This window comes from Eleginops maclovinus, chromosome 4, assembly GCF_036324505.1.
Source record: "Eleginops maclovinus isolate JMC-PN-2008 ecotype Puerto Natales chromosome 4, JC_Emac_rtc_rv5, whole genome shotgun sequence".
Lineage (NCBI taxonomy): Eukaryota > Metazoa > Chordata > Actinopteri > Perciformes > Eleginopidae > Eleginops > Eleginops maclovinus.
The window spans coordinates 19183664-19255752 of NC_086352.1; the positions used below are offsets into that span (position 1 = coordinate 19183664).

The 72089-nt window shown below is 39.3% G+C and overlaps 4 protein-coding genes across 6 annotated transcripts in view; 3 read left to right on the top strand and 1 right to left on the bottom strand.

Moving 5' to 3' along the window:
• Positions 1-470: 470 nt before the first annotated feature.
• Positions 471-22193, top strand: ano5b (anoctamin 5b). Of its 2 annotated transcripts, XM_063881225.1 has the most exons (21): positions 471-772; positions 6125-6169; positions 10435-10499; positions 11996-12103; positions 13544-13612; positions 13782-14066; positions 14226-14345; positions 14733-14848; positions 14958-15092; positions 15796-15901; positions 16116-16176; positions 16626-16777; positions 16858-16932; positions 17037-17262; positions 17371-17540; positions 17942-18039; positions 18576-18706; positions 18842-19047; positions 19237-19424; positions 19875-19980; positions 20074-22193. In XM_063881225.1, the coding sequence occupies exons 1-21, from the start codon at positions 694-696 to the stop codon at positions 20296-20298; spliced, it is 2766 nt and encodes a 921-aa protein (XP_063737295.1). In that variant the 5' UTR covers positions 471-693; the 3' UTR covers positions 20299-22193. The 2 variants fall into 2 exon arrangements, with proteins under 2 accessions (XP_063737295.1, XP_063737296.1); XM_063881226.1 differs by lacking the exon at positions 6125-6169.
• Positions 22194-27376: 5183 nt separating this feature from the next.
• slc17a6b (solute carrier family 17 member 6b) lies at positions 27377-41863 on the top strand. Its single transcript, XM_063881227.1, has 12 exons — positions 27377-27921; positions 29264-29519; positions 30405-30523; positions 33404-33518; positions 34767-34854; positions 34948-35034; positions 35435-35577; positions 35763-35912; positions 36620-36752; positions 37203-37313; positions 38427-38554; positions 39093-41863. The coding sequence occupies exons 1-12, from the start codon at positions 27848-27850 to the stop codon at positions 39432-39434; spliced, it is 1746 nt and encodes a 581-aa protein (XP_063737297.1). The 5' UTR covers positions 27377-27847; the 3' UTR covers positions 39435-41863.
• A 13196-nt stretch (positions 41864-55059) lies between these two features.
• Positions 55060-67093, top strand: gas2b (growth arrest-specific 2b). The gene is made up of 8 exons (XM_063882553.1): positions 55060-55207; positions 58594-58841; positions 59630-59739; positions 59929-60070; positions 61531-61594; positions 61855-62407; positions 62501-62608; positions 66692-67093. Exons 2-8 carry the CDS (start codon positions 58619-58621, stop codon positions 66893-66895), a joined length of 1404 nt encoding a protein of 467 aa, XP_063738623.1. The 5' UTR covers positions 55060-55207; positions 58594-58618; the 3' UTR covers positions 66896-67093.
• Positions 67094-67605: 512 nt separating this feature from the next.
• Positions 67606-72089, bottom strand: part of tmem276b (transmembrane protein 276b) — an 8820-nt gene continuing 4336 nt past the window's right edge. Inside the window, exons 3-4 of one of the 2 annotated variants that reach the window (XM_063882554.1) lie at positions 71872-72009; positions 67606-71628 (exon numbers count right to left, since the gene is read on the bottom strand). In XM_063882554.1, the coding sequence (XP_063738624.1) occupies positions 71381-71628; positions 71872-72009 (386 nt within the window). In that variant the 3' untranslated portion in view covers positions 67606-71380. The remainder of the gene's footprint in view (positions 71629-71871; positions 72010-72089) is intronic. The other variant, XM_063882556.1, reaches the window with a different exon arrangement.

Genomic DNA, 72089 nt, shown 5'->3' on the forward strand with positions numbered 1-72089 from the left:
GATTTCACACTGCCTGCAACCAAAACCTTGTTTTAGATTATGGCTTTTAACACATTTGTAAAATCCTTAGTTTCAATTTATTCGACAGTGTTAACAATGTCTCTCCACAAGTGATGAATTCACAAAAAAACTACTTTACTGTCACAAATAAAGATAATAAAGGCTATGCTAAATTCAGTTCATGCACTTTTGGAAATGGCCACAAGATGTCCTCATCCCATTGATGAGGGTAAATAACCAGCTCCTCGTGGTTATTTACCGTTTCATTTGAAAACATAACAAACAAGTTCCTCTCTGCTATTTTACCACACCAATATGACTCGTAAATATTAACCATGCTGAAATAAAATGACCCTCCTCTACTTTTTTTTCTCTCCTCCTCTCTCAGGTGCACTCGCACATAATTTGGCCGACGGAAAACCCCATGCCACTCCCCTTTATGTGAGCCTTTTCTTTTCGTGCAGCCAGGGAGCCCAGCAGGGTACAGTTTCAAAGAGAATCGGTCAAATATGTAAATATGACCCATTTTCCATTCATTAATTCGACTCTAAGTCATTGATTTCAGAGTGTGATCAGCTGATGCTTGCATGGTGGAGTCTTCATCATCGGGACTGGATCACACACACCCCCCTACCCCACCCCCCGCTGTCTCTCCTGAGAAGGTGAAGCCTTCCGAATAACAGCCCTACCGCTATGAGACGAATAACCGGGAAGGCGAAGGATGAAACTTTGATCGAGCTGCAGAACGCGACAGAATCACAGACAGGATCAGGTAATTGAACATATGCACTCATCAACCTTTAAATATGGGTCACGTGAGTCTTGTGCCAAATCTGTCAAAGAGGCTTTCTACTATTGTTTGTAGTAGCTGATCTGGCAAAGAACACAACAGTATGGTGTCGTTGACTACCCCATGTACGGCAGTATGCTTCGTTCTTGCTCCTGTCCCTAAGAACTGATAGTTAAATTCAAACAGACCTTTAATGAATGTATTCTTATGTAAAAATAAGCCCTCTAAAGCAAATTGTGTATCAAAATTAATTTGCATGTAGCAAAACATGTCAGTACAAAAATTCCAAGTGGTACCACATATAATGGCATGTTTTGCCTAATACAGCATAATAGCATAATACATCACAGCAAGTTAGCAGCAATCCCATGACAAGCCAGGAGGCAAATGGATCAAAACAGACATGCTGGGTATTTTGCTTTGGATCTCAGGAATGTTCCACAAAACTGTCTCGTCCTTCTGAAAGACAGATTTCAATATGATTTGTAGAATATGTTTTATTTAAAGACAATCTTTAACTTAACATTATAACTGAAACATGTAACAATTTGATTTCAAAGTGTGGCAGAATATCCCAGGTAAAATGTTCTCCCTTTCTGCTATCTGTCAAGCTTAGTAATGTGTATGTGTAATTAAATTGCCTTCTCTGACATAGTCATGCTTCATAGGAAACTACTTTCAGTCTGTGATTTCAAGCAGTGTGGTGCATCAGGCTGTTAAGAGACTGGGAAGTTTAGCCACTCGGTTTTGCTCTCATCAACTATGTTTCTGTTTGCAGTCATCTCAGTATACACCACATAAGTTAAGATGTATCGTTTCTTCTGCCATTGAGCTCCATATGTCAATGTAGTTGAGCTCTGTGGTCTTTTAAGTAATGCATGCTGCCTCCCATAGCTTAAGAACGTAACAGCTTGGGAGGACATTGCTGTGGTAGCGATAATATGCAGCAAATCTTTCAAACTGGAAAATGCACTTTGGTCTTACATCCCCCTGTGTGCCAAAAGACAATTTAATCTGTGTTAGTGTGATAGCAAGAACAGGGATACAAGTGGTCTTGCAGCCCTGCAAAACTTAAATTGGAAATATTTTGTTTAAGACCGAGAGATAAAATGACTTGTGATTTAGTAATTAAACTTAAACTTCTGATTTGGAGGAAGCTGATTAGCCTAATGTACAGTTATAAGGTAATGGCTTTGGGACAATGTGCTGATTCACTATTTAGATGTCCTGTATACCTGTTTACAAAATCCATGCCTGACTTATTTTGTAAACTAACATTTGTAGTTTGAGCCTGTTGTGTTCTCTCATTGACATTGTTTAACTCCATAATGATATGTAAAGTATCATATTTAAAACTACAGCTGGAGCTCTAATGTGTATAAGCCCAGTAATCGGAGACATTATCGTTTCCATCAGAAACTTGCAGATTGGGAATGTATATCATGAAGAGCAAAGCACAGATGGCAAATACTCTCAAGACACAGAAAGTTTATGAGATGTATTGACTGACCATATCTTTTGAACCCTGCTTGTTCCCGTACATTTGAGAAAGTCTGGTTCTCCTGTGATAAGAAAAGTTAGCCTCTGGGTTTTACCGAAGAGGCTAAGAGAATTATAGACTAATGTTTTCATTTAGTTCTGAAATGAAACTATTGCTGTAGAACCACTGGACCTAATGGATGATTAATTATGGACGAGTCCAGAAGCCCATTGTAAGCATCAATATGATAAGCTAACAATATGCGTCTAAGAACTCTAAAAGCAATCAATACATTAAGATGAGTTACAGCACTGTTATAATTGGGGTATAAAGATATTGATTCTATAACGTAGTACTGTCAACCTCATTTCAAGATTTTATAATCAGCTTTGAGAGGTAGGCATATGTTTAGGCCTACATAATTACTGCATAAAGTGTTATTAAGTAGAAATAGCATTGTTCACTGGAAGATGATGATGATTACATTTTGGAATGAGGTTTAGTAAATGAGATATTTTTACATTTTTTTATTTTAATTATTTCAATATTTTAACATAATAAAATGTATCAGCTTAACTGTAATAAAAATCTGTAACTACGTTATCTTATAAAAATAATCCACCTGAAGCCCACTACTATCATAGCCTTGCATATGTCTAGCTATCCGCAAGATCGTTAAAGGGAAAGAAAAATAAGTAAAGTAAATTATGCCAAAGTGTTCACTTTGAATCAAGGTGTGTTAAGTGAACTTAATGACATCCCAAACAGACGTTTTCCATTTGTGAATCCCACACTGTTTAAATGGTAATGATCATTGAGTTGTTCATTGAGACACGTGCCTGTTTATCATGGATGAGCTGAGGGTTAATAGACTGCTCTTGTTCTGCAGAGGCTTTGTTCTGGCTCTTATCAGGGCAGACCTTCAGCCACATGTGAAACAGAGAGAAAAGACAGGAAAGGATCTGTCCTCACCTCGATATATTCACTTTGTGTGCGTTTGGAGTGTATTACCTCCATCAACGCTGCCCAAACACAGATTTAGAGACAGCCATGATAACTGCAGGATGACCCCAGATGCACTGCTGCATGGAAAACTATTATACTGCAGGTGCTTTGCGTCATCCTCGTTAAGTTTATCTTTTTAATTTGATTAAAAGCTTATCTGTAGTGGGTTGCTATTTTTTTTGGCCTTTATCACGGACAGTATAGCGATAATCTTTATGATATGAGGATCATTACTCATATTTTCAGGGTTTTGCATCCATTAAAGGTGATCTGGCTCTGCTCTCTGGAGCCATGGCAGATAAATTCATCTTCCAGTCAGAGGTGAAATGGAGCCAAAGGGTTGCTAGGGAAACAGGCATTGTAATTGCATTATCCCCTTTGATCGAGGCATGATACTGAATAAGACAAGGGAACAACCAGGCTTTTCACTCTCAACAAGCCACAGGAAAACTAGGGTAGTACTAGGGTAGTTTTGTTTAGCCTTCTTTGGGGATCATAATAATGTTTTTCAAGCTTTATGTTTTTTTGTTAAATTAAAATGTAGCAGTCTAAGTGTATAACATGACTTCCATGTGTGTCCCCTCTGCCTTGGTCTGTTTGCCTGGCCTTCTGGTATAGACATTAAACATTTAAACAAGGGAAAACAAACGCTCTCGACACTCACCATGTTTCATGGGAGCTGTTTGTGGAACAGCTGTGCCACTGGGAACTATATTTGTCAGATAGTAATACTGTGTCTCTTAATAAAGCATTCCGTAATCTGGATATAAAACAACTGATATTACAGAATTTGGCATGCTTATTACACTGTTGCCAGCCTACACAAATCATCAACCAAACAACCAGGCCAGAGGCTGCATATCATGCAACCATTTACCAACTTTCTCTGTCCTAATCTGCAAATACTAGAACTCCATGTCAACTCGTATCCTCAAACATGCCCTTCTCAATAAACTTTCAAAGATATCAAACATGGTATGTTATTCTATGTTTTGTCTTATCAAGATATTACATTATCTCCTCTATCCTGCACACAATGTCGATTGTGTTTTTGAACTGTGCAAGCTTTCTGGGGATTGTCAGGAACCCCCCTCCGCCCTTTGGTCTACAACATCCTGACGATAAGAAATGAAAAACTGTGTATTTCACATTATGATATGAGCCTGATGGTGATGCAACACAAAAACCCATCTCACTCTTCAGACACATTACTTAGTAAAAATTAAATATGTTTCTTGATCAGTTGGTTTTCTCTCCCTACTAGTCAAGATTTGTACGTCCACATTATTACAGCGGAGTGTTTGTAAGTCTAATTTTCCCAAGATTCATTAAGTACTTGTTTTAGAGCTGTCAACATGGACCAAAATAAACTGGACTGATCATGTTATATGATTGAAAGCCCCTGAACAGCTTCTTCATAGACCTTGAGGTGAACATTTGTTGTATTCCCTTGTTCTAGGGCTCTTATAACAAAATGCGTAATTGGCGGGAGTAGTTTGTATATTTTCCTTTTTGCAACTAGTTAGCTGCCTTGACAGGAAATATGGGGAGAGAGATAGAGAGGATGTCTTCTCATAGCAGGCTTGGACCCGGTTTGAGCTCAGGATGTTGTGGTTTCACTGTAACATGGTACCCACCACGCCTGGTACATCAGTTCACTCACTTTGTGTTTTGTAAGGAAACGATATGTCAGATTATTGCTTTACCATTGCTATGTGAGTCCCTGCTATATTTGCCTAATCTCCCTCCCACAATCAATACAGGCACTCGCCTAGCTGAATGGGGAATGACTTTCCACCCATTTAATTTAGACCAGAGTACTAACCTGTATCACATCAATATTTTAGACGGACCAGGTCACAACCCACTCTGCACTAATACATCTCGTGCATAGAGGGAAGGTTTAGGGCAATATCTGACATGTTTGTATCTCTCCCCCTTTATGTTACTTAATGTTACAGATCTGTGGTTGGTAAGTCTTGGTTGGTTGCAAAGCAACTCAATGGTAAGAGTAAACAGGGCAGACTAGCTGAGTGCCAGCCTCGTGGGGGAGCTACACAAGAGCTGTTAATGCTGCTTTTTTCAGACAGTAGACACCTACACAGCTTGCTTGAGTCATAGTAAAACTATTTGCTTTGTTATTTAACCAGATTCACCCAGGGCATCATCACTGCTTGCTTACATGCTGAGCTACAGATGAAATCCCTGGTACGATCACCACGAGATAAAATGAATTGCTAAACTTTTATCAGAATCAGAATCACAATGCGTTTATTCGTCCCACAGAGGGGAAATGTGCATTTGCTACAGCAACAACAAAGCTAAAGACAGATAAAAAAAGCATGCATTAAAATATATATATATATATATAAAATAGAAAATTAAAAGTATAAAAAAAGAATTACACAATTCACAAAATACACAACCTGTAAGAGAAATAGCAGCAAGGTATATATAGCACAGTTATTAATGGCATATATGTGCATATAATTGGTATTGCACAACAACATAGTCTGTGTTGTTATATATGTGGGGGGGTCTACCAGGGACCATGATGGTTATATAGTCTTACTGCTGCAGGAAGGAAGGACCTGCGGTATCTCTCCGTGAGACACCGTGGGTGCAGCAGCCTGTCGCTGAAGGAGCTGCACAGTGCAGACAGGGTTCCTGGAGGGGTTGGGACACATTGACATTACGATGATTACTTTCTTGGAGTGCTCACAATAAGTAGGCCATGGGTATTGTTTTTTATTGTGAGACTATTTTATGGATAGCAGATTGTAAGCATGCTTATTCTCCTCTCCTGACCCACAGTTTAACACTAACCTTTGTCTGTCTGTCCTTTAAAGATGGTCCTGCAGTGTTGACCGCATTCAGGATAAACCTGCACTCAGGTACGGGCAGATCCGAGGCTTTATGTGACGCCTGTCTGTCCACCTGTCTGTTATTTTTCACTTCATCCTCTTGCTTTCTTATCATGCCAGACTCTCTTCAATAATGTACCAGGTTTCTGTTTCTGTTCTCTTATTTCTGCTTTCCAGTAAGTCTTTTAATCAGATCCAGATATGTGTGTGTCCGTCTGCTGTATTAGCTTCCATCTCAGCTTCTCATTGTATCTGCAGAGCCTTTCTACTGGTAGCTATGTGTGCTGTTTCCAGTGTTTATGGCCGGAGTGTCAGATCTGTACTGATGCATGTATTCATATATACTGTGTATAGAGGCATATGCCCACAGAATTCAGGTCAATTGATGCTTGCCAATTTGACACTGTATCCTGTGAGGGTATACATTTGTCAACCATCAAAAAATGTACTTGACTGTGTGAGCTTTTCTTTAATATCTCGGGTTGCATCATGCAAATGTGGGTAAGGTCGCACATCAATGAGCGTGACAGTTTTATGTCAATATTGGAAGTACTATGTTACATTTAAGGTTAACATAAGACAATATAAGGTTACACATATCATTATCCTATCTATATCTGATATCTTTTTAAAAATAAAATGCACTACCACACAAGAACATGTCTTGATTCTCCTTGGACTTCTCAGCTTGAATCCAACTTTATTTAAATGTCACCTACAGTATTGTGCAAAATCCACTTTTTCATGTCTTTTAAACATAAATATGTGTCCTCTCTGTGAAAGAGATTCGGAAAGTTTCAGGGAAAAAAGATTGTCTCTCTGTTTGTCCAGATCCACTTGTGTAAAACCTGTCTGAAAATGAGCTGATCAGATGTTGGCCACTTTGTGATGTCACAACAATTTTTGGGGTTGTGCATCCATTAGCCACTGACCATTGCAATCTCCATAGAGCACCATAGTGTTTTCTTTAACCAAACACTGCGCAGAGGGGTGTGGACAGCTGCAGCTCTCTTGCATTTAAAGCTACTGATACAGAATCAGCACTTTTGAAACAGGGCTGAAGCAGAGGGCTCAATGGCATGCTACAATGCATGATCTGTATGGTATTTCGAGCCAAACACTTCAGAGACATGTCTTGTATATGAGACCTATAATATAATGATAAAAATAGTATCATAGGGGACCTTTAAGTAAAAGTACAAAATTATTACTTGAATATGTTCTTAAATTATCCAATGTCCTAAAGGATATCTATATCACTGATGCCTTGAATGTAGTTTAATCCAAAACCGCCTGATATTTTTCAAGTGGGGCGTTTTTTTTATAGAAATACAATACTGACTTATTAAGTCAAAAATAACTATATATGTAATAAATAGTGTAAACTAGAAACAAACTCTTAAGTTAAGTACATAACCTTAATAGTTGTATGCAATTACATTATTTGAGTGAACGACTTAGTTACCTCCCACCACTGTTGTTGGTGTACATGTGTGTTTAGCCTTTAAAGTGTCATAACTAGATGGCAAGTTTATGAGAAGTCTTGATTTTGAGAAATATAAATGATGTATTGTTTTGTGTGTGTGTTGCTAAGTGGTTGTGTGGGTGGCTGAGGTATCACATCCTCTCCCCAGACAAATACTAGACCGTGGATGTTAGTTCAGATTGAGAGAAGCAGTTTCCCCTTCATAACATTTCTTTTGATGACTCACTGAAGGGACCGCTCTCCTGCCAGTTACACATGCTGCCTTGTAAAATAGAATGTGCACTTCTAAGAGGGCAATGCATCAAATAAGACAGCAGTCGGGAAACAGGCGGTCTGTTCAGAGGCCACCGTCAGGAATGGAAACGTAATCAGGCTGTAGTGGATTAGGTTGGGGCATTAGTCGGCTGGGAAATAGTGGATTTACTTCCGTGAAAAGCCCCTGCTGGTTTTTTTTCTCTGCATGATGAGCACATACCTTAAGGAATTGATATATTGGCACCAGTGACCTCCTTCTTTGATAGTGTAGGCGAGTGATTTCATCAAGGCCTGAGAGTGGAGCTTGACCTGTAGAAATCAGTGTATCTCTGCCTCTTCAACTTTGATCGTTCATTTCTAAACTTGTCTCTTGTGACTCACTTTTTTATAACAGAAGTGAAAATAATCCCTGTTAGTCAAATTCCCAAGAGCTTATAAAAAGATTCAATACATTTCTATATATATTAAAGTAAGCTAAGGGAAAGAGGTATACATTATGCCACTTATGCTGCTGATAGATTTGGCATTATTCTGCAGCCACTGACCATTTTGTGCACTTTAATTCCCTTTTGAGTGGTGGTTTAAAGTGCTTCTTTGATTGAGAGCCCATTAGAGGTTACTGGTAAACATTGTTCGGTATTTGTGCTGGTGTTCATGTGAACATGAACCACTGTACATATTCAGCAGCCGAAGGGTAATTGGGTTCCTTGGACGGAAAGTGTGGTTTGGGTGCACAAGCTTTACTTTTAGAGTTTGATTTAGTTAATGTGCATCTTTAACAGCCATTGTTTCTGTGGTAATTTTGCATGAATTAATAACTTTGATATGAATATACAGTAGTGTTTATTTTTTCCTTTGTTATGCTAGTCACTGTTTGCCATTGCTGCTCAATTCTACAAACGGCAGGCTGCTCTGTGAAGACCCCTCTCTCCATTTATTTGTCTCTCCGTGGAAGTAGATTATAACACACTGCTGGCCGTTTGGTTCAGTTTGCTCAAGCCAGGCTCTGACAACTGGCTGTGCACAGTTGGAGTGAGACCAAAGAACTGAGAAAAAACAGGAAAGGGGGGAAAAAAGTTAGATTAAAAAACAGATTCAGCTGCAAATGCAACAGCAGTTCCCACAAACTCACTGGAAAAAACAACTTGGGACTTTGACCTTTCTAAAGTCTAAATGCTGGCATATTTTCATTCCTTGAGTGAGTCTGCAGCCCTGTCATTGAGCTTCCACATGGAGAACCCACAGTGCCTCTATCATTGGGTCTCACTGCTGTCCGTCACATCAGAGTTGTCTGGGTTGCAGCTGAAAGAAGCTGGAGATCTTAGTCTCCGTGTTTCATTAGGGAGAGGAAAGACTTCTCGTAGGCAGCAGCTCTAAGCCGGGCCCCTCCCCCTCACTGTCGTATCATGCACGTTCCAGGCTCCCCCACAGGAAGTGCTGTGTTCCCAACATCCAGGAATAATAGCAGGCAGGGAGCAAAGCAATGCTACATGAGCACATTCCCTCTGCCAGAGAGGAGACAGAGAGTGGCACTGCAGGAATGCTGTGTGTTAGAGATTGAATCAGATATGTGGAAGTGTGTATGTCTGTGTGCGCTGCTGCCTTTGTGGCCGTCATCTCTCTCTCGGCTCCTATAAATGCTTACAAACATGACAAGAGTCTGCTGATTTCTATTGGCCGCTCTTAGACTGAGTAGTCTTAGATGCATGCGTGGCCATCACAATTACTGGCCGGCTCATTACTCTTAAAGGGATGGTTTGTTTTTGACTGAACCTTATTATTATCCTGTACACCACATATCCTGCATGGATTCAAACAGAGATTAACTTAGTTTAGCCAAATGTCTGCTATGTAGGTGGGAGAGAAGAAAAATACAGTTATGTATTCTTGGTAGGCTGCCGCAAACATTTATAAATATATATAATACGTAATATTCAAATTAGCCAACAATTACATTTCTAACATTATCTTTTGAGCTGTTTTTCTCTTTCCATGGGTGTCTTTCATGTAAACAGGAAAGTGAAATAGATGATTAAATACTGTTCTACTTGCATATTCTATACATCCTTAAATCTGCAACTTTTTGAATATTTATAAATTGATTGATGTATTTTGATTAAACCAGCAATATCTTACCTCTGTTTGAGTTTCGATGCTACTGATCACTCAGCCATCGACTGATTGTGCTCATATAATAACATTGATATAGAAATATATAGATTGATTATGCAGACAGACAATTTAACGTATTGAACACAAAACGTATGTCTTTATTTAGACCATTTTAAACTGAACTGTCCTATCTTAAAGAACAATCATGGTCTCATTAGAACACTTTGCTTTACAAACATTTCAGATAATGATTCACTCAAACATATAAACAATAATTATGCTAGTTGTTTGTTGACAGAAAGCACTATAAATGTGATGTGTATTATTTCTTCACTCCTATTATTAACTTTTTCCCTGTGCATAATGCATAAGGCATTGTTTGTGTTTTTATATAAAGTAAAAATATTAAAAATATAGCACAATTAATTTGTTTCTTTTGCAGATGAAAATGGTGGGAATAGTGTCAGTGCATTATCTGAAAGAGCGACGCTGCCTGGGCAGGCAGAGGTAAGTTCTTGTGTATTTGTTGGTGCGTCAATATGGATATTTTGGGAAACCCATTGCAATCATGTTAAATGTTGTTAGCTTGCTCAGCACAATGACTGATTATAAAAACGGTTTGTTTCTCAACCTGTTTACTTGTCTTTGTGCTGAAAATAACTTCTTACTTGTTGTAGCTTTATTTATTTAATGTATCGACTAAATAGCATTATACAACTCTCTACAAGAAAGGGAATGTATAATTCCCCAAATTGTTCCTTTTATTATTATATTCTTGAATTGTAATTGTTCTGCTAAAATGTCAGATAAACAGTCTGATATAAGATTACAGGCAGGCAGCAGTTGTAGAATTTGTGTTACCTTTTCAAAGCTTGTGTTACTTTCTTTGTAGCCATAATATTGTTTATCCCGGTGTTTATTTTTATGACTGACCCTTTGTTGACTCTCTGCTCTCATTGCTGAGTCACAAGACCTCACAAAAGCTGCTCTTTTGTCTCGAACAGTGGGACTGAAATAAACTTTCCCTGCTCAAACAGAACAGCAGCCTGTTGTCAGTCTTGTGGGCCCTCAGCGATACAGTCAACCCTGCATGCTTTACCCATCTTAATTCATAACACTGATTATATTGTGTTTCTGTGATGTATGAGACTAGGATTCACTGCATAATGTCTCAGTGATAATCAATCAAACCCTTATGTTTTAAATGTTCTCATTAGCTCAGAACATGATCGAATAAACCATCACTAGCAGCGTTCATGCCCTTACTACATGGTCAGTGTGCATGTGAGGGCCAGATAAACATTGGGTGGGGTTCAGAAAAAAACAGTTAAGCACACTGGGGACTCAAGCTGTGGTTAACCCTTTATAGTGTAGCTCTGTGGAGCCTGATCTACAGTACATCCCAATCTGAAGACTATTTTATCTCTCTTGTAATTTGCTCATTTCCAGGAAGAGTGCTATTTGTTAATGACCAGTAATGTTACTAGTTTCAATATTTCAATTCAGATTAATAAAAAGGGAACAGTTAGCATCAAAGTATTTGAAATGTGGGAGTTAAAACAATTAAAACAACAAGTAAAATACAATATTTGATTTGAACATTACCAGAACGCTTCTGCTCCTGAATAAACTATTTTGGTATAATGTCAGGCTTGGATTGTACCATGTCCAGAAATCCAGTGGTTTCTCTGCAGTCATCGTGGCCTCCCAACAAACTGTTAAAATACTTTTCAAAACCATCCCATGCACTGGAGTCAGTAGCCTACAGTCACTTAACTTACATTTTGATGTTACATACTTTTGGGACACAATACACCTTGACCTCTCCATACAATATTATAAATGGCTCAATGTTAAAGTCGGAGCCCTTCGTGTCTGTCTTCAAGATTACAACAGTTTCATTTCTTGCGTTGTCAGCACCTCAAGTATTGCATTACTATGATTGTCTGTTTGCTTTCGCCTCCCGCTACAAAACATATTTTGTGTCTGTTTTTTTCCTTTAGACAGAAAAGTTACAACCAAACAAGGACACTGTGTTCTTCAGGGATGGAGTTCGGCGAATAGACTATGTGTTGTCTTATGTTGATGATAAAGATGGAGAAAAGAAACAGGTAAGTGGAACAGACTACAACTAATCAGCATTTTTACAGTGCGGGCAGTGATTAACTGTGATACTGTCGATGTTACACAATTTATATCCAGAACACATGATGCTAAGAAAAAGGAAGTGAGATTCCAAAGACAGACGTTATTTGTGGCCGCCAGTTTTTGAGTTAAATAGCTTGTGAGCAAAAACTTGAGTATTTAAAGGTGTTGGATACATATTTGTGGATAAAGAATCAAACCATTCAGCTGTCGTTGAGGTATTTTATTTGTTGTAAGAAAGTTCAGTCAGTTATACAGAGAGCATACTGTCTGCAGAGTGGAAGACCAAGAATAGAGTTTTGGTTGGATATTTAAACACAGAGAGGAGAAGTTTAAGGAGTTAGGGAGGCAGTATCAGGTTCTCAGTTCAACAGAAGTTGAAGGTCATACTGTTGGTGCACAGGGAGGGTAACTAACAACATGGCAACAAATCTTCTTGATAAGAACATTTCCCAAGCTGAGCAAAGACGTGAAAGCCAGTAAATGGAGATAAACATTAGAAAATAAGAATCATTCAATGATATTATAAAAGTAAGTAAGTGAGTATAATATTTTCCTGTTATAATAGGTAAATGTAAGTATCATATTTCACACATTTTCAACCTTATTTTATCCACAGAGATTTCACTAAGAGCAGCTGTTCCTTTCTCAACCTCACACTCACATATTCACACCTGAAAGCTGCACAGCACACACACAGTACTGAAGATCACGCTGTAAACTCATAGGTTAAGTTTAGTTTAGCTCTGTGTTTTGCTGGATCAAAACTGAGGCATAGTTTAAAGATCTAATATGTAGCTTCTGAAAACCATTTTTAACCGCACCTTTAACCTTTCCTGCGATGTTATTTATGTATTCATATTACAATGTCAGCCTGTTATTGCAGTTTAATGTTTGTGTTTGCCATACTTTTTTGTTAAGTGTTGATTGAAAATGTATATATATGTTTTTTTGTGTGATTTAACAGCACTGCAATGCAGGAAAGCTTGTTTCCTTATATCATTTTCACCTCCTGATGATGTGGGCAGTCGACACAATATTTCTTTTTTTCCAGGGTCACATTTTGAGCACAGTACCAGACTTTTTGAAAACTGGTCAGGGTTATATCTAAAGATGTGATCCCTGCTCTCCCCACAGTATTAAGCTAGGTCAGTTATATTGGTTTGCTCCCCTTGTTTCCACTGAAAGAGGCATTTGCTGTCCCCTAAACTCATTTGGAAGTCTCTTTTGTGACAGACAAGCCCCCTTTTTGACCAATCAGTAACCAAACAAAGACAATGCAGAAACTCAGACAGGGGCTCTGTTATTTTGCTCTTGTATGGATGGGTATATAACACAACAATCATAGACTGTGTGAGTGTGTGTGTGTGGCTCTAATGCTCTGTTGTCTGTGTTTTCATCCTCAGGAGTGGAGGAGGGAGTTTGAGGCCAACCTTGAGAAACAGGGTCTTGAGCTGGAGACTGAAGACAAATCGGTAAGAAGTTCAACCACAGAGTAACACCACCACCTAGTGGATAGCTTGCAGAGGCACACCGTGTTATACGGAAAATGTCTTAAAGGGATTGCTCAGAATTAGACCCATAATACTAACAAGTACTGAAACATTAAGTATATTGTTTCTCCTCTATCTGTCCTTTAATCAGGACTCAAAAGACCAAAAGACATATTTCCTGAAGATCCATGCTCCATGGGATGTACTGACGACCTACGCTGACATCTTAAAGATTAAAGTCCCCTTCAAGTTGAATGATATCCCCCGTGGTCATGATGTCCCGCTGGAGTGGCTCTCGCATCCTTTCCGTTTGCCAGAGCACATCATGCTTCCACAACCGGACTACTTTACCTACCCCTTCGACAAGAACAAGACCGACTTCTTCCTTATCAGTGACAAGGATACCTTCTTCCCGCCCTCCACAAGAAACAGAATCGTGAGTTTTTATTATTTCACACTTATTCTCGACAGGCTGACCCTAGGAGCCTATGAATAGATGCTTACCTGTTTTGGCATTTAAGTTAAATGTATTTAGCTGCACAGTTCCTGCTAATTTAGATCCCCTAATATTTTTGTTGCATCCTGTCCGTGTAAGGTGTACTACATCCTGGCTCGTTGCCCGTACAACAAAGAGGTTCGGAAAGAAAAAGACAAGACGGGAATCAAACGATTACTCAGCAATGGGACGTATACGGCAGCCTTTCCTCTTCATGATGTAAGCAACTTTAGTTAAAAGGCTGCTTTTATTTAAACACATTATAATTAAACACACTGACAGATTCAGTTCTGTATTTAAATAGCAATGCTATATTCAGTACTTCTAATGTTATGACTTGTATTTAATGATTCAATGCAGGACTCATATTTCAAGTATGTTTGTCTCTGTTTATGAGTTTTCTTGTTCCAGAGCAGAACAATCTTAATCAGCATTGTCTAAACATAACACACTGATTTTATCATCATGTTTCTTAGTAATGACATTATAAAGCACCAACAATATTTTTTCAAAGAAAGTATTCAAGTTCTTAGAGGGCTCTTTTTCTTTAATTTTCTAATAACTTTTGCTCAAGAACCCACATAGCATTGTTTCTTTTCTTTTCAGTGTCAATACTGGAAAAGGGCAAGAAACGCTGAATGCGAGAGTGAGCGCTACAACTTGTACGAGCACTGGGCTCGGTTTCTCTGCTTTTACAAAGAGCAGCCTCTCAACCTCATCAGGTAAACAAGCAACACCTGAATGCTGCCATCTTTGGTTTTCAAACTAGATTCAACATTTTTTTTTACTGAACAGTTAACTGCAGAGTTAAGTGTGTTGTTTTGGTTGTAGGAAGTACTATGGGGAGAAGATTGGGATCTACTTTGCCTGGCTGGGCTTCTACACAGAGATGCTGTTTTTGGCAGCCGTCATGGGCGTCATATGTTTCACGTATGGAGTGCTCAGTTATGAGGACAACAGGTCAAGGTGAGTTGATAACAATATGGCCAAAAAGATATGACCAACTCAATAATATACCCATATGTAATTGTTGACCATTTATTTGCTAATCATTAAATCATCATTACAAAATCATTAAATCACTGCTATTACTGCCTCAGCTTTTCTGGGTAAACTTTACACAGGGTGTGGAAACTGGCTGCTGGGATTTGCTCCTATTAAGCCACAAGAACATAAGTGAGGTTTATTGATGTGAGTCAACGAGGCCTGACTAGACCATCCCAAAATTGATGGCAAGTTGAAGTCTGGGCTCAAAGCAGGCCAGTAAAGTTATTTTGGCAAAACTTAGGATCTTTAGATATTAATGTACCTCACCTTGTGCATGGGGCATTATTTTGAAAGAGGAAATGGCCTAACCAGAACTATGGACATAAAGTTAGATATTTAAGATTTAATCACATCCAGTGTCAAGCCTCAAACCAACAGTAGAGACAAGTATTCAAACAAAGGTATCCACATACTTTTGCTATATCATATTCAACCTTATAACTTAAAGATATATTTCAGATTCCAATGAAATGATGCCCTGTTAAAAAAATTGGATGCTACACTGACACATCAATACATACTGCTTTGTACTACCTTTCTTTTTAAAATTGTATTTATCTTTAAATGACTTCTGGATAAGGGGAAGGTGAATTCAAAAAATATGTTCTTACTCTCCTTGTAGCAAAGAAATATGTGACCCCGAGATTGGGGGCAGTATCGTGATGTGTCCACTTTGTGATAAGAAGTGCCCTTTCTGGAAGCTCAACTCTACATGTTTCTCATCCTGGGTAAAATATTACACTTTATATGTCAAAGAACACCATTTTTAAAACAGTGATTAACCTTAAAGTGAATATTGCAAACATTATCTTACTACATTGGTCTGTTAAATGTACTCGTATATCTGCAGTAGATTGTAACCTGCTGGGTCAGCAGTATGTCCCCCTGTTTATGCCAAGCGTGTCACTGAGAAACACATGTTTTCCATATTCTCTCTTTCAGCAATCCCATCTGTTTGATAATGAAGGAACGGTATTCTTTGCCATATTTATGGGGATTTGGGGTAAGTGTTTGTCGATGCTGCTCTCACTGCGTTTAACCTGTGAGGAGATCCCATTTGTTTCCCGGCCTGTGAGACAGATTCTCACAGTCAAAGCCTGTTCACTCTGAAGCATCTACCTTTATCCGTACTGCTTGAGCCAAGAACAAGATGCCAGCACAATTATGCTGTTATGTACTAAGCTGTCGGAAAGCTTGCCCAGCACACTGAAGGCCAAATGGAAAACTGGCCTCATGAGGAGCAGTTAGCCAAGAAGTGTTGTCACAGTTGAAACATAAACATAAACTCTCCTAAAACTCAACACAGCCATTCTCTGTTTTTAGTCATTGCAACATGATGTATGAAAACAAATGCAGATTACCAGACACCTCATTAAACAACAACATATATTTGTGAGTGGTGACAAACTGAGATCTTACATTTTGTTTCTTTCTTTCACATCTATTTGGCAGTCACTCTGTTTTTGGAGTTCTGGAAACGGCGTCAAGCCCGTCTGGAGTACGAGTGGGACTTGGTGGACTTTGAAGAGGAGCAGCAACAGCTTCAAATCCGACCCGAGTTTGAGATCCGATGCACCGACAAGAGACTCAACAAGATCACTCAGGTGCTTAGAAGAAAACATGACGCATACTATGTACAACTTATTCCATGCTACCTATTTCCAACACAATAATAATCTTCCAGGAAATGGAGCCGTATCTTCCCACTACAAGCAAGTGTGTTCGCTTCTGTCTCTCCTCTGCCACTGTTATATTCTGGGTGAGTGATGATTAAGACTCTTTATATTGACTATAAAACATACCAATTGTCCCTTTTTAGTCACTTACTGTCAACACTTTTACATGTTTGTCTTCTCCCCACAGATCTCTCTGATTGTGGCCTGTATAATCGGTGTTATAGCGTACAGATTGGCGGTGTATGCTGCCTTCGCGAGTATCATTAAAGACCCCCTGAGAAAGATCCAGGTGGTGGGCAGGTTCATCACTCCACAGCTCGCCACTTCTGTCACTGCCTCCTGCATCAACTTTGTCATCATCATGATCCTCAACTTCTTTTATGAGAGGGTGGCCGTCTGGATCACCGACATGGGTAAATAGATTTTATCTGACATTTTCCTGAATCAACAGAAATGAACAATAGAGTCATAATTTTGTCTTAACTTACACTGATCTACTATCTGGTGTTTGCTTCCTGCAGAAATCCCAAAGACCCACCTGGAGTATGAGAATAGGTTGACCATGAAGATGTTCCTCTTCCAGTTTGTCAACTACTACTCATCGTGCTTCTACGTGGCCTTCTTCAAAGGCAAATTTGTCGGTTATCCTGGCGACTACTCATATATGTTCGGCAAACTAAGAAATGAGGAGGTAGGTTTTCCTGCCCCGGGTAAAACTTACTTTGATTACTGTACATAGATTTTTTTTGTCAATGTCCCTATTGAAAATTGCAGGTTTATGCCATATTTACTTACATTAGCATGTAGCATGTGTATTTACAAACTCTATGTTACACAAATTTCTATCTCTTTTATGAAATTGTCTTTTGATTCAATTTATTTTGACCTTAACTGTTGTGTGTTGTTGTCTATTTAAAGCACAAACTGGATTGCCTTTGTGTCTGAAATGTGCTATATAAAAAACTAACCTTAACCTTATTAACATTTATCCAAATATTTTAACCTGTGAGGAAAGCTTCATAATCTGGTGCCACCAACAGAAAGTGCATTGAATAAGTGTGTTCTGTAATCTAAAACCCCTTGCTGTCCCAGTGTGACCCCGGAGGCTGTCTGATTGAGCTCACCACACAGCTTGTGATTGTTATGGCAGGAAAACAACTGTGGGGCAACATTCAGGAAGCTCTGCTGCCGTGAGTCTGCCGCCCAGTCTTTCATCTCTTAACTTTTACCCTCTGTCGCCTATTCATTCCAAAACAACAACAAGAGAATAGCTTTCAATGAAGGTGTTTGTTTAACAGCGCATTTTGGTTATTTGTAGTGCATTCATTTATTTTATTTTTTTAACAAGATCAATATTTTGCAAATAAGTAAAATCAATATTAGTTCACAAGCACACATCCACATCCCCAACAAATGTTTTACCTCTGAATGTCATGGTATTGCTTCTCTACCCCAAAACAAATGTATAAAACCTGCTGAAATGCTATCAGAAACCTTTGAGGGAAACGTTACAATATTTGGTTCTATATCACATTCGTACCTTGTGTGCACTACACATTGATCTTGTTCCTATCAAAGGTTAAAAAGTATACATAAGTGAATTTTATTTAAAGCAACCACCAGACTTCTCCAACTATAAATGTTATTGTTACTGTGCCGATTTCTCTGGAAATGTGTTGTTGCCACATAAGGTCTCAGCAGTTTATCTTCATGTGCTTCTTAACAGGCTGATGCGTAACTGGTGGAGTAGGAGGAAGGGACGGCACCATCTTGAGAATCATTCCAGCCGCTGGGAGCAGGACCACAGGCTGCTGAACTTCAGCCAACTGGGGTTGTTTTATGAGTATCTGGAGATGGGTAAGATACTTCTCTGATGTTGTTCACAATACACAGATCATATCTGGACAGAAGAGCCGGATTAAAGGATGTTGTCTTTTTGCCATCCTTTTATTACACTTCCATCTCTAACTCTCTGTCTGCCTGTTTTTTCAGTGATCCAATTTGGTTTCATCACATTGTTTGTGGCCTCGTTTCCTCTGGCTCCTCTCCTGGCTCTGTTCAACAACATCCTGGAGATCAGGGTGGACTCCTGGAAGTTCACCACCCAATTCAGACGACCGGTGGCGTCCAAGGCCCGAAACATTGGAGCGTGGCAGGAAATCCTCAACGCAGTGGCCATTCTGTCTGTTGTTACAAATGTAGGTTCATCACCATATTTTTATCACACAAAATGTTCAACAAATCAATGTGTTTTTTGTCTAATCTGTGCTAATGTCTTTATTTGCCTGCATGATAAATGTGTTCAAGGATTTCAGAAGGACAATATTCATAAAAATATTTTTTTCTCGCATTTAACCGAAATCCTTTTGTCCTTATTTCTGTCCCAGGCTTTCATCATGGCGTTTACTTCCGACATGATCCCCCGTATGGTCTTTCTGTATGCCTATGGTAAAGATGCCAGCATGACGGGCTACGTTAACAACAGCCTGTCAATATACAACATCTATCAGATACCCGCTGTCAGCATGCCCGAAGAGCGAGTCAACTGGTTTGATAACACGACTTCCACCTGCAGGTAATAGAGCTTAAAGAGCTTGTTGTGCATCTGGCTTTAATTTACTTTTAGAAGAGCTTTAGACTCTGTATTCCCCCCACAGCAATTTGGAGCTTTTCATTCTTTCAACTCATTGATTTGGGTTTAAAGCCTGCCAGACTTTTGTTTTGATTCAGTTTCACAGCGTTTTTTTCTCCTTCTGCATTGGGCAATTGTTCTCACTGAAAATGGTTTGATAAATCCACTGTACACTATGATAAACAAACAGACAGAGGATGTAAGTCACTACATGGGGAGTCATATATTTTCCTCAGAGCTTAAATGTGAGTGAATATTAGGCCAAAATTCGAGTCACAAAACTGAACTAAATACTAGTGAGGCTCTGTGTTTGATGGAAGTTTAAATAAGAAATAATTTGCTTACATGTTAGCTATTATGTTGTTTATATGTTGTATATATATATTTGAACAGATACCGTGACTACCGTTACCCTCCGGGCCACCCGAGGGAGTACAATCACACCATGCAGTTTTGGCATATCCTGGCAGCCAAAATGACCTTTATTATTATAATGGAGGTAAGACAAAACAGCGTCTCACTCCTTACTAAAGTATAAATGTTAAGAACTAAAGGATTATAATCTGACAGTGTGATAATTCTTCCTCTGCAGCACGTTGTCTTTGTGGTGAAGTTCTTTGTGGCGTGGATGATCCCAGACGTCCCATCAGTTGTGAAGGCGCGGTTCAAACGAGAGCGCTACCTGATTCAAGAGTACCTGCATAACTATGAGGTGGAGAAGGTCAAAATCCAGATGAGTGCCAGTTTCATCACAGAGCAATCATCAGAAATATCCTCAATGACAGACAAACAAGAAGTGTTGTCTGAGTGCCTGTAGCCTGCTTCCTCAAAACTCCTAACTAACAAAGCCAAGAATGGGCATGTGTGAGAGTTTTATCCTCACTGACAGCATTCATATACACAGATTCTGTCTTTGGGATAAAAATGCTATTATATTTTTTTGCTGGATGGACTCCTATATTAGGATCTGGGTAGAGGCATCAGAAATTCAAATGCAACATTTCACTTCGCTTAAACACTCCTGTGCCATATAAAGAAAGTTTGAAAACAACAGCAGAAGGCTGAAAAGATTGTGACTGCAGCTTGTATCATTTCCCATGTAATGCCTTCAAATCCCCAATTGTCATGGCTGCATGTACTCATAACCAAGTATTGTTGAAAATGTAAAATGAGTTGTAATGACCCTTTAAGGAGATGTCTATCATATCATTAATTAAATGTTTTGCATGTGATTTTTCTGATGAAAAAACAAGATGAAGGGCTTTTTAGAAAAGATATCAGTGTTAAAAAGAGTTTTTAAAAAATTAAATAACTCATATCATTCAAGGGATATATCTTATACATCACCTATCTTTTTGTTTGAAGTTTGGAGGTAGGCTTTTAATAATATTGTTTGTTCCGTTGCTGCATAATGTTTAGGTCCACTGTTCTATAGCTGGGCCATCAGATTTTCAGTTTTGTTCTTTGAGTTAATTTTGTTAGGCTCGTTCAAACTGTGTATTGGAAAACCAATTACCTCTGTCATAGTGCAGTGATACTGTAACAATCAGAAGTATGTATCTTCCAGCATGAGTTGGCAGTATAGAGCAGCTGCAAGCTTATCTTCCAGATGTATGTCAAACTTGCTTCGGGACCAATTATACAATTTTTACAAAGAGAAAGTTCTACACGTAGAACATTTCCTGACAGATTTTCAGGTTTAGTACAATCAGTTTATGTGTGAAAGTTTAAGTTGACCGTGTGTTGGCTTTACTCCTCCAATTGTTATACTTGGGTAGCAAATGGCCTATACTCATGTTTTTTTATGTCTCCACATGTTTTCGGCATAATGAACCTTCACAGATGAACAGACAGTTGAAGAACTTGGTTTGGTACAATGTAAGTGTGCATATCTGTAAAAATAAATGAGTTAATGAGTTTTACTAACCTAGTCTTTGATAAATAGGTGATGCTTTAGCTATAAAGAAAATATCAAATATGGAAATTGGTTGTAAAGCAACTCATTTATTGATATGCTTCTGCTTTGTAGTCTGAAGCTTTATATTAACAGTAACATCATAATCCTTTCTTTAACTTTGTATTCATCACATCATAAATGACTATCAACCAGTATTAGTTCAGACACTTCAGTATATTTAATACTAAAACTTACTACAAGGGACCAGAGACATAAAAAAAACCTCCAGAGAGATTCATAACTAAACAGTATCTATTTATGAGTTACAGGATCACCTCATTTACTCCTATCATTTTAAGTGTAACAGGTTTTTCTTTGTTTTATATTGAATCCTCTTTGTACCTTGACTCTCTACATGATACAGTTGAGATTTCAGCTATCAGCTATTATGTTTGACATTAAAAAATCTAAGCCTCATTTACTCACATCTCAGGATCAATCATGAGCATTACACAGTAATACGTAATACAGTACGCAGATACCAGATGTGTGCAGAGTGTGATCCTGCAGCATGATGTATTTCCAATCAAACGAATGCCTTAAACAAAACTCTGTGCTTACTCGTTTTTCTATGCTTTTGTAATGCCAAAGTTTCCTATCTCTATTCAAACCCTGTGTCATGTACGTTTTCATTGCTGCTATTTTGTCTGATTTAATGTGCATGAATTGCTGGAAATTGTTGTCAGTTTTATTCTAAATTCACTGTAGCCTATTGTACAGTTAATATACATGATAAATAAAAAGAAGTAATTATAGTATGAGTTTTATTCGAACATTGCATGAATACCAACAGAAAACATGACAACAATACATTTGCCATGAGATGCTTACCATTGAGTTTATCTCAATGTAAGGATCCTCAATGAAGACATAAAAACACTATGCTTTTGAAGAAGTTTTCCAATATTTTTTTTTGATTTTTTTCCATATATAGTCCTATCTCATTAAAAGAAAAGTTGAACTACATAGCTTCTCGAATTTACATACAACATTCTAGTCTAATGAACTGTACATGTCAGGGTTAAGAAAACAATGAAGATGAATTCAATCTAAAGGAAAAGTAGCGGTGTGGGTGGGGCGCGCCTCATGTGTGAGCATGCGCAGTGTACATTGGTTGGTTCAGCTGTACGCGCTACATTTATTTGGTGCTAACTCCGAAACTGAGAAAAAGAAAAGAAGCGGAGTGGGTTTTGACAATTTCTTGAAGGCTTATTTTGTATTTTGAACAATTATAAGGTAAGTTGTCGAGCAAGCTGTGTATAAATATTTGTCTCTGACTGCTGCCATTGTTACCTAGCTAATGCGTGAAAGCAACAGCTGGCGTTTGTGTGGTTTCACTTCGGATGGTCTGTGATACCTCTACAGTTACTTAACTTTTCCCTGTTACGTGCTTTGTCATGAAAAGCCCTCTTAAGAACATGGGTTGCTACCTGTAAGTGTTTTACAGCTTCGTTTGCGATAGTATAGTATTATAGTCCTACTTTCCAAAGAGTCGTGGTCCCGTGCAGTGGCGGCTGGTGAAAAAAAATCTTGGTGGGGCTAGTGTGCCAACAGATTTCCCTGCCTAATCTAGTATAAGCATTCAAATGAACAGTCGGAAAATGACTACAGTTCCACAATAATAATTTAATTCCACAGTTTCCAGCTTCACAGAAAAAGTAACAATTTACAGCTATATTAGACTTTATGCTATCAAATACTATACAATACAATCAAGGGATAAATGAACAACAAGGGTAGCCTATGATTTCAGCTGAATCTATACAAATCAACAGTGAGTGAGTGAATGAGTGAGTGTGGGTTGAGAAGAGAGAATGAAACAGAACTTTCCTATTAAAATGTAACATATACAAAGAATTTAGAACCAAGTTATTTTCAAAAATGTTTACATAAACAGATTATTTTAATACCCTCTCAAGGAAAAATGCATTTACTTGGAGAAAAAAGCATCAGTGCCATACAGTTGTCATTGCATGTCACAGCCTGAGAGAAACAACAAAGCATTCTCCACAACTATATTACAATTACATACTATAATATTATTACATATTACATCGCCATCATCTCTCTTCGTCGTCGCGCGTATTTTTTCCCCGTAGCGTAGGACAGAGTCTGGGAGTCGCACTACGAAAAAAAACTATCGCTGGCTCCTTATGTAGCTACAGCAATCCTAAACCTTCACGCATTTTACGTAGCAGTTGGGGCTAAATTTCCAGCGCCCCACCGGCGTTAAATTTGGCGACGTTGATAGGCCAATTATTCATAATTTCCCCCTAGCAACCATAACCGGATTGGCTGTTTAGCTGCCGGTCAGGGGCACTTTGCCGATCGCCCCATGAGAGAATGATACACTGTCTGTCAGTGGAAATTCACTGTTTAATGAGTGTTAGTTGGTGGAAATGTTGTTTAAATGATTTAAATTGCATGTAGGCACACACACTATTAAGTAAAACTGACATTGATTTAAAAAAAAATATGCAAAAAATATTTTTTCCCCTCAACAGCTGGTGGGGCAGAGCCCCAGCGCCCCCTATGGGCCAGCCGCCTCTGGGCCAGCCGCCTCTGGTCCCGTGGATTGTTTCTTAAGAATACCGTCTACAATTAGTAGTGTTATGCTGCCCAGCACTGTCAAACAAACTTTGTGTTGACACTTCCAACACTTAAAAAAAAAACATGTACTGGGTTTTAAATAATCATTACTTTAGAAACCGGATGTGACAGCAGTGTGGTTTTGGACTCTGAGGCCTCGCTGTTCTACTTGATAATGACCCCACAGTAACCTCTACCTGCTATTTAAATGATCTTAGTTGCGAAGCTGTTGATTTGTCAGTATCTCACTGACAGTAAGATGACTAGCTTGATTTCAATCTGTGAGAATATACTATGCACTTTGTATTGAGTCAAAATTAAACTTCAAAAATCTGATGCATCTGGGGCACAGGGGGCTGATTCATATAACATTGGTGTTTAATTCGGAAAAGATCCTTTTACTGCACGTCATCAACTCTCTTTCCTACCTTACCTGTCTCTGTACGGTCACCATGGACCAGAGCAAGTAAAGCCCTCAAAAACCTTTTTTTTTTTTTTGTAGATGGAGAAGGTGAAAGCAGGATTTTATTTACTTTGCATGAAGAGTATAGTAGCATCATCACACATTGAAGGAGCCTTGCATTGAACTGACTCTTTCTGCAGTAGTTTTTTTTACTGTGTTACATTGTGAAGCCCAATGTGGTTGTGTATTCTACACAAGAGGTTGCGTACACAAGCCAATAATACAGCAAAAGAAACTGAATGTTAGAAAGACTTCAATACAGAATTTAAGTTATGTTCTTTTCTGGACATTTGTAAGCTGGTCAAACATATATGTTGGGTTTACTAATACAGCAGGTGTGTTTAAAGTTAAAACGTAATGTGCAAGGCTGGAAGGCCCTTGTAGGAGCCATAATGCATCAGAGTTTATTTTATCTGCATAAGTTCATGTTAACCTGCAGTTCTGACATTTGAACAAAAGATAGAGCATCCATTGCAAAGTGTATAAATGTAATCACATGGTAATCAGAGTCAGGTGTGTGTGTAACGGAAAAGCAAACAGCTTTTCGCCGTGTCGTGTCATGTCGAGACAGTGCGGTGGAGTAAAGTCAGATGTGTGTAAAGTGTATGTACCAGAGACATTGTTCACTGAATGGAAACAAGCCGAGCATTGTCCATACCTTCACAATGGTAATTATGTTCAATGCTAAATAAATGCATCGAGAGATTCAAAGAGATATGCTGATTGGACATTGTTTTGTTGGACTGGAGCACGCGTCCGAAGAAGTTCTCCCGTTCGCATCCCTCAGTGCCTTATGATCATACTTAAAGAGCACTACAGCCCTGTTGAAGGAAAGATGATAACACAGTGAGTTTTGATCCTGTCTATCAACGTATCCCTGCAACATTCTTTTTGTTTGGCTTTATACAAGATTCTGACGATGATAAGGTCAGGGCACAAGTGGGGTGCTGACTGTCATCAGAGAAGATGAGACTCTCCAAATCCTTTCCCTCTGGACCCGGTGTCTACTGTCATCATTTCTGAGGGAGGTATTGTAATGTACAATCTACAGGACCTTCCTAGTTCACCTTTCCTCTGGTTGGGGCTGTCATATGGTTTACACTTGCAGGATCCTGAAGCCATTAAAAACTTGTTCAACTTAATTCAGAGTGATGTGTGAATTGAGAAAGAACACACATTGCTTTTGGATTATGAGCAACATCAGTGTTTTTTTTTTTTTTTAATAATAAAAATAAAAGGCATATAATTAAACTGTGTCACTACTTTGATTTATCATGTGTAACTGTAACTGGGATTTCTGCAGGAGAGTGGAACCAGTTTGTCATTAGTATAATGGATGTTTAAAGCATTTAAGTTTGTTGACTAACATTTACTTTTCAAGCCAAAACAACTACAAATTGTAAGTTGCAGAAAATGTCGAATTAGTTAGACCAACTTCAGTTATTTTTCGTTTGGCTTACACATGGTGTATTTCACCTTAACGTATTTAGTTGTCTTAAATATTGGCTGTATAGTCATTCTGAATAGTCCTGCTCAGTAAAGACTTAGTAACTCTGAAGTAAAAACATGATCAAGTATTCTTCTATAGTTTGGTTTTTTGTTACCTAAATTCAAGTTTAAGTTTTATACACCAAATAATACATTTGTTAGTACAACATTCAACCGCTAGTCACTTCAATTAAGTGAAACTAAAATCTCGACTTGGTTTTTCTTTGTTGTTTTGAGGTAATCGGTTTGCATGGTTTTTTTTATAGGTTAAGTTAACTATGAATTGCCTGTGTCCTGAAAAGAAAATGTCTCCATCTTCACTGTACAATCAAATCTCAGTATTTAATCATTTTAGTAAAATTGCATCCATGCTTTCAGAGCATTTGTAATGTACAAGTGAAAAATCTTCTGTAAAAGTGTTTAGATTTAAGTGGTGAGCGCAGATGAATGAAACACCCCTCTAAAGTCATAGATGCTTTATTCTGCAAAGCAACATAGGAGGAGCAAAAAAGGGAAAAAAAACATAGATTTTGGTGAAGGGGGACTAAAAGAAAAATGTAAAACATGATTTAGCAAAATACTTGAAAAGGCAAATATTCAGTGTGGCGTGTGACCACCAGATGGTGCCCAACACCAACAAATGAAAAAGAGACGCTGATCACTTTTCTCCTTTCTTTTTCTCCACCACCTAAATAGCACCTAAAATCTATTGTATATCAAAAAGCAAATCATGGTGTTGATTATTTTTACTGCTATAATTTATTTTAATATTGTCATTACCATTATTGTTGGCGTTGGTAGACTTTTACCATTCAGCTAACATTGGGAGTGCAGAAGAATTATCATATGACATATCCCTAAAATCTCATAAAATATGAATATGTATAAGAAATGGTTCCGAAATATTATGCATGCTTCTGTGGAAGGATGTGGTTGTCGGGGGGGGGGGGGGGGGGGGGGGGTGAAAAATAGGCTTGAATTATTGATAGATTCCTACGTTGAGCAGAGGATCTTGTTGGGGGGTGGGTATCCACTCCTACTCATTTGGTTTCCATAGCACCGCCCTCGTGAGAGCTGCAGCTTTCGTATATCAGGTTAACTGTACTTGTTTTTGAATACGTTTTATTCTTAAAAGCCGAATAATAAAATAAAATCGAAATATCTAAAGGCCTTTAATATATCTCAATCATCTAAGGTGCTACATAAAGCTAAATCAAAATGAACTATAAAACATGTCTTCTCTCTTTCCTTCATTGGTGTATTTAATAACTAATAGTTAGTGATATTCATGCATTAGCACGTAATATTGTGTCTTTGGCCTGCATGTGTGCTGAGCAGCTGGCCAGATGTTGCACGCGGAGCTGTTGTCGCTGAGCTCGACGTCAGATGAACCTGCTCGCACCACAGGAGCCACGATACTGCCTCACTCCCTCTTTGATTTATTGAAGCTACTCAAAACACCCACTTCTGCTGTCTTTGAACCTTTTATTTTTCTACGCATTCTCTCTCTCTCTCTTTTTTTCTAATTCCGGACAAATCCATAACCAATCTACGACGCCGACTATTAATTTCACTCATTTTTTCCTCGCGATGGCACTTGGCGCGGCTACTGTACGCCAGGCAGGAGAGGACCTGGTGGTGGAGGAAGGCGCACGGTTCGTTTAATTCTTCCAGTTTTTTCGCATTTACGGTTTCGTTGCTAAAAAAATACTTGTCTTTTTGGATCGTCGCCTCCCTGGACTCACGTTCATCACAACTTCGTTTGTTGTGTTCCCCGTAGCCGCTGCAGCCGGCCATCCTGCGCCGTAACATGAAGATAAATCAATAAAATAATATTTAAACAAAAAGGCCTACACACAGAAACTGAATATGGAGTCAGTAAAGATGAGAGCCACAGCGGGGGTGAAGGAATTTGCAGGGAAGACCCTGGGTCATATGCACAGGTAAGGGCGGGCATTTTTTCATGTCAGTGGGCGCCTTTCATTTTCCTTGCGTTTAAGTGCAACATTGTTTGCATGCTTGATTTCAGCCAAACACGAGTCAAGGTGTTGTGTAGATCTGCAGGTCACCTAAAACTGTTTTACAACTGATAGGGATGTCTAGTCACGCCTCTACAAGTGAGAACAAAATTATGCAACCAAATGTGTGTGTCTGCGCGCGTACGTCTGTGCGCGTTCGTGTGCATGTGAATAGTGATGGCAGGGGGTTTGGGTGAACATAAGATGGCACAGCGTAGATAATTGCGTGCACGCAGTTAGTGTGCACTGTTGCAGGGCCTTTATCTCATTAACAACACAAACAGGACGTGCAAACAACACATCAAGTCGTGCATTTCATATCATCTTTATAATGGCAAACCTTTTTCCTATTAATATTCAAACCCATCACATTTAATCGACAGGATTTATCTGGTGTTTCTAGTTGTTGCATCTGCACTATATATAGATTATTCCCTTGTGTCCTTCAAGCATATCAGGGGCCTCCCTATGTGCTATATTATATTCCGTATACAGTCTGGAGCAGGCCATCATTTATTTATCAGTTTTCACTGGTTTGGATTCAATGATCCTTCAGAAAAGAAGCATTTCTTATACACGTATTTTCATTAGACCCCTTTGCACTGCAATTGATAGATGCATTGCAATTTGTAGACATTTTATTCGATTATGTTTTTCCTAGCTGATTGGCACTCTTTATTTTTTGTATCATTTAGCATAGTCAATGTTGCCTACCGTGAGGCTATAAAAAAGACTGTCGTATATTCAAAAAGGGGGACTTAGAGGGATGCCCACAGTCTGCCGACTGGGACTGCTGCTCGGTCCGGTGAATGCTGATGAGTGAAAGTGAGAGGCTGCTGCAATGCGGTACAGTCAGGGACATGTTCGCCTGGTTTCAGCTACAGGCGAAGTTTGTTCGTTTTTTCCCTGTATTTAGGTAGAAGGGCATATTTTCTTTGAAGTCGTTGATAAGGTTTTTTGAGTCATCTGCCCTGAACCTTACATATGCTCCTCGTGAAATACTGGAGGCCTCTTCACAAGTACGAATTATTTAATATGATGAATGGAAAAACTGCCTCCTGCCTTTTCTTGACTGACTACAATAATAAATCACAGATAGACACCACCCAACACCGAGTCCATAATGACATTTTTATACAAAAATGGAAATAAAAAAGGGCCTTCTTAGAACAGAAAAATCGCTTTTATATGTTTGGGTTGCATCATCTCATGTGATGAAACTATCAGGAGACATCTTCTAGACTCTGTCCCCACATGGCTGTTGCAGGTTGATTGAGAGGAAACAGAAAACTGGGGAGGTGATCGAGCTGACGGAGGACGGACGGCCCCGTGAGGCCGCGGAGAAGAAACCCCCACTGTGTGACTGCAACTGCTTCGGTCTTCCCCGCCGGTACATCATCGCCATCATGAGCGGCCTGGGTTTCTGCATCTCCTTCGGTATCCGGTGTAACCTGGGCGTGGCTATAGTGGGCATGGTCAACAACAGCACCATCCACCAGAACGGCAAGATCATCATCACAGAGGTGTGGCACAGAGGTGTGGCAGCCTGACGTTAAAGCAACGTAGACTGCATGCCTCAAAACACCTGACTCTTATTTTATCGAGAAAGAGAACAAAAAGATTTCCTCCACCCATGAGATACACAATATATAAGGCCTACTGTTTTATTATCAATGAAACCATGCACTTAAATGGTCTCCCAATAGCTGATGAGATGTTTCAATATATAAATGGATTTTGTGCTTAAAGATAAGCCTAAGATATATTTTTTAAAACATGTTTGGCATCTTTAAAATACCGTCACTGTGTCAAAGATGATATTATTTTATAACGTTTCACTCTTTGAGTAGGCCCAATATATGATTCAATTTTAAAAGAAAGAAATGAATACATGTATCCTGTTTGAAACCTCCCAATCTTCGATGCTAATAATTGACGTTATTTCTATTACAGATGTTTTTTGCAGCGTCTTTTTGCATAAATAGCAAACAAGTTAAGACTTATAGCGTACATCTTTATAAAACACATGTCCACATTGGTGAATTCACAACAGCCTATTGTGTATTACTTAACATAAATATTCAGGTGTATTGGATGTGTTGAAATGGCTGTCATTAACCAAATTATATCACTATACCCACATCCAACACACAGATATTTACAGTAGTTTCCCCCTCCTTCGTAGTCAAGTTCTTCATTGACAGTGCACAGATCAATGTCATCTGATCAAAATAAACCATTGCAGGCCTTTTCATAAACAGGCCTGGCTAAAGATCAATACATTCAAAGAATACATGTTTTTCGTTTGATCTTAAATGATAGCAAACAACCGTACAACAGAGACCATTTAACAATATCAACGTCAACGTTGCACAGTTTTCACTGGTTTTGTTTTTCTGTTATCTCAGAAAGCCAAGTTCAACTGGGATCCGGAGACAGTGGGTTTGATTCACGGATCCTTTTTCTGGGGCTACATCGTTACTCAAATCCCGGGAGGATACATATCCTCTAGGCTGGCAGCAAACAGGTAATCGCGGCACTCCCCATGAATTACCATAAATACAACACGGAGACAATCATTTGGCTGATTTGAATTTTGAATTCCTTTTTTACTACCATTTTTTTTAGCCAATTAAGACAAATGACTGAGGTGCCTCTTCCCTTTCTGACACTCAATCTTTATTTAAAAAACAAAAAAAACGAAAAAAAAACAAAAAACTTTTGAACTGAATGATGGCAGAAAATAAAAACGCAGCCAGGGCCAGGCAGAAAAAAATGGTACAGTCTTGCAAGAATTATGAATTGCATGAATAATTTTCAGTCTGTGTTTGATAAAGGCAGCAGACAGTCAGTTGCTCTGAAGTGATGCAGAGCTGCAGGGAGTGCGGGCTGTCAGGCTCTCTGCCACCTGTTAATGAGCTCCCTGGGGGGACCAGACCCGGTCCTGTCGCCAAAGGCTGTAATTCGCGTGCCAATGAGTCATCATTTTTGTTTTACCAACGCTAAATATTCATATTACGGTTCACGCTGAAACCATTTTCTCATTTAATTAATATTGGTAAAAGAAAACACACAAAGGAAAAAATGGTTCCGGCTATTTCCCGTTCGGACTAAACCTTTATAATGTAGTAAGGCAAACATAATAAAACAAATATCGCCAAATTATTATTATTTAAAAATGGCAGCCACATTAGCCAGTTATTATTAGCTGCCCTGTCTTCCCTTTAAATGCAGGCATATCACCCGTTTTTTACATGTTTATATCTCTGCACCCCAGTTGGCTGCTCCTCATGCTGTTGATTGACACGAGGATGTAGTCGAATCAATTGGTCTCGTGCCCAACAGTACTCTCAACCGGATTAGGGCTTGCCCCCCGCGTGCAGATGAGAGGGGCGGGAGAACGTGACAGAAATTGGAAATAGCTCCCTTTGCGCGACCTCACTTGCTCAGCTGCTCCCTCGCGACACCAAAGAATGGACAATAATAATCGTCCTTCCTAAAAAAAACATAATTTTATTTGCACTAAAGCTTTTTTTGTCTTTATTAACCACCACCTACGGGCTCAATTTTTCAGATAATAATTTGTAAAGTGATAACATACAAATGGTGTAAGAAGAAATTTGAAAAACGGTTGCTAGGCGACACATGCGTCTCCCATTATGTGCCCTGGACTCCCTAAAAACATTTTCCCGGATGGGCGTGGTTTTTCAGGACGAAGTATTGCTGACGCAAGCTCTGTGACCGTATCTGAAAAATAGAAAGCAGGTTGTCTAAGAGAAAAAGCATTGGCATGTTTTATTTCTAAAGCTTGAAAAATTAGCCACATAGGCATTTAGCTATACACGTATGATGCCTCGACATACGTTTATTTGATGCATGGCAATTAGGATAGCTGTAGAAAATAGGCCTAGTATTCCTGTTCCTGTGATTTGTAAATTTAGTCTAACAGTGTATGGACATTTTCTGCTTTCTTAGCCCCTTTTGGGCTGGGCATCTATTTATGCAAGATTTATATCAGAATACAGACCTCCATCTACAGAGTAGATTTTATTTTTGGACATCTAAATGTCAATGTATTTCAGCACAATGTAATTGTAGGCCCAATAAGAAAACAGAGGCCTGGACATCTCGCTTCAGGCTAACCAGGATTTTAAAAATGTTGTGGATTAAATACTGTACGCTATACAGTGTCAAACATGTAGGATAACCCATGTATGTTACCTCGGAATAAAGGTATCTATCTATAGGTTTAAAAAAATAAAATAATGTTCCCGATCTAAATTGTATCACAAGAAATACACAATGTAATGTCTGCTTTTGTTTGACCTTGATTGAAGTACAGTCTGATGTGTACTGTATAAGGGCTCTTTTGTGGTGATCTGACAAGGCCATTCTTGGCTTTGGTAAGACCTACGACAGTTATCTTTTATATTTCCCTTAGATAATCAGAAAAGGAATTCTTCATCTAATGTGATATTTCCATGCTTTGCTCTTTGTCTCCAAGGCACAGTGCTGAAATAAGATGCTTCATATAAAATGCTTTACTTTTTCTTTTTTCTTGTGAACCCCCTCCTGTTGACTTGGGCCCCTTGGAGCACTACAGGAAGCCAACAATCACAAACTTGGGTTTTAAGATGGACAGTGATTTTAAACTAGACCGGCAAATTGGTGCAATAGTGAAGTCCAGCTTTTTTTAAATCTTAGGCAGCTGGCAAAGGTGAAGCCCTTCCTTGCACATAAGCACTTTGAAACAGTAATCCACGCCTTTATTACATCTTGGCTGGATTACTGTAATGCACTTTATCTTGGAGTCAGCCAGTCCTCCCTCGCACGTCTCCAGTTAGTCCAAAATGCTGCCGCTTGCCTCCTAACTGGAACACGTAAAAGGGAGCACATTACTCCCATTTTAGCCTCCCTCCACTGGCTGCCTGTGCATATTAGAGTCCATTTTAAGATTCTTTTATTTGTTTTTAAATCTTTAAATGTTCTCGCCCCGTCTTACCTCTCTGAGCTGCTCCATCCTTACACTCCTGCCCTGGTGCCTCAGGTCAGCTGATCAGCTGCTCCTGGAGGTACCAAGGCCTAAACGGAAGCTCAGAGGGGATAGAGCCTTTTCCGCTGTCGGTCATAATCTGTGGAATGACCTCCCATTGCACATTAGACAAGCCCCTTCACTGCCCAGTTTTAAAACTTGTCTTAAAACCCATTTCTATTCCTTGGCTTTTAACCCAGCATGAGACTACGTTTTGATATTGTTTTTGATTTTTTATTGTTGTTTTTATATTGTTTTGTGTTTGTGCTACGTGTTTTTATCCATGTGCAGCGCTTTGTTTCAGCTGTGGCTGTTTTTAAAGGGCTTTATAAATAAAGTTGACGGATTACTTAAAATCTATTTGATAATTTTCAGGGTATTTGGTGCAGCCATTGTGCTTACCTCGATTCTCAACATGTTAATTCCCTCGGCTGCCCGAGTCCACTATGGGTGTGTCATCTTTGTCAGGATATTACAAGGGCTGGTGGAGGTAAGAGCAACATCTAAAGGTTTATTACTACATTTTAAACAACATCTTTCTTTCCTTTAATACAATCTGTAGATTCATTTACATGAATAAATAATTGTAAACACGTAAAGAAACAGCACATTTCTCACTATCATTATAATATGAAAGCTACTGTACATATGTGATCTTATCAAGATTATGCGCTAATACACGATACAAAGGGGCTTCCTGCCGATTTTACACTATGAGAAATCAAATGAAAGGCTGTAGCATGCACAGGACATTCATCCAGAGGAAATTTGAGACACACTGTATTGATCCAGTCCACAACAGAGTGTTTGTGGGATAGTCTAGCCTTCTGTCACACTTAGTATCCTCACAACACAACAGCAAAGTGCTGGTTTACAGATAAATGCAAAGGAAAATACTAAAAGGCAAAATGTCATTAATCCTCTGGCTTTGTAGTGAAAAATGAAACCCAAACATCTGCCTGGTGTGTAGTTAATGTTTGTAAAATGTGTTTATCATTGTGCAAAATGCTAAAAACTGACATTACATTTTTTTTGCAATTATGACAGACTGAATAAATGTATAGATGTGACAGATTTGATCAATTTTGTAAAGAACAATATGATCTAATATTGCATGCACTGCTCTCATAAGATTCTATTTTACGTCAGCACGTTTTGTTCAAATTAGTGGCTAATGAACATTTAATAGCTGTAGGCCTGCCTTGCTCCATGAACAGCTAATCAGATCCTCTTTGCTCATGGCATCCTAGCAATTTGTTCATGTTAATTACAAAGGTGAAATGTTAATTTTTGTCAGTTTTTATATCATACACCTGTTTGTTCATGTTCATATCTTAAAGGGAATTCCCTCATAGATGGTCCCTACACCCTAAACCCAAATCAAGCAATTCAAATATATTGAATGTTCAGCACTAAAATGTCATTATAGTGTCTGAAAATTATGTGTAAAGTGATTCCTATTCATGAAGGGAATTTAAAACCATTATTTACGGAAACACTACTGCCTATAATTTATTCATTGAACAAACCATTAGAATTATTTTAAACAAAAACCCAAATACCAAAATCGAGTTTTGACCACTGTCATTAAATACTGTAAATGTATTAGAAAACTGACTTTGTATATCAAGAGGGCTCAAAAATAATAAGGAAAACATAGAGTTTAGTCTGCTGCTATTTTTATTTTATGTTTCTTAACCGTATATTAACATAGACTGCTGCTGTGTGGTGTGTTTAGGGAGTGACCTACCCAGCCTGCCATGGCATCTGGAGTAAGTGGGCTCCTCCGCTGGAAAGGAGTCGTCTGGCCACCCTCTCATTCTGTGGTAAATAGTTATTTATCCACGTATCCTATTGGCAGTTTCGAAATTGTGTTAAATAAAAGTGTGACCAGACTCCATTGTCTTGCTGTCTGCCAGGCTCATATGCTGGTGCTGTGATAGCGATGCCTCTTGCTGGGATCCTGGTTCAGTACTCGGGCTGGTCCTCTGTGTTCTACGTCTATGGTAAGATTGATTGATGACAGGTGTGACATGTGTGTGTTTGTGTGTATCGTTGTATACGGACATATGTGTATATATAAAGTATTCATGTACTATGTGGAAAAATGTGTGGCTAGAGTGTTTGAGGCTTGAGAGTTTGACACTCAAACAGTCCAGTGAAAGTGAAATGGATGTATCCAGGCAGACTGTGTATTGATTTTCTCCCCCACAATGTTTTGGTGTGTCAATAAATAACCCCCCATGTTTCTCTCTGGACTGGATGCCGTTAGTTTTTGTGTCTCTCAGGCATATTGGAAAGATCAGACAGCCCAACATTTTCTGGGTGTGTCGCTGAGGTCAAAATTAACTGCAGTACTTTGTAATTGTATAAAGTTCTGACATGTTTTCTGTTTGGGACATGCAGGATGCTTCGGCATGTTCTGGTATATTTTCTGGGTCCTTGTGTCTTATGAGAGCCCTGCTGAACATCCTACTATCACGGATGAGGAACGCTGCTACATTGAGGAGAGCATTGGAGAGAGCGTCAAGCTAGCGGGTCCTGCTGAGGTAACAACCGAATACCAAGAATTTATTCCATCTAACACTATTTGTTTTCAACTATATGTGTGTATGAGAAGTACCAACGCAATACCAAGATAAAGTTTAAATACGTCACTTTTTTTTGTCAGATAGACACCCTTAATCATGTATATTTATTTACAAAATACAATCTTTGTTATGGTCTTTTCCAGAAATTCAAGACCCCCTGGAGGAAGTTCTTCACCTCCATGCCCGTCTATGCAATCATTGTGGCTAACTTCTGCAGGAGCTGGACCTTTTACCTGCTGCTGATCAGCCAGCCTGCATACTTTGAGGAAGTGTTTGGCTTTGAGATAAGCAAGGTGAGCTTACAACACAAGTCAATGGACAAATAACAATCATGGAGCAGGGTGGTACAGGATAGTTTCAAATCCATGTCAAAAATTACACAACACTAGTGCCAGACATTTCAGAGCTGAGCATGTGACACTTTGCTGTTGTAATGATTTATCTTCAAAAAATCAATGTCAGTACAATGGGGGCCTTGGGTCCGCTCTTATGTACAGATACATAACATACCAAGGCAGCATCACTTCACAAGAGATAGGCCTACAATCGTTAGAGGGACTGCTATCACACTGGTTGCCTTTAATAGAAAAATGAAAAATAAATAGCCATAAATTATAGTATTGACTCTTATGGATTAATAACAAAACCCAATGTTACTATAACAAATAGTGTAAATAGATGTTGTGCAACATGTCTGTTTAAAATTGCAAAATGATCTCTTAAAGTCCCCTAAAATGTGGTTTCATATCTTTATAGACTTTTTTATTTGGTCCAAATTCTGTGTGCGGCATTTATTCACTGTGCCCTCTATAATTCAGACACTTTAACAAAACATTTGTGTGTCCATGGCAACAATCCCAATTTGCAGCATCTTATAGAAGTAAAAAAAAACAGTCAGGTCCTTGTCAGTGATGACACTAAATGGTGAAACTTTTTTCCAGCGTATTTCTGCTATACCGTGCTGCAGCTGAACTGGTTTATTTCCTGCTTGTGGTTGTAGGTCGGCGCTCTGTCTGCCCTGCCACATTTGGTTATGACCATCATTGTGCCTCTCGGCGGCATGCTGGCTGACCACCTACGCAGCAAGAACATCTTGTCGACTACCAATGTCAGGAAAATAATGAACTGTGGAGGTGAGAAGTCTGAACCGAGGAAGAAATATCATTTTTCCACACCTCTCTCTGCACAGTACAGGGTGTTACTTTCATAGTGTTGGATCCATATTGCTCTTTCTTTTGGATGCTCTTCACTGCCAGAGAGATTATTGTTTTTATTTTTGTATCTGCTCAATACTTAGTTGACTCACTGATTGTGACTGTGTATTGATTTCTTATCTGTCACCTACGTAATTGTGTGCAGGCCATGCATCATGCTTAATTCAATTGGCTCTGTGATGACCAACAGCCTATGGGCTTTGTGTGTGTGTGTGTGTGTGTGTGTGTGTGTGTGTGTGTGTGTGTGTGTGTGTGTGTGTGTGTGTGTGTGTGTGTGTGTGTGTGTGTGTGTGTGTGTGTGTGTGTGTGTGTGTGTGTGTGTGTGTGTGTGTGTGTGTGTGCGTGTGCCCTGCTGTCTGTCTCTGTTAGGATTTGGCATGGAGGCCACATTGCTGCTGGTTGTTGGATATTCCCACAGCAAAGGGGTGGCCATCTCCTTCCTGGTGCTGGCAGTGGGATTCAGTGGATTTGCTATATCGGGTTAGTACAAAAAACACACTTTATGCTCAATTTCAGTCTTATGTAGGTACAGTAAATCAATACTGAAGTTATATCATGTCATCACTGTTGAGGATTCATTTGAATGGATCTCATGTATTGTTGCTTTGTATAGTATCCACAACAGGGCCTAAATTAGGACAAATAAGCCCCATTTGATATTTTGCCTCTCACCAAAAGAACTCTTGGTGTTATTGTACTGTTTGCTTTCATGCATTGTAAAGAAAGTGAACAAGGACATTCAGCTATTTAGCTTAATACATCCCTAATTCCTGTTTGTCTATTGGCTGAAACATCATATTTACCACACACATAATAGTACCCAGAGTATGTAAGATCTTCTCATCTATCTTTTGAGGTAAGGAAAAAAACAAGCATATTTCCCAAAATGTCTATTTCTTAATTTAGTTTAGCAGTTGATATCAGTGTGTACTTCCAGTCTAATTATTATGATTATAAATGATCAAATCTGTGTGTGATCTCTAGCATTAATATGTTGCTGTCATTTGAAAATATGATGTTGCAGAACCATGTTTGAGTGTTTTCTTTAAAATGTTATTTTCAACACCTAAATAACACTAGCACTGAGCCTAATCAATATAAGCAGACTATATAAGCAGACTTCCTCAAGAAATCAAGTTTCCCATATTGTTTGTAACATATTTGAACCGGTAAAATGAACCTTTGAGCTTTTTCAAGTCATTCATTCAACAAATATTTTCATGTTCATGCGCAGGTCTGTGACTCTGTGCAAAATCTGTTTCTTGCCTGTTGTTTCCTGAGCTTTTTTCTAGACTGTTTAATAATTCAGTGTTAGCTATCTCGGGGGACTTGCCAGCAGGCAGAGTGAGGCAGATCTCGAGGACACTTACTCATTCAGCCAGTCAGAGTGGGGGAGGAGGAGGATGTGTGGCAAGTTGCTGCCTATTTCTGCAACAAGATGTTCACCATTTGTTCTGCTTTTATAACTTTATACAAACTGTCAAAGGCTTAAACTCAATTTGCCCTTTAAATGTGTTTGTCTGGCCTCGTCACATTTGAAAAAAAAGATCAAATGTACATCAATTCTAATTTAGCGTTATTTTGCACCATCAGGCTTTAATGTCAATCACCTGGACATCGCGCCACGCTACGCCAGTATCTTAATGGGCATCTCTAATGGTGTGGGCACCCTGTCTGGGATGGTGTGCCCTTTGATCGTTGGTACTATGACAAAGAACAAGGTAAGGGCTTCTTCATTCAGAAGCACTACATGGCAGTGATAAAGATCCTCTCATTCTATTTGTACCACCTTAATTCACCCTTTTTTTTAACATTATAAGCAGTATATACAGTAAATATTCAATAAATGGTTCACACACTGTTACTGTATATTCTCTATCTCATAATACACCCTGTTCAGAGAATTCTATAGCTCCAATTCAAAGCTGACAGAAGGGCGGGTCTCTGAAAAATGTGTCAACTACTTTAGCACCATGGATAGCGCCTGGGTTTTATCAATACACAGTTAGCCAGCTCATAGTTGATAGCCATGGTCGGGGCTATAGATTTTAACTCGCAGAGACTTCAGTCAGATGAAGGCCCAATGAATCAGGCAGACTCGACTAACATATTGCTGCTCCTGGGGGACTGTATTCAAACAAAATGCATTGCGCTAAGAAGGAAAATAGCATCCTGCTTCAAATTAACTACATATACGTTATCATGTGACTTTCCTTGAACATATTCAAAACCTACATATTGTTTCCCTTTTCTCTTCAGACTCGAGAGGAGTGGCAGTCTGTGTTCCTGATCGCCTCCATGGTGCACTATGGGGGAGTGATCTTCTATGGGCTCTTTGCGTCGGGAGAAAAACAGCCGTGGGCCGACCCAGAACTCACCAGCGAGGAGAAGTGTGGCTTCATAGACGAGGATGAGCTGGCAGAAGAGACGGGCGACATCACTCAGGGTTACGGTGCCTTTGGTGGTCCGCCTAAGTCGTACGGTGCCACCACGCAAGTGAACGGAGGCTGGGCTTCAGGCTGGGAGAAGACGGAGGAGTACGTCCAGGAAGAAGCACAGGCAGGAGGCTACGGATACAGGCAGGATGAGGGATACTCCTAGACCAAACATAGATCCACTCACACATGAGTAGACTTATTTTCCTGAGTGTGCATCAGTTTAGTCATCAAAAAATATCAACAAATGAAAAAAAAAATACAATCCATTGTTGTATTGTTTGCACAAATTCAAAAAAGATAAATAGGTATCAATTTACTGTAAAAATAATTAAAATGTGTAAAAGATTCAAATGATATTCGATTAATAGCGATGTAACACATATCAAATTGGCAGTCTGTAAACGTATTATTATGCATATTGATAAAAGGTATATCTATTTGGAGTGCAATCTTGTGTAAGTGTGAACAATTTTCTCCCATCTGCCGAGGCTTCCTGTCCACATTGAAGACTGTAGGGACACATAGAAGCTGCTCATCAGAACCAAACCCTTATCTATCAAATTACGAGTAACAATACAACGTCCTACAAGCCAGCCATTACAGTGTATAGATGTGTCACTGCACAGCGTCGTAAGAGAAACTAGACACTCTGTTGATATAGATTGTACTGTATCTCTCCTGAATGCACTCAGAGTAGTGTGTCCTTTTTTATGCACAATATGATGATTTTTGTTTCTTATCACCGGCTTCTGTGTATGTAAATGTCCTTAACATGTAAGTGAACTAGTGTTGAGATTTGAGTGGCACATCATGATGACCATTTGGTTACACTTGCATATAAGGTAAACGACAAAAATGTCTGTCCAATGTTTGCTACATGTGATCCATTTTGTACCTCAGCTGTTTAGCATTTGATTTCAGCAACTTCAACCCGACACGTCCCAGCAGTGTAGTGCAGGAGTAAAGCTAACCTCATAACTATAGAAAAGTCTAGTTGTACCAATGCTAAAAGCAATGTCCTGCATCAAATATGAGAGAGATAATTAGAAGATAGAACATATTTATAAGAGGTTTTAGAATAAATTTAGAGATTTATAGTCATACAGAACCTTAATGAAGGGTTTGTGCAATGCAATGATTTTGTGAAAGTACAGAAAAGCCAAAATCAGAATGAGAGTCTAACTATATGAAAGGAGCAAACCCTTATAATGTAAATGAGAATAACAAACATATATTATTTAAATAAATGTGAAAGATATGATAAAATGAATAAGAGATGTGAAAAGTTTCAGTGTCTTTAAAACTAAAGGGAAACTAGTTTAAAATGTTAAATGACATACAAGTTGAGGTGAACAATCCTAAAAAAAGTATTTGAATGTTTATATAAAGCTATAATTTGGACAAACTGCCATATTTCATTTCCATTACAGCATGGCTATGAGTTGAGACATTTTATGATGTATAATGTAACGATGTTTCTTCATGGTAGTGTGGTGATGAAAAGTGTTTTAGGCTCCTGGAAGGGAAGAACAAGGTGACACACAATCTGTTTCTCATTCTGCACTTACACTGACCAGGTCTGAAGGGGGCCAACTTAGTTTGTTTTAACACTTGTCTGTGGGGACCATAATTCAGCACTTCACGATGTAGATGTGTGTGGATGTGTATTTATGCATGGGACTACGTGAAATGTGTAGTTTTGTCTTTTTAAAGTTTTTTTATCTTTCTTTCAAACTTATTTGTCTTTGTCTCAGAAACTGTTACTGATGCTTCAATTTCTTTGCACAATCAACCAAAGGGGAATAGCAGAGCTTGGTTTTAGCTGGAAGTCAAATATTTTTTTTAAGGGAGTACAGACCATCAGCGTTGAGGTTTCAGCGTTTGGACCATAAGTGTGCAGGTGGCACCAAAACATTACTCAGTGTACAAAGCAATAAATCCATAGTAACAGTTCTGGTCAAAACATCATGAACAGTCATTATGTAATAGTTTTTTATGCATTTGTTTGAGTCGTGTTTTTTGTGATAACAAATGTAGAAAATAACACTTGTAAAGGAAAAAACTGAAATATATGTAAAAAATATAGAAATAGAGTCCAACACAAACGTCTTTGAAATCAAGGAAGTGCAAAGAGTTTGTGACAGGGCTGCTCACCAGATGAGAATGATAAAAAGAGCTCTGTCTGAGAGGCGGACGCTCTTCTTCATGTTCATGTTTTTGTTTTTGTTTTGGTGTGGTCCATTGTGTGCTGTAGTTTCCTCTCCCTGTCTCTACCCTCAATTTTAAGTTTGATGAATGTTCTCCAATTAGTGGCTGGACCCCCCTACTTAACCACACGTACCTCCAACCTGAGTTCATTGTCAGAATATTCATCTACATTAAAGATGAAACCTAAACAGGTGATTCTACATTTTCAAAGAGGAAAAATGTGCAACCTGAAGTAGTAAAAAGTTTCCTGTTTTGTGCCTCTGAAGTTAAAGTGTGATTCTATGGCTTCCGTTGCTGTGTAAATTGAGAGGTTTGTTGGTGTCGAAATGAAATACTCTATATCCTTTTTTGATAAAAAAGCAAACTAATCTGTGTGTCCTGAGTATTTGTGTTGATGCCAAAGACAAACAAGTGAAGTAAAATGATTTGTTCAATGTTCACTCTCTTTTAGCTCTGTGTTTGGTCTCTTTCTAATTCTTAAAGGGAATACAGTATATCTTTTGAGTTGCTAAATGTTACACTACTGATCACCGTCATTGGACACAAAAGCTACAGTCGTAGCATGAGGGAGGGCAAAAAGATGCTTGAAACATTTATTTGTGTTCTGTTTTGTGTCTTTTGACTTGACAAGAATAATACTTAATTCACCAGTACACACTCACCACAAAGAAAATGTAATGTAACAGAGATGGTAACACTGTGAGACATCTATTTTCAAACTGAATGAAATGTATTGACAGTTGCCGAACACAGTTCAAATACTGCAGTTTGAAACTTACAGTTTCATCCTTGTCTTTCCAAAATATTATCATTTTATCCAATCAGACATTGATGTAAAATCATCAAAATTAGAAATGTGTCCATAATGGCCAGTAAGGGTTTTGTGAGGTCACAGTGACCTTAACCTTTGACCTTTCTTGAGCAAATTCAAATCAGTTCATCCTTTATTCCATTTGGAAACTAGTGTCAAAACATTTCTGCAGCCTTCCTGATAAATCATATTTACAAGAAAAAACATATTTACATTACTCTACTAAACAGTTTTCATCGCTCAATAATCTCAATCATAAAAACATAAATTATGTCAAAGTAATGAACTTTACATGAGATATGTGGGTACAGAAGGGTTGGCAGTAGAGTGAGTGCTGATGCTTCTTCAAGGCCACAGGAAGTGCTCAGTTAATGGCTGCCCTCCTTCCCCCGGTGGTGAAATCAATAGCGCCGGTCCCTTGTGTTCGGCTGGACCTATCGACTGCTCTAACCTCTTAATGGAGATGAGAGGGAGGAGGAGCACTTATTGAGCTATTTGAAGGTGTTATTTCGATTTAAGAGCCGATCCCCACCCACACCAACAAAGCTTCAGTCCTCACAGATGATCATCGGAGGAGATACTGTACAACGGAACACAACAGTACACCTGATCCTGATCACAGATAAACTGTCTCTGTTTCAGGACATTCTCTCTCTGGATTAGCTATACTTTTCAAGGGCAAGAGTGATTTGTATAACCAGATAAATGCATTTATAATTTGTACAGTGGCAGCTGTGCAAGCAGTTTTAACCCAAGACTGTTAGCAACACTACCGAGACATATACTTACAAAGTGATTTGTTGATGTCAAAACTAGTATTAACAAGTTAAAATCAAAAACTAAATCAGCCTTTCCTATTTGCTCACACATATATTGTTATTCTAAGTACATTATTTGTGGTCTCAAAAGGATATTTAAATAATAAAATGGCTATTAATATATCTTCATAAACATTCAATTAATGGTGGTATTAATTCTCTGCTTAAGTGTGAACTTTGAAGTCTGTGTAATGACCTGTATCTACGCAACAGCTCAACTCTTTTTTTTGTTTTTTCCATGTATTTTAACCGAGATGTCTATTTTTAGTTGTTTAGTATGAATTCCTGCACTGGGTAGAGCTGGGTTGGTGAAGTAAAATTCAGACCACATCGCTCCTAACACCACTGACGTCAAACGACTCTGCAGGAGCTCCGCAAAGCCCAAGGTGACACAGAGATCAGTGCTTGATTGATGCCAATTTTGGATCAGGTTATATTAAAAACATGCTTTATGTGTGTGTGTGTGTGTGTGTGTGTGTGTGTGTGTGTGTGTGTGTGTGTGTGTGTGTGTGTGTGTGTGTGTGTGTGTGTGTGTGTGTGTGTGTGTGTGCGTGCGTGTTATTGTGACTCTTGTTCCGGCTCAGCTCATTGCTTTTGATAATTTGACAGGCTCAATAAACGTGTCACCAGCCACCCCTAAATGTTATTTTCTCACAGTCAACCAGCCAGAACCGTCATCCTGTCCCGGAGCAAGTGAGGGAGGTGACCCATAACCCTTTGTGACAATCAATCCCCCTATTACACAAAACCTGCCACTGCCTCTCCCCACAGAAAAGGTGGGGGGAAAAAGCAAGGTAACATCAGTCTCGGTGTCTGCGTATTGCAGAAACACGTCATCCGGCAGCTTTGTAAATGTTCTCCTGGGTTTTAAAGTTTTCACATGCATCATGTATATAAATATAGCATGTGGGCGTGTGCATCTGACAGCATGGAAGCTAAATTAAGAGAATGTGTGCGCATATGTTGAGCATCTTAAATGGCTGTTCAAATTTGGGTAGGGGTGCAGGTGCTCCTCCAGTCTCAAGGGAGCAGAGGGGGTGTGTGCGGGAGGAGTGGAAGTGGATGCCAAAATCTCCCTTTAATGACTTGGGGGCTGTGCTCATGTTGTGCCCTGGCCCCTGGGAGCCTATTCTGCTCATAAATAAGATCCTGATTTGCACAATGTGCCTCCAGCACCTCTGAGTGCGTCACGGTATGATGAGAAAGTATATGTCTTTCAAAAGGATATCGACCTACGATCAAGCAGGACACACAAGGATTACTTTAGTAATGACTGAATTAATGATAGGAATTATTACCCTCAGAGTATCAAAGCATTTACTGCTGCATTACTCTGTCTATTCCAAACCTCATGAATTATTTAATATTTCTGAGGAACTCATTAGCATTTTTAAGAATTGCCTCATTAAAAATAACTGAGAAATGTTTTTGTATTGTGGTAACTTTATGCAGCCTTTCTTGCTTTCTGCAGTCACACACACTCACACGTGAGCTATCCATGGTGCTCAGAGAAGGATCACTGCGTGACACGACAATGGGTGTGTTCACAAAGCTGCACATAGATATGCAGAATACAGCATGGCATCATGGTATTCAAGACCTTAAATGATCCTGTTCTATACATCACACTTCTACAAGAATGCTCCACAGGCCCCTCCTCCTTCACGAGTCAGGAAGCATGATTGGTTGCACATGCCAGCCTTTAGCACTATCACCACAGCTGGTATATATTTAGCTGGTCCTTACCAACACCGCCGCCCCCCCACCTTCACTTCTCCCACCTCATCCTCCTATCCTCATACGCAGCCTCCTACCACCTTGTCAGGAAGTGCGTCATAGGCTTGTCAAGGGGGAGCCTCTGGGGCGAGGCACTTTAATATTAAGAAGTCAGACACTCTCCTTCACCAGGCCTTCTTCAAGATCTCACACATGCCTCCGACACACATGCAGAGAAATACACTGGCACAGGTGTGATGCAAGATTAGGAGCATGGAGCTGAGAGGTCTGCAGACATAATGATAGTCTTTTTTCATTTCTTCGTGTTCTTCATTTGCCAAGTTCAACGCTGGACCAGTTTCAAAATGAACTGATTCCAAGAGGAAATAAACAGAAAAAGAATCAAAAGACGGTTTCCCTTCAAGAGGATGAATCACAAGTACACAAACAGTACATTTATTTTAGGGTTTTAAAAAGAAGTTTAACACATTTTTTTGTAACATTTAAATTATTTTAGGTTACGTGTTGGTTTGTGCATAAATAAAAATGACTTGTTGCTTTATAATATCTCCGGGAGCCAAAAATTCTCCCTCTTTCATAGTTATATTCTGATGGAGGCAGAAACATAAGAGCACAGTATGCAGCAGGTTGATGCTGAATAGAGGATACAACATTAGGAACATGGGGAGAAGGAGGAGGGGGCATTTTTCCTCTCAATTGATGCATATAAAGCACCTGGATTGAAGTGTGTGTTTGTGCATGGACATGCATGCATGTGTACCAATAGTTTCTTATTCAGGCTCGCCCCTAATGCCCTATCGCCAGATGGGAGCTAGTGGTGTGTGTGCGTGTGTGTGTGTGTGTGTGTGTGTGTGTGTGTGTGTGTGTGTGTGTGTGTGTGTGTGTGTGTGTGTGTGCGTGCGTGTGCGTGTGTGTGCGTGCGTGTGCGTGTGTGTGTGTGTATGTGTGTGTCTGGTTAGTAGGGGGGGTATTTCCCAAAACCCAGCATCAGGCCTCCTTTGTCCTCGTGCCTGTCACCGATGGCTTCACAGTGGGGTGACACACACACTCCAAATCTCATTAAAAGTGAGAGATGGGGGGAGGGCTTTCATGTCTAATGGGACTGAATGAAATATATAATAGCAACAAGCCCAACTTGGATGTGTTATATGAGTATTTCAAATACTACATTCCCTTTTTGTCATTGATACATCATTTATATGTTGTTTATATATTATAAAAACATCTACACAGGTTCCATACAAGAGATGTAAAGCTGGCACAATCACAGACACACATTTCCTTTGAAGCTTTATTGCTTTTCGTGGACTATAGTTGTTAATCTGATTTCGTTAGATACAGTGATGTGACACATCTGATAGAGAGGTCTCAAAGTGGAGCGACAATATTATCACCGTCTGGTCTTTTGTTCTGCGTTTAGCGAGAGAGAGAGATCAACGCACAGTCCTCACTGCCGAGGTGACCATGATGAATCAATTTTCTACAATTTTTCACTTGTGTTAGATAAAGACAACCCTGACAAAAACATGTGTTAAACAATCGTATCTTAATAACAGGCCTTTTATTATCTAATGTTAAACCATTTGCTGTAATTGCAGTATGAATGGGTCCACAACAAGCCACTTTTACACCCTGCAATTTACCCATTAGAGGAAGAAATTGCTTTGTAATTTCAGGCAATTACTCCCCATCCACATTTGCAACAACACACTTAAGCTCTTCAATTTGAAGGAAAAATCAGCTTTCCAAGTTCTTGCTTATTTAAATGTTTATTGGTGACTTTCTGTAGCCATTTGTTTTTTTACAAGAAAAAAGGAGATAAGTAAAAGTAAATCTTTGCATTTAGCTTATGTATTTAGTTTTGTGTCACTACAGTGATGAAATATTGATGCACCGTGCCTTTAAGGGCTGAGCCTGCAAGAGGCGACACCTTGGGACGAGTGTGCATGGGAGAAAAGGACAGACAATAAACAAATAGGGTAAAACACACAGGAGACTGTGCCTCTGACATTTGCTTTGGAAAGATGGTGGAAAATGTGCAGCTTTATAGTGGACATAAAAACAAAGAGCTAAAGCTACAACTCCCACTAGATGTATATCTTATAAATCTAATAATTGTAAAATTACACTTGTACCATTTTAATGTTATTTTTGTATTTCTTTTTTTTACATTATTGTTAAAAATGTCAAAGCAATTAAGTCATTTGACCAACACAACGTTGTAGAATACTATAAAATTGTCAACTAGCTCCATATATTCAATTGTTTCGGTGCATCATTGGCATTTCACTTCTTGCAGAAATGGCTCCAAATTATTCCTAACTGTTTATGTGGCAAATAAATGTCCTATGATCCATCTTTAAATGTCATATATCATTGACCATAGTTGAAATTTGCAGTTTTACTTGAGCCAGATGTTGTAATGTTGTTACTTTTTAAAGACCCGCAAAATGTTCCTCATGTGAGCTTTAGATTGACACAATACCACTTGTAAGATTAGATAACGCTTCTGACAGACTCAAGTAAGCTAAGTGAAGGCTGCAGAAAAGAATCAGATGAAAAGAATAAGATAATGCCACAATCTTTCTTTCATCATTTCAGCCTCCTTTGTTATCTGCTCTTTTCCCTTTGCTCTCTCTCCCTCCCTCTTCCTCCCTGTCACTGCTGCATGGTGACTCAGACACTGCAGAGATGCTACATCTGAATGGTATATGGATGAGTCACACACCATCGGACGCTGTCCATCTCTGAAAAGTTTTTCTTTACACCTACAAGTTCTCAAACGCTGCACAAACACACGTTTGCAGGATAAAACCTCTGAAAGACTCTTCTACATTCTACATTCTTCTATCCACTCAAACTCCAGCAGAACCAGAGACAGTGAGCTGCCATGATGGACGTATCAAACACTTTTTTTTCAAACTCTCCTCTGCACCTTCCCTCCTGACTAAACAAACAACCTGATTTTAATGGTGTACCCTTCGAAACGCCCAGACCGCTGGAACACAGCAAACCTGTACACACACAGGTAAATCTGTCAATCTGCTGCTCCACGGAGGGGCAAGGTTTTTCTTCATTCTCTCTCTCTGTCCATCTGCCAGTCTGTCTCCCTTCTGCTCAAAGGGAGAGTTTCAACCACTCACACACCCTGCTCTCTGCACCAACAAACACACAAACATAAATACATGCATAGTCTTTGTTTCAGGGGCTTTAACCATTCAGTCAAGCTCAACAACTCTCTCCAAGAAGTGGTGGAAAGTAACCAGGCACATAGACTCAAGCACTGTGATTTTCAGTTACTTTCTTTATCATACCTTTTACCTTAATGACAGTTTAAAAAGCAGGTAAAATATTCTACCTTTCAATCAACTACATCATCAAAGTGTACCATCATAGAACTTAGAATAAAGGTAGAATAGACATTGAACTGTTTGCCATTGTCATGATTTTATCACAATAAAATGTAGATTTTTGTTAGTGGTTATGGCGAAAGTAAGAACATAAAATGTGTAACTCTCAATAGTTTGCCCTTCCATCCAGACTAAGCTGACATTTTCCTTAAGTCTGTCTTTTGTTGATGTTCTCCTTGTCCTGTTACTACATTCATCATCTTCATCATCATCATCATCAACAACAACATCTGTGTCTCCTGATGTTTTCCCTGAGACAACGGTCAAAAGTAATCTGAAATCTGTGGCATAAAATGTCTGATGCTCTGATCTACCTGATATTCTGATTTGAGTTAAAGGTACAATGTTATTCTATTGCTTATGGGAAACTCTATATCTTAAGTCCACCTATTTACATGCCTGTGTGTGTTCAAGCACCAAAATGTTGACGTTGATATTAGATCCATTTGGAATAAGGAAATTAAAGGAATTAAATAACAATATGATATGAAACATCGTTCAAATTCAGAACGTTATTTTTTTTCTAACCTTTTTTAAGGGTGAAAGGTGTGGGTGTGGAAGTAATATCAGAGCACCTCTTTGTTCGGCCGTTGTGTGCATTTTCTATTGATTAATGTACGTCATCATCTATTATTTGTGTATGTCCTTGCCCATTTTTCTTTTTCACCCTCTGTCTTTTGTCCATGTTTCTAGAATTGAAATGAGTTGCTATGGGGACTGAAATACTTGTGTGAGAAGGAAGTGGCAAAAGAGACAAATGTGGCTGTCAGGAGACCACGTGATTATGCTTCGCAGTCATGGGTGCTACAGGTGTGGTCTTACTTTCGTTAAAGCCTGAGTTTGAGCACACATATGCGTGTGTGTGTGTGTGTGTGTGTGTGTGTGTGTGTGTGTGTGTGTGTGTGTGTGTGTGTGTGTGTGTGTGTGTGTGTGTGTGTGTGTGTGTGGTCTTAATGTTTAGGTTTTTCTTCAGCCTGACATATTTTTTCTCTTTTAATGCTATATGTCACACAAACCCACAGGAATGTATTCACAAAGACAGACAGTCACCCATCCAACCTTCTGTTGTTTGTAAAATAAATATAAAAAATAACCAATAATTATGCTCATACATGCTGATAAACCTGTGTTTATCACCACACAGAGAGTGATGGTGTGATCCTTTATGTGTTGACAGGGGTTAAGCGACTGGCCAGTGATAATACAGCTGTTTCAGGCACTCCATCACTTGATAATTACATTACACTGGTACTCCATTGCTTCCACTCGCTCCCGGTAATCTTGTTAAAATCTCAGTGATTGGAATCGCAGTGACAGAGAGACGAATGACAGCGAGGCAGCCGCCCGTGGAACCGAGTCCTCTCTGCGCCTGGCTGAATGTTTTGAAGTGCATTAAGCTTTCGTTGGTAACCATGGAGCTGCATAGGCATACAGGTCCTGAAATGCACCTTTAAATGCAGTTATTCCCTTTCTGGTTCCCATCAAAGACCTGTCCATTTTCTGCGGTTTGCAGTTTTAGAAAGAAATGAAGGACCTGCACATTTTCAAATTTTTCCTTCTTCACTTAAAAGCAGATACATGAAAACACTACTCAATGACAGTGCCAGCCCCATTAAAAGTAAAGATGGCTCCCCTTTTTCCTTTTAGTGTAGCGTCAAGGGCTTTTCATTAAATTGCTATACTGCCCTCTGGTGGCCATTTCTCAGCACCCTTTGTTAACGTTTTGCTGTATCAGGATATTGCTGTTTGTTTGTATTTTCTAGTGTGGAGAACATAGTAAAGTAAACATGTAAAATTAAAAGCAAAAAATAAGTATAGGTAAATCTTTTTTTTGGCTTTCTTATCCCTACATTGCTTGTGTAGACTTAAAGGTAAAGAACAGTCATTTCCTGACTCCAGCTCCACGTTTAGACTCTTTGACAGGTAGTTTAATTAAAGAAAAGGTCTGCCCTGCAGCTACCGACCGCCTGGCCCACCAGACTCAGCCAAGGTAACCAGTATTCATTTATCTTGTGCACGAGTGGCTGACATATTATTTATTAGTCATTTATATGAATGCCCCACAGCTACGCTGTGACAGCGAAACAGGTTTTTAGAGTTTTGTAGGGATAATCAGAGGTAATTAAGAGAAAGCTATGACATGATGTGCATCATCACATTAGCAATGCATTCCTCTGATATGAAATAATGCAGAATTAAGTATTTTCCGCACAATATGACGATGGGAGCACATTTTATTAAGACAAAAAGAGAAAGTCCCTTGACAATGAATGCATTTATCTCCCACTATATTTATTTTGTCTAATGTGAAAAGTATTTTATGTAAGACCAAGAGGAATGAAGAAGATGTACTTGTGTACAGAGAAATATCAATATTTTGCAAAAAAAAAATATCAATGTGGTTTTAATTAAAGGCAGCTCACAACTCTGATTTATTCAGCTATTCAGTGATGTACATAAAGTCTTATAAAATGGTAATCGAGTCTGAACATTGGGCTTATTTCTAAATGGATGTTGTTTAAAGTTCAGAATTGCATTTTCATAGAATAGACAAATATTAATACCAATATAAAATATCTATTGTCTATCAAATCTATAGTCAGGTTAAAAAATAGGATAAAAATACCCTTTTACTGCTATAATATCAAAGGATCAACATGACACAATGTCAATCTGTGTCACATTTTCCACAGCGACATTTTCTAAAAAGCAACAACAAAATATTTGAAAACTTTACAGAAAAGAAATGTATGCACAAATCTGTCTAAAAGCAGCCCACACAAACATAATCAATTACCTGAATTTACTAATTTCACCTCAAAATAAGATCTGCCTTAATCTGACAGAATGATAAAACACTTGTGAGTCTCTAATAAGTGTGTCCCCATCTGATGGGCCTCGGGTCCTCATGACTCTGGGGACCAATTTGACTGGAACACAGCACATGGTGCCCTGTGCTGTATTATCGACCCCCCCCCCCCCCAGCAGTGGGGATAAGAGGGAGGCGGATTAGGGTTCAGTTGTCTTGGCAACCTGAGACGCCATCTGTCATGTGTGTGCTGATGCACATCGTGTAGCTGAGACATTGTTTTAATTAAATCATTTTCTCACTGCCAGGCAGGCCTTCTCAAACAACCCCTCAGCATGTATTTAACAATCAGGGTCGAGTTAAAAGATGGAGTTACTACTGTTGTGTTTTGTAACATAAAGGGCTTTAAAACACAAAACCCAGAGACTGTTGAATCTTTAAATATTTGACATCAGGGTAAATACACTTCTTTGCTCTCTTGCTAAGAGTTAGGTATGAACATCGCTAACAGGATCATCTCTGTATGTTCAGTATCAGCTACAACCAGCAGATGATAAGCTTATTGTTGACGGATTTGTCGAGAAAAATGCATGAAATAATTTTTAAAAAACGTGTGAAAAGGTTATGAATAAATGGTGTACCTAACTCTTTTGTCTGGCCCTCTTTTACAATCCAGGCTGCGTTCCAGATGCTGATGGAGTATTTATTAACTCTGTGGGTGCTTCTGAGTCATTATTAAATTGGTTTAATAGGTCTTTAAAACATCTTCAGTATGTCCGCTATACAATACCTGCTCAAAGGCACATTACTTCTTTAACAGAGGCAGGATGTGATTCACATCTACTAACTGTTTCAGAAGCTTCTTCCAAACAACAATTTACTTGAATGGCGCGACTGTGTTTTCAGGGGGAAAAGTTAATACATTATAAAATGTTTGATGATAGCATGAAGCAAGACTACTGCACAAATACACACAGTCATTAATATTCACAAAAGCATAGGTCAGAATTAATGCTAACCAGTGCAAATGAGCAGGAGGGAGGTAGCGGAGTGTACTGATGTAGGGAGAGGGGCGTGTCTGAGAGATGTGGTGACATGAGGGACCAGTCTCCTGGGAGAGGGCTACAAATGAACCAGTAGGCACACCTGGGACTCTTCCCCCCCCCCAACACACACACACACACACACACACACACAAACACACACACAAACACACACACACACACACACACACACACACACACACACACACACACACACACACACACACACACACACACACACACACACACACACACACACACACACAGGAGGTAAGAATGATGCTGCTTCTGCTAAAATTAAAATATGGAAATGTAATTAAACCCACACAATCCTGCCAGCAAATGTTAATGAGCAAGAAGTATTACAAGAAATATAATGTGTAACAAGCTGGATTTGAAAGTGGTTTGGAGTTTATTTATTTGTCATGTACAGTATGGATGATGCTGCTTTCTAAGTGATCAAAGACATATTTTTGATATATAACATAAATCACAGAAATCATTTAAGTGCAGGTTTAGGTGGGGGTAGTTTTTTACTTTAGAACCTGAATGAAAATTGTAGCACAAGCCATTGTATGATAACACATTACTGTAATAAGTATATCCCATTCATGCAACTGCGCACTTGTGGTATGATGAAATACTGTTATTACTAAGAATGCTAAGGAGGCTTGTCATGCGGGGGATTACGTAACCCTCTGGTGTAATTGGCACAATAAAATATTATAATATGCAGAAACTCAAAATTAAAGCCACTATGTGCAGGATTTTACTAGGTTTTACGTTTGCAACCCCGTTTTTAGAGATGTGGTTAAGGAGGAAAAGAGGGAGGGTTGTATTTTCTGACGCTGCGAGTCTCCTTACACACCGGGGACACATATTTGTGTATAAAAAGCATCAAAAGTGCATTTTGCATAAAAGGGGACCTTTAAACCAAAAAAAAAACATGGCTGACCCATGTCAAAGCAGTCAGCCTGCTTTACTACATATAAGTCAGAAAACACATGCTGTCTGGGAGAATTAAAGGTCCCCAATTATGCTCTTGTTCAACAATAGGTCTCAGATATACACAACATGTATCTGAAGTGGGTGGCGGGTGTTACCTTGGTTGGTTACGGCTAATGGTTGCACAACCCCAAAAAATATTGTGACATCACAAAGTGGCCAACATTTGATAGCTCATTTTCAGCAAGGTTTTTATATAAAAGGATCAGGACAAAAAGAGAGCAACATTTTTTTCCCCTGAAACTTTCTGAATCTCTACACAGAGGGGACAGATATTTATGTATAAAATACATGAAAAAGTGGATTTTGCACAATAGGTGACCTTTAAAAAGATAGTCCGTCATGAGTTACTCCGCCAAGAAAAAATGATCTGTTCCTTGGAGTAACAACACCTGGATCTGCGGCAACATATTTTCAAATGACGGCAGCACTGATCGAGGATTTCTGTAACTGTCCAAGTCTGTTCACATTTTCTTTTCCATTAACAAGTCTTTAAACATACCACAGCTCATACCGTGTTCCTGTTAGTTACTTCCTGTCTGTCTCTTTATGTTGATTTTTTCTGATGTGCAGTGCTCTGTCTTTTATCCTCTTTCCTTCTTTTGTGCTGTTTTTCTTTACTTTTCTGTGGAGAGTTAAGCCATTATGAATCAAAAGTGTTCTGCTTGCCACAAATAATAAAGTGAATATTTTCATATGCATGAAAACTAATGTCTGTGGTCCACACCTGACGTTAAATTGATCGAAGCAAAATTGCTATTACGTGCAGCTTTATCAAAATGTCTTGATATGAATTGCTGTTAAGTTATACATGTTTTACAGGCGAGAAGTTACCAACTACACTGCGGCAAAAAAAAAGGTCACACTCTAATATTCGATGGACCGCCTTTAGCTTTGATTACCGCACGTATTCACTGTGGTATCGTTTCCACAAGCTTCTGCAATGTCACAACCTTTATTTCTGTCCAGAGTTGCATTATTTATTTTTTGATCTTGTTTTGATGACGGGAGATTCGGACCACTGCGCAAAGTCTTCTCCAGCACATCCCAAAGATTCTCAATCAAGTTCAGGTCCGGACTCTGTAGGGGCCAATACAAGTGTGAAAATTATGTCTCCTGCTCCCTGAACCACTCTTTCACAATTTGAGCCCGATGGATCCTGGCATTGTCATCTTGGAACATGCCTGTGCCATCAAGGAAGAAAAAATCCATTGATGGAATAACCTGGTCATTCAGTATATTCAGGTAGTCAGCTGACCTCTTTCTTTGGGCACATAACGTTGATGAACCTAGACCAGACCAACTGCAGCAACCCTAGATCATAGCACTGCCCCCACAGACTTGTGACCTTTTTTTTGGCCGGGCAGTGTATTACGCTTGCCAATATGTAATCACTTTATCCCAAATTTATATTTGAGAATTTACAGCAATGTCTGAAGCTCTGAAGAGCTGCTGGTTGAATGAGAACGTCCCTGGCAATACAGGTCAAAAACACATCAACAATGTTTTAATAATTACTCTCAGTGCTTGATAGCTAACATTCACTAGGTAGCTTCTAGACAGCTTTATGACAATAGATCTACTATGTTGTTTCACCAAGATTGGAAGACATATGGGGCCTAATGCTCTTTTGTTTTCTTCGAACACTTATAAAAAAGCACCCTCGTTGTTTATTTGACCAGACCAATGAACTTCAACTTGAGTCAAATATCATAGTTTATATACATTACCTTGGACAACTTTTTCTATATTAACCTTTTTTCACATTCAACCAACGTTACAAAGAAAACCCACCAAACCAACTGGTTGTGTTGATTTTTACCCTCCTACTCTAACGTGTCTCCTGGAGTCTACCTTGTAAACTGACACCTCAGTCTTGCAGCAGGCGTGTACAGAATGTGTGTTAAAAGTGACGGCAGCCTGCACCTTGTTACATTGTTGTCTGTACTCACATGTGCAGGACCTGGGGGCGATGCACATCTGGTTGAGGGTGATGTGTGTATGTGTGTGAGAGGAAAACTGCGGTGGAGAAGATTTGCAGGGGAAACTTTTATGAAAAAGCAAGTCTTTTGAAGAAACCGGCTGTTAGCATCCAGTAAGTACATCTAAGCTTTTTGTTATGAAGTTATGATTGTTGCACCTGTTGACGATTATGATGTTAATGAAGGAAAAAACACACAGTAGTGTCAATCAAATAATACAGATTTTTACACATCTCCTACAATTTCTTTTTAAAATGTAAAATTTAATTTAAACATTATTATTATGTATGACAGGAAGAACAGCAATTTCAGATTAAATATAATTAATTTACAATTGAATTTAAAGCACTGTAAATGTTTCCTTTTTTCTTTTTGTACTTTTCATATTTTCTATAATAAGCAGTTTACCATGCATTCGAAAAAAATGTGTTTGAAGGTGAGTTGTAAAAATGAGTTATCATCACTTTAGCGCACAGCATATACACACAGAAATGAATGCTCCAACATGTTCATGAGGACTGGCCTCAGTAGCAAAACAAGGAAATAAACTTGAGTCAGCCTCACTGAGTCAGAGCTCTCTCAATGAACAGACTGTTCAGAGGTGATCATTGTTTATTTCATTAACCTCACACTGAAACAATCAATCAAAAACAGCTTTTACTTTTTTAAATCTTGTGCCAAAATAGTATTTTATTGTGTTTTACTGAAGCTGGAGCACAGTAAGGCTCCAGTGTTCAGTGAGCGTCGGGTGGCAGACCTTACCATCCTGTGTTGATATGAAGTTTATTTAGTCTAGCAGCAGCTGAAGGAAAGCCACAGGGTGAAATGTTGAGAACACAGCTATAGCTGAAACCTATTCTACCCATTCAATACTCTTTATTCATTCACTAGTTTTAAATTACCTCTTTAAGCTGTTGTACTACAAAGTGACACCTGAGACCGCTGATGGAAAAGCTATACAGCTGCCAGCAGTGCCGTTGGACTGTTGGAAGTTATTAATGATATTTTATGAATAGTTTTTTCAACAGAGCGAGATATACTATTAGAGAGATACTGACGCTTTGAAGACAAAAGCATAATGCACCAGCCTGCAGGGCAATACATTAACATTGCTTTGACTGAAATACAGTACGTTTGCAGAAACCTGTTCCAGACTGAAGATATTATTCTTTCAGGGACAGATTTGCTTCTTTATTTTCTCATTAAACATTAAGGCCCTGCCAGTCATGTAAGAAAAACAAATTGTTGTTAACTAGTTGTGAAGTTAGTTGTTTACCAGACATGAGCTCTGATTTCATTCTTCTGAGAATGCTGAAGGCCACATGAAACGAAATCATAAATCGCTGTGTAATGTTACAGTGCATGTTCAGGTATTTAAGCCAATGCCTCAGCTCAGATCTGTCATTTTGCACACATTTTTGCACACTGGTTTGTAATTTAAGCTGTTTTTCCCCCAACAACTGGTTTTACAGTGAAGATGGTCGCTTTTAAAAAAACACAATTAAAGGCTGTGCAAAATGAATGAAGTGAAATAGCAACACTTATACATGGGTGTGTGTGTTTGTGTGTGTGTGCGTGTGTGTGTGTGTGTGTGTGTGTGTGTGTGTGTGTGTGTGTGTGTGTGTGTGTGTGTGGGTCCTGGTGTTTACAGACGTGGACCCTAAGTTTAGCTGGAGTATAAAGGCTTCTAGTGTCTGACAGCTAGGGCCTGCAGCTGACCTTTGCCTTCCCTTCCCTGCAGAGCCACCCTGTAGCAGAGGTGTGATTATTGCACCTGGATGTTTTGTTAGAGACAGGAGCTCTCATGCCCTGCTGGTCAACCTGTAAACCAGCCTCAAACTTGGCAGGCAGCCCTCTCTACATTATACTCTGTCCAACATCTGCATGTTTTGTTTACAAAGGAACCTTTTCACTATGTCCAGTCAAAACTGCGTATCTACAACATCCTTACATTAATCTCACACACCCTAAGGACATAATTCACTAACTGCCTGTAGGCTTATTTCCCCTGTTATCTTGAGCAAGGGATTTGTCTTCTGCTTTGCGTTGTTATAAGGCAACGATACAACAAACTACACTTGAACTTGTAATGACGTTATACAACATTGAGCTACAGGTACTTTGCTGCAAAACACAGGTGGTATATAACTAAACGAGCTCTGAAAGCCAGCTGTGATGCTGCCTGTCTAGGTCCCAAACATCTGCCCTCCAGATGTGCTTTTACTTGGCTGTTCTGCAAAAATAAAGTCTTTGTTAGAGATGAGACTTTCATTAGACTTACTAGCAGCTTAATTGATGGCAATGTGGCTTTGTACCTCAGTGGGTCTGTTTACTGGATGCTTTGCCATCAAATCTGTAATACAGACATTCGTGTTCCCCCACGGGAGGTATTGTTATAATTTAGGTGATTTACTCGCTTTCCTTTTAATCCAAAAAGGAAAAGAAATGGGGTTCTTACAATAGGATTCGTAAACAATATATTTGTTACTCATGTTAGCATTCTCCTCAAAGCCAAGCTTCAACACAATGAAAGATAAAATAGTTGCTGCCATAAAACTTTCTTGAAGTAAGATAAACCTCTGTGTATCCTTTTTCATTTTTGGCAAAGAAGAAGCCTGGATATTCATACAATAGATGTTTTTCTAAATCTGGTAAAATCTTTCAAACCTCAATCGCAGCCCATTGCAATGTTTCGGTCTGAATTACCGCTCTGTCTTCTGACTCTAACTTCAAAGTCGATCATCTGGCACAAACCAAGCCTCTGTCTCCACTGTATATATTACTCAGCAGACCCAGTGTCTCGCTGTATGTGTTGTTTTCTTAATTCCAGCTGATTAACAGCGAGTATTACTGGCAGTCGGAGCATGTCTCTGCATGGGGCTGAGCTTTATGATGGAGGTTGGTCTGGGAACAGGGCAAATGAGCCATATAGCTGAACCGGGAGACTGGCTCAGGGCTGTAGTTGAACATCTTATTAAACCTGCCATCAGTCAGTTTAATCCATGTGATTAATGACCCTGTGTGATATTGTGAGTGTATGGTGCATGGAAACCAGCGTATGCATTTTGCTTGTATTGTTGCTTTAGTGCGTGACAGCTCTGTGTATTTAGCTTAAAATAATCCATCATTTTTACTCTTGAAAACCATTATGCTTTGATTATTTATAGGATAGAAGCACATCTTTTAAGTCAATATTCCCTTTGGGTTGTTGTGTCATCAATCATAGCTCAACATGTCTGAAACAGAAAGAGGGATTTTGTCCTAAATTACTTTAGAAAATATCCACCTTATTTATTATGTCCACAATCCCCTACTCTTTTAGAAGAAATCACTTTACAGACAGTATGAAAAGGGGAATCATTACAGCCACTAACCTTTTTTTTAGAAACTCAGATAAACAGTCAATGCAGAGTTCAGCTCAGTCGATTTCAATTCTTGATTTGTAAACAAATCTTAAACTTAAACTCTCCGAATTGTGATCTTTAATTTGGTCCAATAGGGTCCCTCAAAGACCGACAGAAATCATGGACAGTGAAGTGGAAACATGCGACACCAGCCTCGACAGTCCTCTTAGCCCAATGCATCTGACTGGGCTGGGGATGAACTGTCTTCTTGGCCAAAAGTACCGGCACTCTGGGCCGGGCCTCACCAGTCCTCAGGAGTACAACCAGTGGCTACCTTGTCGCCACGACGCCAGCCTGCTGCCCATGAAAGAGGACCTGGCCCTCTGGCTCAACACTATCACCGGTGAGATAGTTTTCCTTCAGTGATCATCACGCCAAACTCAGGTTCACCACCCAGACTGGAGACACACAAGAAAGATTCCTGTTCAATAACTTAATCCTCCTTATTATCTACGGATGACAGTATGAGTAGGGAACTGAAGGCTTTTATTTTAAAGGCCATCTTAAAAAACAGTAAACACAGAGGAGAATACCTACTTATTATCCCAAACCCTTGAAATACCTCTCCATGGGGGTGTGACTGCAAGGTAAGGGATGTATCCTCCACTTTACTGCATTGTGAGAGACAATATACAGGTAGCACATGCCACAACCTGTTCGAAAGTGTCTGTAAAGTTAAAAGCCTCTGTCAGGATGAGTTTATGACCCATGCTACTACACAAAAGCTTGTGGGCCAAAGAGATATATAGATTCATATTCAGAAAAAGTGCTTTGGTTATGTACTTCATTTGGTACTTTGTTAATCCATTATTGAACATAAATGTAAATAGTAACAATATTGTCTGCCTCTTGATATCAAGAAGACCCTGCTAACTTAAAAAAAAAAATGTTTGTAAAGTACTTGAGCTATCATTATTTCTTATTGTCATGCATGTATTATGAAGTGTGCGTTAAATATTAACTTAACAACTCCTTTGAAAAGATTTAGATATTTGGATGTAAAATGAGTCTTGAGTAGTTACTGTATGAATCACTGTACATAATGCAGTGTGTGCGTGTGTATGTATATGTGTGTGTTTGTATGTGTGTGTGTGTGTGTGTGTGTGTGTGTGTGTGTGTGTGTATCCTCAGGTGAAGATCTCACAGCAGACAGTTTGATGGAGAGGTTAGATAACGGCGTTGTCCTCTGTCAGCTGGCACAGCTGCTCCAGGAGAAGATGATGTACAACAACAATGGCAAGGTGCTGCTACAACACAAAATGAACGCGCGCACACACACACACACACACACACACACACACACACACACACACACACACACACACACACACACACACACACACACACACACACACACACACACACACACACACAAAAACTTCTTAAATGCAAAACCATTTTTAATCAAACTTTGTTGAAAACAATTACAGTCTTTAATTAGAAGAGTGATCCACTGGCGAGCAGATGCAACTTCTGGGTCATTCTTCGCCAGAGACAACACTGCCAACTTCCTCTACTGGTGTCGAAAGATTGGCGTGGATGAGGCTTACCTATTTGAGTCAGAGGATTTGGGTGAGTTAAGACCAGAGATTACGCCAAACATTATGGATTTAATGGTGCTCTAAAGTGAATCATGTCATGCAATACTTAATTAATCTAAAATCCTTAGACTTTTAGTTTCATCTCACCGGGATAGAAGCAATAAAACAAGTGGAAAGGGCTGTTTCTAGGCATCTCAGTGTTTGTGTCTATCTACTGTGTTATTGTGTGAGAACTTCCTGTTCTTTATAAGTCTCCTTCAATCTTTCAATTCCTCCCTTAAGTCTATAGTGCTTATGTCTTAAGTACACATCTTGTAACTGTCATTTTTCACTGCTGACCCCCTTTCAGAATAAATGTAATTCACTTAGAATAACCTTTCTAATATGTCAAAAGATATTACAATACGGATTGTTCCATATTCATTCATTCATTTAAATTAGCTTGGACCAGTAATTCATTTTAAATGAAATAATTTGTGAGCATTTTTTAATTTCCGGATTAATTGGTATTATTGTTGAAAAGGTTATACTTCTAAAACTCAAATAACTAATTTCATCTACCTGTGATAGGGGCTGGGGCATTTTAAGTGTGATGATTGAACATTTCTATGCTTTCAGACTCCCTGCCTTTTTTTCTCTTACACTTTTGTATATATGATGCTTCATGTGAGGACATAAAACCCTTAAAATATGCTAACGTCGTTCTGTATTCAGACTCCTCTATATGCACTTCTTATTGGGCATGTCTACGCTGGGCAGCCAACGCGTGAGAATGATAATAAACAGGTAGATCCCCCCCCACCCCCTGCAGACATACTCAACTTCTGTACGTGACTAATTGAGTTCCCGCTAGAATAAACTTACAGTGATCTGACAGGCTTCAGTTTTCTGCCTCAATGATATGAAAGCAGAGATGATTACTCTTCTCTTCTCTTCTCTCATCTCTTTTTCTTGCTGCAGCCATGATGATGAGGGTAATGGTGGATTTCAAATACAGGTGAATGAATATACAATATAATTAAAGCGGTGGTGACAAAGTCTCAGCTCATGTCTTTTTTATTCTTTGTTTTGTTTGCTGTTGTTTTGTGTGTTGTGGACATATTAAACTGTACATAATTGTATGCATGCTCAACCAAATCTTCCTAACAAATTACTTAACTAGGAAGAAGGGCACCCTATTCAATATACAAACAGAAGAGAGTAGAGAGTAGGAGGCAGGAGAGGTTGACTTGTTTATGAAGCTCTCATGCCCTCATGCCCTCATGCCCTCAGCTGCACCTCCACAGGAATTCCTGCTCTGCTTCAAAGACAGTGATGCACAATAGAGACAGAATAACTCCTGCCCTCTCTGTTCAGACTGCGGCTCCGGTTTTCCTTTGACACGGACAAAAGTCTATCTCTGAAAACATCTTTTCTTTCAGATGAGTGACCTTTTTTAACTTCTACCCCTCCACCCTCTCTGTTTGTTTTTCCGGCCTGTGCTATTTGAAGTCCTCCACAAGCAGCCACGAGAGGTGTGTCTGTGCCTGATGGAGCTGGGACGGATTGCAGCCAGGTAACTGCCCTACCCGTGGTACAGATCCTGATAAAACAGTGAAAATTGAATCATACTGAGCAGGAAACTTTCCCAGCACAAAAAAATCGCAATACACCACATCATGATGTTAGATTCTTTGAGCTCACCGGTCTTTTTCTGTGCTGCATATTGACTTCAGGAGTTGTGGAAGAATTCTTGTATGGGAATCTCCTGTTGGTGTGGTTTAGTGCTGATTTGTCCTTACGATTGTTGATATATTTATTGAATCTCTCTCTTAGGTACGGTGTGGAGCCTCCTGGGCTGGTGAAGTTAGAGCGAGAGATAGAGCGGGAGGAGGCAGGGTGCTTATCTCCATCCTCCCCTCTGCCCCTGTCTTTTTTTCCTCCTGCATCATTGTATTCAACATCACAATCATCCCCACCCCCTGCTCCCTCTCCTCCACCTTCTCTTCCTCCACCTGCGCCCCTCACTCCCAGCACAACCTGTGTGTCTGAACCCATCGCCTGTGATCTTCCATCAGCCACAACAAACCCAGCAGCTTCATGTCAGTCCTCCCTCTCAGCCTCTGACCCTTGTACAACCACAGCCTCAACACAAACGCCTTTGTTCCCTTCATCCTGCACCACTCAAACATCTGCTTCAGCTCCTTTGTCAGCTCCCTCGCCGGGACAAACCCTGCTTTCTACTCCCAAAGTCTTCTTCACCACAATAAACAACCACTCTCCCAAAGCAACACCTCCCATCAACTCCCAACCTGCAGCTCCTCGTTCCTCCTCTAACAGATCGAAGAGCAGGAGGAGCACAGGCACCAACGACATTTTGGATGATATTGTACGTAAATTGTTTCCAGTGAAAGTAACCTTATTTGAGCTAACAGATGTTGAAGGTGTATACTTTTTCCTCTCTCCGTCTAATCTCTTCCAGGTGAAAAACATTATTGAGAATCCCCCCTGCAGCTGTCTAACCAGGTTCCTGGTTGAGAAGCAACCTAAAGGCTGCTACCGTGTTGGAGATAAAGTTCTGTATATAAGGGTGAGTAATTGTAATGCTTAGCCATTCCCTTAAGAATTGTGATATAGTTTATCAAATAGAATATGCTGCCCTGATAACATTTGAATCCACATGAGTTTTAATAATTAGTAGTATGCAGTATGAACATCTTTTCCATAGGACAGGTGTTATAGAATTATAACACAAGACTTTGATACCATACACAGCAGAAATGTAAACCCAATCCGATGGTTCGCCAAGTGAAGATGCGTCATAGAGGCTACAACACAAAATGAGATGTGGGTGCAAAGTCCCTCAGGTTATTAATCAACAGCTGAGTCAGTGACAAGTGCAGTGTCAGAGCCACTGATTAGCAATCTTTGGGATGGAGACGTCGGAGGCTTTCAGCCTCCCTGAGTCGTGCACCACCCTTGTGCATCTGTACAAAGGCTCGAGGAATGGCCTTCGGGGAGGCAGGGTTGCTTGGCAACCAATGGTCAGGATAATACAAGGCTGACAGGATTTTATTCAGTACATAGACCTTCAGCAAAGAATTTAAACCTGAAGAAAACACACTTCTCTTTCAGGATGCAAAAATATGGCCGTGGTGTGCAGATTTAATGGCACCCCACTCAGGTGTGGAGGGTTTTTTAAATAAGAGCAAGGTTTAATTTCATTCTCCAATCCTCCATCTATACAAATATATTACCAAAAGTAATAAAGTATATTTAGTATTTGCTACTTTAAGTCAATATTAATATTTGCTGTAAAACCAAACATTTTTATTTTAAATGACACACTATGACACAATGTATACATCTAGATTAAACAAAGTCCAACTGAGGTGTATCACAGCCTTGGTGGCTAATTGGTCATGAGTTGAAACCCATTTAATGGTTTGTTAACTCTATTGACCCAACACTTTCTTAACTGGTAATCAATGCTGTCAGCATCTGTTTGCTAACAACAGAGTGACAGCTCCATTTCTGACTGGCTGACAGACAACATATTTTGACTTCCTATTCAGGAAATTATGCCTTGTCTTTAGGTCCCACAACACCTGTTTTCCAAAGCAGTCAATCATGGGAGCATATGTTTAAAGATCATATCAAAGAAAGGCTCAAATAAGGGACAACTTAAGCATGGTAATATTAATAGAAGTATGTAAGGTTCAGGTCCTGCAGAATGCTAGAAAAAAACCAAATTGTCTCTTTTTCATATTTCAGTATCTCAGTTATTTGTTTTTCCACACTGTCTCAAATGTCGACCTCTTGTACTCACCTTCTCTATGCAGGTACAAGGTTTCTCGTAACTCTGGGTCCATCTGTCAGTTTTAAGGCATAATTAGTAGTTTGTACGGATTACTTGCACAGCTCTCTTCCCTTTTCTCAGACACACCTCAGCTGTGTGAATGCAGCGCTGCAGCCCATCGACCCTGACTCCATCCATTACCTTGAGCTGCCTACGTGTGCAAGGAAACACGCCATAAACCTCAATTACCATATACCCTGATAACCTCCGGCAGCTCCTACGAGAGCGTGCCATTCAATGTGTACAGACCTTTTTAAAGAGCAGATACTATTGATTACCGAGACAAAGTCATTAGTGAGGGGTTTAATCAGTAAGCTTGTTAATGACCGGCAGAGCATGACCGCCCTTCATCACGTGTAAACTCCCCCCCCTATTCCCTCTGGAGTCTATTCAATCCCGCTGGCCCTGGAGTGCTCCACCATTCTTTGGTGTTAAAAAAGATGATGGCTTTTCTTTCTTCTCCGCGCCCAATTAGGCTCTCCTTTGGCTTTGTAGCAGCGAGACTGTCTGATTGTGTGAATGGAAGAAAAAGACATTCAAACGACTCACATTATCATGATGCATCAATTCCTTGTTTATCATGCCGGAGATAAACTGAAAACCATCGTGTTTTGAAGACTGGAGGCGGAATCAGGACCAAAATCAGGAAATTGTTCGCTTTTTTTGGGATAATGTCCTTTATCATCTTCCTTCATTAAGCCTTCTTAAGTCAGACATTTACTCCATAGAACACCTAGTGTCTTCGTTCAGCGAGGCACCTTGACCGTTGACCTTACAATAGAGTGAGACTGCAATGAGGCATATTATGCAAGTTATTTCAAATTATCCTGAGGGGAACATGAATGTCTGTTCAATATTTCATGACATTTCACCCAAAACCACAAATGTGTACCTCATGTCCCAAAAAGCAACTTGCCTCACAAGGCTCACAACCTTTTTTTGCCTAACAGGAAAGAAAAGGTCCAAAAAACTTCAAAAACGAATCACTTTAACTTTCAGAGATATGAATGGTGTATACAAACTAATCAATGTCCTTTAAACACCCAGTAGCCCACACACAGTATGCAGTATTCAAAATATACCTTGTTTGCATACTGCAGCGGGAACAGATACTATAACACTATAGATAATAAATAAGAAACAATTTTGCAAGAATCAGAGCAGAAACTGAAATGATTAACCTTACTAGGCAACATTTTTAAAGGAACTAACTTCACTGATTAAACAGCATCTAGAGAAGTGGATGTGGCTAAAGCCTGCCTCCTACTGGCTGGTGTTTGAATGACTATTCCTCCATGGGTAAATTCATGCATCTTTCAGCAGAAAAGCAGAGATGGAATCAATGGAGCTGCCAGCAAGGACACAGGGGAATCCAGACGGTAGTTTATGGGCTGCAGACGTAGCACACTTTGTACGGAAACCCGACGGGGGAGGGGGGAGTTGTAGAGACAGAAATAAAAGGAGTCTGCCTGACAAAGAGGGCTTGTGTTGAATATCACAGTGCAGAAAGAAGCTTAGGCACTAGTTGTGATGTACAAAATACAGTTAAATGTAACTATATAAATATTCAAATCATCAAAAGACATTTAATATTGTAGCTTTATTGAATTGTGTAGCAGAGACCTGAGAACCAGGAAAAAAAAGCATACAATCAGGTGATAGAGGAATAATCAATTAGTTTGTGAAATAGTCAACATTTAAATAATCAAGCAACCTAATTTAACATTAAGGTACATCTCCAATTTATAAGTAAGTAGGTAGAAATAAAAAAGGTTTGTTTGTGAAAAGGAAATATTTACATTAAACTGACAGGTGGTGTAAAAAGCTGTATTCATTCATGGTTTATTTCTTAGAAGGCAGCTTTGGGTGGAGAGTGAATTTATAAGGATGAAGTCGGGATTACATTGCCTGCACGTCTGACAGGAAAGTGTTTTATTATAGATGTCAGACTTGACCTCATGCAACCTCAACATTTTAATCTGCAGGATGACAGCTGAGACGGAGCACGTCTGGGTTTCCTCTGTCGCTGCATGTGTCAGTGCTTGCACCATGGCTTTTTCATCCCACATGTGACACACAGCTCCCCATAAGCAGAGTAGATCTGCTTGTATTACCACATTGTTAATGGCTTCATAATGAAGGGTTTATTGGCGATAAGGCAGGAGGGGGTGGGCTGGTGCTGACAGGACAACGGATGGCTTTGCAAGGCCTCCTGGGAATGTTAATGTCTACTGGGAGTTGAGGGTGTGCGCTCAACTCATCTCAATTTCTCCTTTCATTTCTTTTACTCCAGGCTTTATATTGTGGCTGTAGTTGCCATGGCAGCGGTTGGTTTTCAGCTGTAGGGGAGGCTTTCTTTGAAGGATGTGTTGAATCAGATACAGCTGACCTTTCTGCTGAATGCTTACAGATAGACTTTACAGTTGCCATTTTAAAAATTCAAAACACTGTTTATCAGGTGGTTTGTGTTGCAGATCTGTGTGGGTGTGCCTTTGTGCGTCACTGCATGTGTGCGTATGTTCATATGTGGATTAGTCCTGCGTGTGTGCTCAGCTGGTGCCCTGAGGTGTTGTTTCATTTGCTTTAATGAGATTTTGACAAAGCTATCCGAGAGATCATTTGCCTTTCATAGCCTGAGCTACACAGGCTTGTAAATATTAGATTGGAGTGTGTGCGTGTGGAGAGGTGGGACTGCTTTTCATTTAATTGAGAATTCTATTCATAAACACATCCTAGAAGTAAATATATGCAAATACAATGTCAATGTCCCCAGCATTCCCTCCTTGACTGTGCTGTCTTGTGTCACCTTGGCAGATGCTGAATGAGCGCCATGTGATGGTACGTGTAGGCGGAGGCTGGGAGACCTTCATAAGTTACCTGCAGAAACATGACCCCTGCAGAGGACCGGTGGGCAGACCTGAGGTTAGAGTCTGCAGGGTCAAAGCCAAGCCCCCCAATTTGAACACCTCACCTGACAGCTACATGGTGGTGGGTGCCCATTACCGTAGCAAGAAGTAGACTCTCAAACTGCTCACTCTAGCTTCTGGCTGGGAACTTTTCACTTAGTCAAACAAAACGGTACATGGTCAATGATTTACCATATAGTTTTTCAACTCGAGTTTAAAAGAAAATGTTACGAGATGAAAATAAACGCTATATCATTGTTATCATTGTTATATCATTGACATATTGTTGAATAAAAGCAATCTAAAGAGATGTCTTAGGGCTGTGAGACAATTCTTCACTATTTTCTGACCTTTATAAGACTAATATGAAATAGAGAATATTTATCAATCATGAAACTAATTGTTAGTTGCAGAACTACAGGACTTTTTGAACAGTATCAATATCAGGATGTCTATATGAGTTAAATTATACATTTGTTCTGATGTAGTTCATAAAATATATGTTATGTTTTACTGTAGTTTATTTTTTATTACTTTTGTATTTTGTTCTTGCAGCAGTTTGAGTAGTAGTAGTAGATGAATAGTGACTTTTTCTTTCTATGTGGATTGGGTTGTTTGTGTATTTTACTGGATAAAACCTGTGTTGGTTTGTGTTAAAATACACTTGTTTCAAAAAGGATCTTTGGTGTTTGAAAGATGCTAATTCTTGTTTGTCCTAAATCACAGCTTATAACATTTATTTTAATTGTATGCATCATGGTTTGTCACAAATATAATATTTTCTAACAAATGATGGACATGTATATTTCTTGTCACTTTTACATTATGAGTGTGTAGCAGACATTGCATTACCTCAGGCTTAAAGAGGCAAAGACACAAACATCAAGTCCTCCCTCTAGATGGCACCATGTCCTAAGTGACAAAAGGCCAAGCCTCGCCTCCGTGTTTATCTGGAGGAGGGTGCTGTCATCCCTCGGACATTCATCTCTTAGGTGGACTGGAAATCGGTTTTCAGTCCCATGAACTACCTTATGCCCACTGACAGTACTGCACTAAACACATCGATGCCTCATCAGCACGATTTTGAGAGTCACATATTCAATGTTCAAAGATCAAAGGACGATTAGTGGGGAAGATTCACAAACAAGTGTACAACTTTGGAGAACTAAAACTGCAGAAAGCCAACAAAAAGTCACCACACTTTAGTAATTACATGTTTTATTTCAGTAAAATAAATTAATTAAAAATGGACACAAGTTTTATTATATTGAAAGAAACTAATGTAATGAGATCATGCAAGACTGTAATGTCTTTTTAGTCCCCACATAACATCTGTGGATTGAACCAGTATAAATGACTTGTAGAAAATAATAGCTGTGCTACTGAAACAAGTGCCACTCTGAACGGAGGCGTTTTCACAGGGCATCTCTCATCGCACAGAGTACATTTCTATGTTCCTCATGTAAAACAGGAAATTGTCACTTGAAAGGGATTTTACAACAATTTCAAATACATTTTTAGACTGTGTTCACCTCATTTGTTCTTTAAAGCACATCATTTTTTATGCTTTGTCAATCTTGCTACTGTGTGCTTCTGTTATTCTGTAATGTCACTCAATAAAATCATTTGCAATTTATTGTCTTGTAATACAGACATTTTTATGATGTTGTTTTACTTGAATAGTATCATTTTAGATATAGGGGTGTAAACATATGCTTGATTTTTTTTTCTTGTAATACTCTTCCTGCACACGTGCATTGGTGGCACCGTACTGGAAATGTCAGATTTCCAACTATAATACACAAAAAAGTTAGAGTAAGAGTTGTGTGCATTTGTGCTTTAGTCCTAACAACACATTATACTTGCACCATGTACTTACACATTACATGTTACTGCTAACAGTAATACTTATATTACTGCGCATCAGTTTGGGTGTGAACTTACAACTTTATAAAACCAAAACACCAAATAGCTTTGCATTCTGTGAGTCGCAGGATGCCAGAAAGTACACTGACTCAGTAGTTAGTGTCATGTCCATAAGTATAAATGTTATTATATTTATGGTTCTTCCTTGTTTCTGGCTTACATATTTTCACAATAAGAGCCTAGTCCAACTGACCCTAAACACACAACATGGTATGAGCCCAAACCCTTTGTAAAAGACACAACAGGGTGCTTATTACATGCTCTGATCATCCTTTGCACCTGTTTGTGAACTTGCAAACATATACTGTATAACTCCACCTGCTCAGACTTTAGGTGTACAGGCTTTTATGAGACCCAGCAAAGTGCAAAGATTCAACAAGACACTGTAGATACATTTTTCAATCATGCCTCAGCTAATTTCCTTGACTTCTGAAGAGTGGTAACCTCGTGAGGAGGTTAATGGTGATGGTGAAAGGACTGAACATCACACACAGTGTTATTAACACACATTTGAACACCTTTTTTTTCTAAGAAAGTTAATAGCTGATGGAATATCTCATGACTCCTCTTCAGCAGTTTATAAAAACATCATCACACATGGCTGTAATATTCTTGTTTACTTGTAGTGAGTTTTAAAACTTCAAAATTAATGAGTTCTAATGGCGGGGGGGGGAAATAATATTTTGCGAAACAGAAAACTGGCTGCTGTGAGTTATTATCATCCACAAGTGTCACCGGGAGAATTGTTTCTACCTTTCCATTTAACACATTTTTACCTGCTTCACTCTTTGGCCTCATCCATACTCCATACTATGAAGTGTACAATTTTGTAAGTTAGTATACAATAATTGGTGTGTTTTACTGATTTGTACGTATTACACACAATGTGTGCACCACACCTCAGCCCTGTTAATGAAAATGGCACTTCCAATTTTAAATAAAAAGTTTCATCAAGAATGTATAACTCTATGTTCTGCTTGTTAGTTTGTTGTTTTCTAAATGTTGTACATTAACACAACACTTGAAATCAAGTCATATCATTATAAACACTTAATTTCCCTGTGACAGCGTATCCCAATTAAGTGTTTGGAATGCAGGTTTCATTTACATCACTGCAGTCCTTTCTAAATGACTATTTGTGCTTTTTTCCACATGAGTTGGGAAGTATTTTTCATCCAACCTTTGACTCACAAAAGTAGGCATACTACATAAGACACACCATTTTGTATGCGAGTACACATTTAAATCTTAATGCTGAAGAAATGAAACAAGATTTGTTCCACACATCAATCAAACTGGGAGTTTTGATTGCCTGGTCAATCTTAAGCTCAAAATCAAACATTTCATGTTTCATTATGCCAATGTTTCTTCTTTTTTTATACAGCTCCTCCATTTCTACAGTAGTGACCCAGATGTTAGCCAATATATGAGGACACTTTGGCCCTCCAATGTGTGAGGCTATGACTGCAGATGAGGATTTGCAATGCAGCTTTTTTTTTTGTTCAATGAAGTTGCATTTCTTCCCCTCTAAAATCGCTAAACTTGCTTGTCTTACACATAAAGGCTGACCAAAACTGAGAGTAAATAATGGAGAAATTAAGAACTTCTTTTACAGTTTGGATTTTTGTTTTGCTCCATCAGCAAACAAATGGGTTGCGTCAGTCAGTTTGGTACAGCGAAATACTACTGAATCCAATAATGGATTAATCCTCGTACCAACACCCTGTAACTCTTTATGCCATCACCTCTAAACAAACAGAAACAACTTTTCTTATTCAAAATCTACTTTACACAAACAATGATCTGGATCTACATACAGATGCCTTTGTACATATAGACTCTTTAAAGAAGCATCAAATGATTTTCTTTTCAATGAAGGTTTACTTTAGTGTATTTTATGTAACTGACCAAGCTGTTAGATCCATTCTGTGCTCTGCAGAGGCTGCAGATACTCCGGGGCTCATGTTTGATATCAGTTAGTGTGCTACACCAAAAAAAAGCAATGGGCAGTCAACAGCAGATTTTTTTCTCATTACGAACAATAACACAGCGCACATCACTCGACTGAAAGAGGAATTCTGACAAGATGCTCAGGCTTGATGGGTTTTTTTTTCCTTATGGAGGATTTCTTCCATGATTCATCCAGAGAAATTCCGTATGTGTGGAAAAGCATGTGCTGGTGTGTGTGTGTGTGTGTGTGTGTGTGTGTGTGTGTGTGTGTGTGTGTGTGTGTGTGTGTGTGTGTGTGTGTGTTGCATGGGAGTGTTTGTGGCTTTATGTTTAAAGAGAGCACCATTTTTAAGACAAATATTCTTCAGAGAAAACAGTCACCTTTAGATTGCCATAAAGTCAGCATGTCATACAGCTGAACCAAAAAAAAGTCTTATTTGTGCTAAGAGAGCGGTGCTCCAGTCTTACGTTACTGTGGGTGTTAGTCTTGGTGTTCCTGGATGTCCCTCTGGGATTTTTAAGATTAGGTGTGTGAAGTTTGTCGTTAGTTTGCTCCTTCGATCATAACTCAGGCACACTGAACACTGAAAGGAGATGGTGATGTCGAGGGTGGTGTGAGATGGTGATCAGACAAAAAGGGTCTCAGAGTTAACATCAAGGTTGGAAGGGTGTGGTTTGTGCGTTTGGTGGGTCAGACGCTGCACGACGCTGCACGCCTCTGTCACACGGTTCCATTCTCCTGCCTCGGCTTGTGGGGTGTTGTGCGAGTGGGCGTGCTCAGGGAAGGTGCCAAGGTGCAGAGGAAGCCAGCCAGCAATGTGAGACCCAGACCACCCCAGGCACAAAACATGGACCAGCCATAGCCATGGCTAATGTCCTCAGGCAGGCCGTACATGTAGCGGGGGTAGCGGGATAACTCAAAGTTGATTCCTGCCACACATGTGCACAAGGAGATTATGCAGCATGTTCCTGTGTGAGCAGAAAAGACAAGCAGTGATTTAAAATGGTTTCAGTTTGAATACTAAATCCCTATATGTGCTGTACATCTTACTACAGGACAGGAATCAGGTTACTGTAGGTCATTGATCTACTACCTTGTGCTTGACCAAATATGCTCTCAGCTGTCAAAAAATGACAACAGAAGTGGAATAGAATTGGATTTTGTCTGCATATTTGTCTGTGTGGTTGTGTACATGTGTGATCTCACAGTACCTCCCATGAGAAAGAGTAGCCCAGCTACATATTGCATGAGGTCATGCTGCTGGCAGCATCCCAGCACTCCGATGATCCAGCCAAAGAGAATGATGGACACGGCCATTCCCACGAAGCCAGCCGTCATTCTTCTTAGATCTGCAGGCAGACAAAATGACACCACTGAACAGTGAAACTGAAGGCTCTTTTCTTATAACACATTTTGCATTGTGGTGAAA

Excerpts from the sequence above, each read along its gene's own strand:
- ano5b (XM_063881225.1), top strand. The coding sequence starts at position 694 with ATGAGACGAATAACCGGGAAGGCGAAGGATGAAACTTTGATCGAGCTG. Across the intron at positions 16,933-17,036 it reads CTGCCACTGTTATATTCTGG|ATCTCTCTGATTGTGGCCTG; the intron begins GTGAGTGATGAT and ends TTCTCCCCACAG. Across the intron at positions 19,048-19,236 it reads TTCTGTCTGTTGTTACAAAT|GCTTTCATCATGGCGTTTAC; the intron begins GTAGGTTCATCA and ends TTTCTGTCCCAG.
- slc17a6b (XM_063881227.1), top strand. The coding sequence starts at position 27,848 with ATGGAGTCAGTAAAGATGAGAGCCACAGCGGGGGTGAAGGAATTTGCA. Across the intron at positions 30,524-33,403 it reads TCTAGGCTGGCAGCAAACAG|GGTATTTGGTGCAGCCATTG; the intron begins GTAATCGCGGCA and ends GATAATTTTCAG. Across the intron at positions 38,555-39,092 it reads GTACTATGACAAAGAACAAG|ACTCGAGAGGAGTGGCAGTC; the intron begins GTAAGGGCTTCT and ends TTTTCTCTTCAG.
- gas2b (XM_063882553.1), top strand. The coding sequence starts at position 58,619 with ATGGACAGTGAAGTGGAAACATGCGACACCAGCCTCGACAGTCCTCTT. Across the intron at positions 60,071-61,530 it reads ATTTGAGTCAGAGGATTTGG|TCCTCCACAAGCAGCCACGA; the intron begins GTGAGTTAAGAC and ends TGCTATTTGAAG. Across the intron at positions 61,595-61,854 it reads CTGGGACGGATTGCAGCCAG|GTACGGTGTGGAGCCTCCTG; the intron begins GTAACTGCCCTA and ends TCTCTCTCTTAG.